This window comes from Sparus aurata, chromosome 15 (assembly GCF_900880675.1).
Source record: "Sparus aurata chromosome 15, fSpaAur1.1, whole genome shotgun sequence".
Classification (NCBI taxonomy): Eukaryota; Metazoa; Chordata; class Actinopteri; order Spariformes; family Sparidae; genus Sparus; species Sparus aurata.
Genome location: NC_044201.1, coordinates 3,840,359 through 3,912,447, shown reverse-complemented (window position 1 = coordinate 3,912,447; position 72,089 = coordinate 3,840,359). Strand labels below are relative to the sequence as shown.

The window sequence follows — 72,089 nt, the reverse complement described above, 5'->3', positions numbered from 1 at the left end:
AACTTCTTATTTTTCCAAGTTAATTTCCGTACTTTGCTAGATTTTTGAGGCTCCGATACTTAGTAATCTCCAGAGATCTGAGCCACTTGTAAGATACCTCTCCAGGTGAAGCTCTTTTATTCTGAAAAGATCTCTCTTTGAAATTTGAGCAAGAATGAAATTGATCCTTTTATTTTTGTGATATTTTTCTTATTGTTAGAGTATCGTATTTAAAGCCAAAGAAACTATTTTTGCTTTCTTGTATTTAGTAACGAAGAAAGCTCGTCCGGCCAGCGTTTCTTTCCCAGTTATTTTTACGCAAGAAGTCAATTCAATATATATATTTAGAGCTCCGTAATCACCAATTCTATCGAGACTCTGATAATTCTTAAACCATCACGAAGTTGGTGCAGTTAAGCTGCTCAAGAAGCCGTGAAGAAGCATAGCCTACAGCTGAACAGAATTGCTAATGAACTGCGCCCTAACCGCCTGCAGCGCTCTCAAGCGAGACACTTCGCTGGGCAGAGGAAGTTCGACCTAAGACGGCATCACATTCCAGCGGTTCCGAAGCCGATAGGCCGCAGAGAGCTCAGACGGAATCCCCGCTGTGCCGGTAACACTACGTCACCAGGGGTCGCCTCGCCATCATCCTGCGGCTGGACAGACGCTGCTTCTGCATCTATGCTGACCCAGAGAGTCCGGATTCCGGACCATCTCCCCTCTTCAAACAAGTATGCTGAGAAATCCACACACTCGACAAGAGTCACACGTGAATGAAATCGGAGTTGGTGTTTGTGAAAGCTTCAAATATATATATCAGAAATTTAAAGCATCTCCCATATAATCTCGTTAAAAATTCATCCCGTAGTTGCAAATTAACGGTTTCCTAGGTTAAAATCCACCATTGTCTGAATCCATCCAATCAATAATTCATTCCAGTACTCACACTTTCTGTTACTTTGTCACCCGTTTGAATCATTATCTCATGTCATTTAATCTGCATTTATTTAGTTAATAAACATATTTAATCTTATGTCGTTGTCTGTGCACGTTTAATTTGAAGTGGGAAATCGATGGGATCATGGAAAGAATTCACTGCTTCAGAATAGGAGCAAATAGATATTGAAATTAAACAAGATTCACTTGAGACTGATGATTTATATGTCTACCAAACGTGGACAGTTGATAATTTAACTAATTACCTCCGAGATTAGTTTAAAATTCAAATATTGGAGGTGGTGCCCTGATTAACGAGTGTAAATTAATCGCCAGTGATTAATTATCAGATATTTATCAAAGTAGTGTCTCCTACATATAGAACTAAAACCTTTTTCACTTTCCAGGATGTTTGATGGGTCAGGATCTCAATCATAACACATTATAACAGCATCTATATGATCTTAAAGTTAGCCAGTGCATGCTTAGATTAACACCTTGGAGAACACCTTGGGAAACACCTTGAAAAACCACCACACTTCTTTAATATCAGCTGCGCCGGCTTTCTGTGTGAATTACACAGCGGTTCGTCTTAACGCCGGAATTGCTTGGCTCTGTGTGAACAAACAACAGCGTTGGCAAACCGCAACTGCGTCGATGATTCTGTGTCTCTGTGTGACAAGGGCTATTGAAGTTACAGTGTGTAACAAATGTTTTTGAGACAATATGAATCAGTTAGAATAATATAATATTTAGCTGGCGGGTTTCTTTATATGTTAACTCCACAGAATCTCTTCACTGGATCAGTCTACCGGACCTCAGGTAGTTTTTTGATGTTTAATTAAGATAAGAAAGGGTATCCCCTCCAGGACATGAAGCTCACTGTAATCACAGGCTGTGACAGTCATATTTCCATGGCTGGAGTTGATCTTATCCATGGCCCTACAGAGGTTACTAAGTGTTCCACAGCCAGGAAAGGAGAGTGGGATCCAGGAGTGCCCCCTTTGAAAGTACAGACCTTTGAAAATGGGCAAGCAAGCAGAAACAAACACACACACGCCCTGCTACACTTCCTCTAAGTTTCCATTGAACCCATGAGTCAAGGGGCAGTAATGTCTTCCTCATGAAAATGACTGAGTTGAAAATGATGTGAAAAGCTGCACATCTAACATAAGAAATAAAGTGAGCTTGGATAATGCTAGAGGCATACAATAACTGAACAGTGTGTGCTTGTGTCTGAGGTGAACATGGTTTGCTAATGTCAGATCAGGAATCCCATATGCCCCACTAGTCTTAGGAGGAAGATAAACAAAGCCTTATGAATAGAAGGGAGCCAAAAACAACTTATCTGCGATGTATCATGTAAGGCAAGGCAAATTTATTTGTATAGCACAATTCAGACACAAGGCAACTCAAAGTGCTTTACAGGCACACACACATTACATTAAAAGACATAAAAGTGTCATTTAAAAGACATTAAAAATTGCATTAAAAAACATAAAAATAGCATTTTAAGACCAGTAAAAACATTAAGAAACAAATATCAAAACAAGTAGGCTAAGATAGAAAAGCTTTAAAAGAAACAAGACTGTAGAGTCAGAGTCATAATGCAGTTCAAAGACTTGAATTGCTTCAGTTAAAAGCAGTGGCAAAAAGAAATGTTTTAAGTCTTGATTTAAAAGAGGTGAGTCGGTGAGAGGTGAGCAGACCTGCAATTTTCAGGGAGTTTGTTCCAAATATGTGGCGCATAGTAACTGAAAGCTGCTTCTCCGTGTTTACTTCTGACTCTGGGGACTGAAAGCAGACCGGTACCTGGCAATCTCAGAGGTCTGGATGGTTCATAACGCTGCAGCAGATCAGAAATGTATTTTGGACCGAAACCATTCAATGCTTATAAACCAACAACAGGACTTTGAAATCTATTCTTTGATAGACAGGAAGCCAGTGTAAAGATCTTAGAACTGGAGTGATGTGATCTACATTTTTGGTTCTTGTTAGGACTCGAGCAGCAGCGTTCTGAATCAGCTGCAACTGTCTGATGGAGTTTTTAGGGAGTCCTGTAAGGACACCATTACAGTAGTCGAGTCTGCTGAAGATAAATGCGTGAACAAGTTTCTCCATATCTTGCCGAGACATAAGCCCTCTTATCCTGGATATATTCTTAAGGTGATAGTAGGCTGACTTTGTAACTGTCTTAATATGGCTGCTGAAATTCATGTCTGAGTCCATAATTACACCGAGGTTTCTGGCTTGGTCTGTAGTTTTCAACATTACAGACTGTAGCTGAGCACAGACTTTAAGTCGTTCTTCCTCGGATCCAAAAACAATTATTTCAGTCTTATCTTTGTTTAACTGAAGAAAACTCTGACACATCCAATCATTGATTTGTTCAATGCATCTACTCAGGGTATGTATGGGATTATAGTCCCCTGGTGATATGGTTATATAAATTTGTGTGTCTTCTGCATAAGTATGGTAGCAAATTTCATTGTTTTCCATTATCTGAGCTAGAGGGAGCATGTAAATGTTGAATAGTAGAGGCCCCAGAATGGAGCCCTGGGGTACTCCGCTTGTCATTTTCATCCATTCAGATGTGTAATCACCAATAGACACAAAGTAATCTCTCTCATTTAGATAAGATTTAAACCACTTTAGTGTTGTACCAGAGAGTCCAACCCAGTTTTCCAGTCGATCCAGTAGTATATTATGGTCAACACTGAGATCCAGTAATATTAAGACTGAGATTTTTCCGCTGTCTGTGTTTGAGTGAATGTCGTTGAGGACCTTAACAAGAGCCGTCTCAGTGCTGTGATGTGGTCGAAATCCTGATTGGAAAACATCAAAACAGCCATTTATTATTAAGTAATTGTTCAGCTGTTGAAAGACAGCTTTTTCAATTATTTTACTTAAATTGGGGATTTCTGTAAATCTTGATCCCTCTCTCTGTCTATTACTAATGATCTTGTGTGGCCTGCCCTCTTCCAGGTCATCATGGTGGAGAGGAGGTCGTCTGGCTCGGGCACCACTTGGTGATGCCTCGTCCTGCTCAGTCGTCTCCTGGATCCACTCACTTTACATAACTTGTATCAGACTTTATGTTAATGTATTGTAAACTGTGATTTGTTGCTCCATTCTGTACACGCGACATCTATTGCATGTCTGTCCGTCCTGGAAGAGGGATCCCTCCTCTGTGGCACTGTAAAGCCCATTGAGGCAATGTAATTGCAGTGACGTGGTGTGATGAAAATTTCCAAGGAAGCCAAGTGAGACACAGCCTCTAAGCTGTGTATGTTTTACGGCGGTGGGGGCAAAAAATCGTATGTTGCAATTTATATGTTGCTATTTTATGTAGTCGGATGAACTATTAGAGCGCCCAGCATCATTTTACCAGGACTTACACACGCTTGTTATCTAACCGACACTTTGAGCACCGACGTGCTCTCTCTCTCTCTCTGTCCCTCAGTCAGTCAGTCACTCATACACGCACACACACAGTCCTCGTAAACATCTCATTAATGTATGCAACCACCCTCCCAAAAGCACAACCAGCTACTTAATGCACAGCACACATTTGATATTGGAAAGATGCGAATTCATTCACACACTCAATCAGAAGCCGTTAAGTTTTACATCCACGTCAAACACGACTTGTACGCTCTATGTGAGATACACAAATGCTTTTCACTTTTCAGTTTATATACATAATAATAAATGTCAATGTTCATTATACAGCAACACAACAACCCAGTACCAGTGGCTGTAAACAGCACACCTGACATGTGCATGTATTCAGACAGCCCGGCCCGTCACGGCCGCTGTCCGTGGTGCTCATTTTCTCCACATAAACAAAACAATAAACAACAACTGGAGTGGACTCACATGCTGCTTAATCAAAGCAAGCAAGACACAATAAGGACTATAATTACATCAATGTGATGCGTACAGAAAAAAAATGCGTTTTCCTCACCCTGTTTGTAGAGGAAGGCCATCCTCCTGTCTCTCATGGTGGCAAAGTGATCGATGACCATGTCGTATAACTTCCCACTGGCTTTTAGGTCCTCCACAACAACAGAGTCAATGGATATCTTGGTCAAGTTGACAAGCCTGTCCTGTCCACATGTGTTCCTCAGTTTTGATCCTCTTTAGACAGGAAAATGAGCGCTCTGCTGATGCGCTGGTAGCGGGTATCGTGAGCATACGCTGCAGCAGTTTGAAGACCTTGGAGTCAAACTCCACAAAAGTATGCACCAACTCCACAAAATTGCCCCTGTTTGCGCTGCCAGTGGCCTCACTGTGACCCCTGAACGCTTGCTCTTGGCGCACAAGGTACAGGGCTGCAACGATGAGTGTCATTAAAATATCCCATTTTTTCTTCACCTGCTCATTGTGCTTCTTTGTGCTCAGACCTTTTACCAAATCCAGAGCCTCGTTAATCCAAGCTTGGTGCTACCAGCTAGCCACTTGGTGCGGACATAATTCTCCTCATTGAAAGTCCGAAAACTTTTCTTCATTTCAGTACGGAGCTCTAGTTTTGGTGTTGGCCTGCCGTCAGATTTAATTCGGAGTTGCTGCTGTAGAGGCAGTTTAGTAAAATTATTTTTTACTAAATACTCCAAATCTCCACACTCCATAATTGCGCTTAATATTTTTGCTAGCTTAACAAGTATCGACACAAAACAACATCTTTCGTCATTTCATTCAATGACGTTAACGTACTGTGATTTGATTGGCGTGATGCCAACGAGTTCGCAGCTTCCCTTAACACTGTCCTGACCAATCACAGGGGAGAAGTGTCGTGACAAAAGCCTCACCTGATTGGTCAATCATTCTTTTTTTTTCACTAAAGGAGGCCAGCTCAGCTTGGCCTCCTCACAGAGAACAGAGTGCAGCACCATGTTTTCAACGCTAATTCACCACGTAACATTTAGAGGGGCGCTGTTTTACACATCATAAAACGCTCAATAATTAATGAAGAGAGACGAGGAGGAGACGACAGACACAACACAGAAGGATTATGTAAACTGTTAAAAAAGTGTTTTTATTAAATGATGGTTATATTCTGAAAAAAGTGAGGAAGCCTGGCTTCCCTTGGCCTCTGCAAGAAAACGCCACTGTGTAATTGTGATTTTGGGCTATATAAATAAAATTTGAAAAAAATAAAAAAGATTTGATTTGATTTGATCTGTGTGTCTATGCCAACAATATTTTGACTACCATCGTTGTATGATCGACACTGCCCCTTTTCAATTTACTCTATGTCTACCTCTCGTTTTTTCTTTTTGTTTACTAGTAATTAACATGTTTTGAGGCATTATTTATTAGAGATGCACCGATCCATCGGCAACCGATCGCAATCGGCCGATAATGCCCCCATCGGTTTTGATCGGAGTTCTCAATATAGATCACATCAGGCCGATCAGATGACGTTTAAGTATAAAGACAGTGCATTAACTGCATGCAGGGAGGGAATTTCATGGCCGCCGTTGCCCCGCACTTTGGCCTTGATGCCCCGTGAAAAAAAACTCATCGTACGGCCACAGTGGCCTCTGTGCCCCTGGCCCGGCCAGCGTAGCGAGCTTGTCTTTAATTACAGCCACCTGAGTGCACAGTAGTCACTCACAGTAACTTCAGTGAGTCCACGGTTTGCGCAGGTGGAGTCTCATCATCACGATGATCTCACGTGAAAGCCTCTCAAACAGCAGCAGCAACGTCTCAAAACAGAAGAATGAAGTAACAGCACAGGTGCGAAAGCGAGCGCAGCCGGTTTTGACATGATACGTAACTGACTTTTGTGGTAGGATTTAGTCCGGTAAAGTTGGAAATATATTCACAGATTCGAACTTCCCGGATCAATAACTCATAAGTGTAGACAACGAGCTACAACCGTATTTTCATCAAAACGAGCGTCTGGACATTAACTCTGGTCTGTATGGTCAGCCAGCTGTGAGACGAGGGCGCAGGGACCGTCGACAAAGTGCAACACCGAAAAGAGAAACTAGAAAAAATTCAATAACTTCACTATTATTCAGAGTGTAGTGTCACCAAAATCACTCCACACATCAGTGGTCTCCTGCTGTTATTCTAAAATGTTTTGTTTGGAAAAAATGTGCTTTGCCATAATTTTGGGGAATTTCTATTGAGAGAAATATTCAATAACACTAATATTCAGTGAGGTGTCACAAAAATCACCTCACCCTAACCCTACTTTACAAAAACTACTTTCTAATGTAACTTTAACTTGATTTTGGTATAAAAAAATGTTTTAATACACAATCCATGTCTTATTATAAATTAGGATGTTATGGTATCAGTCTGAAAGGTAAATCAACACATTTTACTCAGTGGCCTTTGTGCCCTGTCATGTGGTCATGGTGCCCCTGAAAAAAAAAAGTGAAGGCCAAATGGCCTTGCCCCTAAAATGACAAAATTCCCACCCTGACTGCATTCCCACTAGTAATCTACAGTTACTCTATGTAAGCTGAGTCCATGTTGTCTCTAAGAGAGTCTCTAGAGTGTGAAATATTGCACATTGCCTCAGCCTGCAATAAAACAGTGGTCAATTCATGATACTTTCTCATCTCCTAATTTTTATACTTAATAATACAATGTCAATGTTGTGTAAGAAGAATCATTAATTAAATATATGAAAGTTACACAAGACAACAATATAGAAAAATTTATGGATTTGACACTGTGATCGGTGATCAGCAATATCGGGATCGGCAGATACTGCTTTTGGTGATCGGTGATCGGCCCCAAAAATCCTGATCGGTGCATCTCTATTATTTATATTCTTACGTAATTGACAGACCATATTTGTATGTGACTGATAATTTTGTTGAGGAGAAATGCTTTAGATAAATGAATATATTGTTTATAAACGCAACTTTGTGTGAATATTTTTCAGTATCTCCAAGAGGCCTGGTTAAGTGTCTTTTTGGGAATTCAGAATATGCGTTTAACTGAGGTAGAAGCAGGGCTGTAAACTAACTTTTTGGCTCACCTGCCAAGGGGACCGGTAGATGAAAGAATCTACCGGCCAAGTACATTTTTTACCGGCCAAATAATAAATTGCCTCTTTTTGTTGCATATACATCTGTTTCAGTACTTTTCATGGAGATAACAGTATTATATACCAATACATGCTTAGAAAAGAGGCCAAAGTATTATTTAGAAATACATTTAAATTTCATAACATTGCAAATTGAAAACTTGAACAGTGCAAAACTTTGACAAAGGATACACTCATTAATTAACTATCAGGCTCTGTGATAGACTTGTCAGTGGCGACTGTAGCATAATAACATTTACACTGGATTAGATAGACCCATGGTTTTACACATTTTGTGACGTAACAACTGAAACCTAATTGAAGGATGTCGTTAAGAAATTATGCGCAACTTAAGTACAACTTCCCACAGCTCATGAGTTAGAGGTGTCGTCATTGCTGCGCTGGAATCACAGTCACTGCGCCCAGAGGTGTAGCAAGCTTTTCAAAAGTGCGGGGGATGGATGTGGTGGTGGTGTTTTTTTAAACAATTTTGGGTAGGGGGGTGATGATAAATGACACTTAAATATTAAATCTGTGTCTATAATAACCACACCCTGACATGTAAATGTGACATCTGTCTTGATTCGTTTAATTATAATATTTATAATAGAAGTCTACTGCAACTGTACTTTTTTTTTACCATTAAATGTTATTTTATACATTATCATATTTTATAATGTTCTGTCACTTCACTGCTAACAGAAAAGAGAGCTGCTCACTGCCAGTTACAGCTTCTTATCTTGATCTGCAGTCTTTGTTAATTTTTTGTCATGATTGTTATTATTAGTACTTAGATAATCAAAAATCACAGTTACATGTCAGGATGTGGTTATTATAGACAGATTCAATATTTAACTGTCATATGTCATCACAGTAACAGCGTTACATACATCAGCAGCTGTAAACACATAAAAACATTATAAAACACATCATGTGGTTTGTTGTCGACCTGTATACTGAACGTATCAGGAGTAATCAACGTTTATAATGATCAGAGAACGTTACAGACATTGTTTTTGGTTCCTCTCTGTTTCCAGAGAATTCACAGAGAAGCTGGAGAAGTTTGTGACATTTTCATCCCGGATTTTTGTGAGGAGGGAATTAAACACCTGTCCCAAATAAACACCTGGTCTGTTAAGTGGTTGAGACAAATAAACGCCCGGCTATTATTTGGTATTTTACGGTAGATCCCGCCTCATCAGCACGAGCTGAACAATAAATCTAACATAGCAAGAGAGGCGGGACTTAAGGAAGAACAGCCAATCATCAGCCGGTCAGTCCCAAAGCCGGTGTCATGTTTGAAGCAGCAACAGGAGAGGAGGCAGCTGCAGCGAGAGCAGACTAGAGTGGCCAGAGAAAGTGACCCCGGCCGCAGTAAGGTGTTTGTGCAAAACTGCAGAAAAACTGCAGAAAAAGTGTGGATGTTGAACCCTCTCACCGGGAAAAGTGTGGGTGTTAAAACACACACATCTCCCACGGATGCGACGTCCCTGACTGCGCCAAACTTTTAAAGAGCGGTGACGCGCACGCTACGTTGCTTCTGAGGGGAACTATTTTCTACAGCGGTGGCGTCCGGGGAGCTACTTCAGTGCGACACACAACAAATAGCCGGTTTAGCACTAACGTTCGCTACCGTCATAATTTATCACTTTACAGCTACTACAATGTTTTGCTATATCATGCATAATTTATTGCAAGAGCACGACCATCAGGACAAACATTTACCCGCCCCGTGGCATGTATCCCTCCAAAATTAAGTCGCCAGAGGAATATTTTAGTCGCATTTGGCGAGAGGCGACTGCTAGTTTACAGCCCTGGGTAGAAGCACATAAAAAACACTCGACCCGACCAGAAAAACCCTCAAAATTTTGTGCGCGTGCATGCAACTCCACCCCGCATAGTAGTGTCCTCTTTTTGGGGATTCAGAATATGGTCACCCTAACGAAGTCCCTCAGTGCATCATCCTTATCTTATATGTATTTTTGTATGTCCATCTATTCTTGTTTTGTTTGTTCCACTCTGTTAAGCATTCTTGGGTACCCTGAAAGGCACTATATGAATTAAATGTATTATTATTATTTTTATTATCCTCTGAACACCACAGGGTGGCGCTGTAACACACAAGCTGCAAGAAGTAGCTTACACGGTCCCTCTGAACACAAGCAATCTTCTCACACCCCATTTGTTCTTCAGCTCACTCCTTCAGGCTGCAGCTGTCAGTACACATGGCCAGTCATTTTGGTATTGATTTGGGGACACTGACATGGCTGGCTTGCTTAGTTGTCTTGTTGGTAAAAATGCTGTTAAATTATATTTAGTTTTTGTCAACCTTATGCAGTGTTATTGACTCAGGCTAGCATAAAGTAAGCATTCTTAGGGCCCTATGATTTCCGCGATCACGGAATCGTGGACGGAATCGCGGAATTGGCCAATTAAAACGGAATCTATTGTTAAACGCGGAATATCGCAGAATTTGACATAATTTCACTGAAATGCTGTTTTCGTGTGGAAGAGGACCGTATGTCTGAGGAAAACTGCAAGGAGGGAAGCAAATCTGGGTGACACAACAAGTCCCCACCCCCCACCCCCCCGTCAAAACAATGTAAGCATGGCGAAGTGGCTGCCCACGGCTCCGTCTTCGTCCGCGAAAAAACTGAGAGACTCGACATTAACCCCTCAGAACAGAGCCGAGCAGTTCCTGAACGACTTGTATGTGTCAGGTGAACTGTTGTTTTGCAAAGAAGCAGACATGAGAAATCATAATTAAAGTTGTAATGCGAGAGAGTTAGCCACCTGTCCGATTCATATCATCGGCATATAATACCAGAGTGACTGCTAACTGCTGCTAACAGTAGCTGCTGTTAGCTAGCTAGCCCCGTTAGCCACAGCCCTCTTAGCTGACTCTGCCTGGGCTGGGAGCTCAGAGGACAGGGGTAGGGTTGCTGTTTTCACTGTATAATTCACAGTATAATTTCTCATTTTGTTGGTCATCTTTGCTAATCTGTTTTTAGTATAACTAAAAATACTAGTTATTGGAATAATCCGGAGGACATTATTCCAAACACCTAACTGTACAAGTTGGCTTGGACCGTTAGAGTCCATTCAAAATCAATTTATTCAGTCTCAATATTCTGAAGTAGTGAATTCTTTGCACGTATCCATCGGTTCTCCACATTAAAATTAAGTTCCAGACAAAGACAAACGATTATATGTTTATTGACTAAATAATTTGGGTAAAATAAAAGACATGACAATTTTAGACGAACAACAGATAACAGAAAATGTAAAGACTGTAATTAGGAAAGTAATAAAGTCGTGTGACCGTCGGTAGATGGTCAAGTTGAAGGGTCGGGTTTTTATATATCAAATATTACGGGAGTAAATTTTTAACACTACGAGACCCTAATCTTAATTCTCTTAAGTTCATAAGATAGGAGTTAGAACTTAGACAGAAGTCAGAACTTTGACAGAAGTCAGAACTTTAGACACCACTCATTCTCACGTGTGTGGATCCAGCTGCATGAAGACATTCAGCCGGTTTTGTCTGGGAGTCAGGAGGCACTGAAGTTTGGTGTCCTTGAGAGTTCTGGGAGTTTGAAAGTGGCTTATTTTTTTCGCTTTGGCTCTTTTTCCGAACAGGAATAACGCACAGTAGTACGCGTTCCTAAAGCACGAGATTTTGACTCTGCTCCTGTGGTGACGTTACCACAGGAGGCTACTTGCATATGCATCAGCTCACAGCCGTCCTCAGCCAGAGTGAGCACGCCAAATCTGCTTATTTCTCTGTCATTTTCACGCCATACATTGTGACCGCCAGCATTAAAACTCAGGTCTTACATGTAAAACACGAGTGTGAAAAGTAAGACGGAAAAAAAAAGAATTTACCATTCAGAGACATCCTGCTGTAAACGTGTCTCTTCCACCGTCTCTGCCTCTTCACTCTCCCGTTCGGTTTCCGACTCTGGCTCGTACATAAATGTCTGAATTCCGTAAGGTTCGTCATTTAGTGTGTGCGCCATGACAGGGGGCTGTTTATGTTTTGGAGTCTGTGTGCATGCAGGCTCGCCCCCCATTCCGGCTCTGTCCTTCCTGCGGCCAATCAACGCGCGCCTCATTACATATTAATACAATCAGGACCGGTCAAAACCTCGCGCATAATCTCGCGTGAGAATGTCGCGGTATGAAAAAGTGTCAGAACAAGTTCTATGTTTGATTTTTTTTATTTATTTTTTTTCTAATAAGTTTTAAGAATTGATCCAAAGCGATCCAAGAGGGACTGGATATGTAAAAAACCAGGTGATGACTCCTTTAAAGACTCCTTGCAAGGCTTGCAACGTTCTTCATCAGATGATCACAGTCTTGAAAAAGACTTTTCTCGGTGGTTTCAAATAGTGGTACTCAAGTTCTGATTCTGAAACTAATTCAACTTCTTCTGAATCAGGCGGTGATACTTTAACAGTATAAAATCAAAAAGAAAAGAATTTGTTCTATTAAAAACTTGAATAAAAGTAATATACTTAAAGTAGGGATTCAATTCGCTTGTCTTAGCTTGTTGCAAAAATAAAAGTAAAGATTACTTTAAAAATAAAAATAAAAATGAAAAACAAAGAAGTGAAGAGAAAAGAAGAAGGAGAAGAAGCAGGGGGAGAAGAGGACAGGGAGAGAAGAGTGTCTGGAGAAGAAGAGGGAGAGAGCAGGGGAGAGTGTCTGTTTTATGACCTGCAGCAGGGGCTGGCTGACAGTGTCGCACCTCCTGTGATCTGAGTTGAGGCTCCCAAAAGTTAATCTAACTATACTATTGTATTTAACATTTTGAAATCGTGTTTTAACCTTCCCAAAACTTCACCATCTTAAAAGTCGAATTTTTGCCTTCGTGAAAAGATGCAACATGATAATGATCATTTGTCATTCAAGAGAATTATAACCTGATTAAGACATGAAGCACCAAGGTATACAACATATAACAATAAAGTATACAATACACAGTAGAACCAAGGACTTATACATATTCCTTGTAGTTCTATCTTTAACAAAACATATCAGACATTTAACTGGTAAATAATACAAGTATTACACAAGGAATGATGATCTTCAAATCTCTCCTCCATCGACAAAGGGGAGGGGTGGTTTCTGTTGACCTCAAACTTATTGAGTAATAAACTTCATCTGGGCTTCACAATAACATAAGAAAGATCTGTTGAATGACCTTCTTACGCTATTTTTGGAATCTGCTAAAATTAAGAAGTTGGAATTGTAGTTTATCAGTTATTTAGGACTTATTTGAATTTGGGTGAGGATAGACTGCAAAAGGGGGATTGGTATGTCAGACCCAGGAACAACAACGGTCGTAAATAACAGTTGGACATGTGAGGAGAAGAACACACAGATTAGGTTTCCCATTAAGCCTTCCCCCACTGGAGAATGTTCCAGAGGAAGAGACACGTAGATTAGTAAAACATCTTAAATCACCACATCTATGTTAGAAACCAGTCCTTCTTCCTTTTGGTGTGACCAAAGAAAACTCTATCGGGCTTGACCTTGTTTGACCTGAGGAACAGGGGTTCATCTTCTTTGGAGGAAGAGGAACAGACCAGATGTGCTTAGTCGTTGTAAATTACTTAAAGAAGCTCTCTGGTGATCTGTTTATTGCAAGAAAAACAACATCTTCCCACTCTGTGGAGAGGAGAGGAATTTGCCAGGCCAGGATATGGGGGCTTTCAGTCCCATATGCTGGAAAAAGGAGTTGATTTGGGTTAAAGGTAATCATGGCCCGAAATGAGACCATTTTAAGATGCAGAGACAAAGGCTTGTGTTCCTACATGTATATATATATATATATATATATATATATATATATGTATAAATTACACAAAAGACAAAGACAATATATATTTGACCTATTTTGGCCATAAGTGGTCGTATTGACCGCGTATCATTTTGCAGGGTCTCATTAACAACGAGACTCCACATTTATTGTGCTTCTTTGCGAATTTACTTGCAAGTTAATTAATCTAGTTGTATAGCCTGGTTGGCATGCGCAAACATAAACGGGAGTTCCCCCTCCGTGAAACAGCGTGCGGAGCTGTTCGGTGCTGAAGAGATGCGACTCTGACTGTGTACCAGGGAAATTCGAGGAAGAATGTCTGCATACTGAGCACCATGCACACAGGTGTGGGCACCTTTAGTGGGGCGAAGGCAAAACCAGAGTCTGTGATGTACTATAACAACACTAATACTGTGTGGACGTCCCGGACCAGATGGCGAGGGCGTACTCCTTCAAAGGCGGTATGGAAGATGGCCAGTGGCGGTCTTCTATAACATCCTCCTCGACCTGGCTGGGATCAATGCCCGCATCTTATTCAAGGAGCACCAGCAGCAGGAGAGCCCGGAGGAAAGTCCTGCAGCAGCTGGCAGAGGAGCTGAGGGCAGAATACATGGAGGGGAAAGCGGCCGCGGCAGTTGGCACAAGGTGGGCAGCAGCGGAAGCAACCACCGCAGCAGCAGCAGCAGACACGGAGGCAGTGCAGGTCCGAAAGAGCTGCAAACGGAACCAAACCTCGAACACTTGAAATGCCACAAGCCCGTGTGTGGTGACTGTGAGGAGAGCGGAGGTAGTCTGCAGACTGTGACCAGTGATCAAAACGGCTCTTTTTTGTTTTAGATCAGCTCCTTTCAAGCTTTTCTAGTATTATTGTTATTATTATTATTTTAAGTGTTAAAATAAAATGTTTCATAATCAAATAAGTTATTTTTAATTGTTAATTTTCTTGTTCTGTGTTTTCTCTATTAAAATCTTGTGTAAATATATGCAATAATTACAGTTTACTATGTGCATGATATGAATATTGATAAATGTATAATTAAGCGTGTTAAAATGTACATATTGGTGTTATTTCGTTTTAAAAAAAAATATTATGACACAATGAATGCATTCGTCACTCAGTTGGGTATTTACATGAGAGATTATAGAGTTTAATATCTAGCGGTCACAATGACCGCTTATGACCGTTCTAGTAGAGTTGGAGTTCAGGCCCTTCTAGTGTTAACAAGAAGCATTTTGCTTATGCAAAAAAATTAAATAATAATAATCTGTTTAAACCAGATATATTATATTGAGGTTTGTGTCGTTTTGGTTCTGCATCGTTTCTTTGTTTGCAGCATTTTGTTGTTGCATGTGTTTTGCGTGTCTTTGGTTCTGCATCGTTTATGTATTTGCAACGTTTGGCCGTTACTGCGCGTTTGCCCTTGTCGGCCACCGTACTTATGCGACCTCTGTAGGAAACTGATTTTCCCGATACCATTCAGTGTGACAACTTTTGTCCTGATACCTTTCAGTGTGATGACGTAGGACAACTTTTGTTCGATACCTTTCAGTATGACGTTCAATGTGACAACTTTTGTTCCTGATACCTTTCAGTATGATGACGTTCAATGTGACAACTTTTGTCCTGATACCTTTCAGTATGATGACGTTCAGTGTGACAACTTTTGTCCTGATACCTTTCAGTATGATGACGTTCAATGTGACAACTTTTGTCCTGATACCTTTCAGTATGATGACGTTCAGTGTGACAACTTTTGTCCTGATACCTTTCAGTGTGATGACATTCAATGTGATAATTTCTTTCCTGATACCTTTCAGTGTGACAGCTTAGTTTCTGATGCCGTTAAATGTGATATTTTTTTTCCTGATACCTTTCAGTGTGATAATTTTTTTCCTGATGCCGTTCAATGTGATAATTTTTTCCCCGATACCTTACAGTGTGACAACTTAGTTACTGATGCTGTTCAATGTGATAATTTTTCTCCTGATGCCGTTCAATGTGATCATTGTTATCCTGATACCTTTCAGTGTGACAACTTAGTTTCTGATACCTTTCAGTGTGAAATTTTTTTTCCTGATACCTTTCAGTGTAACAACTTAGTTACTAATGCTTTCAGTGTGACAATTTTTATCCTGAGGTACTTCAGTGTGACAAGTTTTTTTTCTTAGGCCTTTTGGTCCAATGACTATTTTTCATGCGGCTGTTTGGTGCGAGTGTGACAGAGCTTTTCCTGAGACCTTATACCTTTTCATCTGAGGTCTGACGCTGAAGCCTGATCCTGAGGATGTCCTAAATTGTACACCGCAGAGGGCAGGATAGTCGCTATACCATGCCTTTGGTTTTAGCAGCCCCCCATCCTCTGTATGGCAGTCTACAGACCACCCCGCTATTTCACCTATTTTAACAGTGAATTCTCAGAGCTACTGTCAATAACCCATAGCAATTATAACAGCATATTAATAACCGGTGATTTTAATTTACACGTAGATAATTCCTCAGATCCTATGTCAAGAGAATTTTTAAACCTTCTACATTGCCTTGATTTTAGTCAACATGTCACACAGCCGACCCACACCAGGGGGCACACCCTGGACCTGGTCATAACCTATGGCCTCTCCATTGGTGCGCCCTCTGTTGTGGACCTGGCTGTGTCTGACCACTTTTGTGTGTTTTTTACAATCACCAGTTTTAACCAGCAGGAGGCCCCAGTAAGAACAGTGAAGAAACGCTACCTTCTGAAGTGGTTGGAAATTTTATCCAGATTTTACAGAGCACTCCTGCAGAAAATTTACCAGCACCATGTGATTTTATTGTTGTCAGTTTTAACCATAAAATAAAATCAGCACTGGACTCTGTGGCTCCACTTTTAATAAAAACAATTAATACAAGACCTACACCCCCGTGGAGGAATACAGAAATTAAAAAACTAAAGAGAAACTGCAGGAGTGCTGAGAGGAGATGGAGAAAAACAAAATTAACAGTTCACTATGAAATTTTACGTGGACAACTCAAAACATAATAATGCAGTCAAACAGTCAAGAATCCCCCATTTCCATTTCTTTGCAGACCACTTCAGAAGTAAAATCAATGACATCAGATCGAGTCTTTTACCTCAACAGATTTTAAATGTCGACACACCTGGATCATTGATTTTACCCGAGGAAACACTGGAGAGTTTAGCCCTGGTTGATACGAGGACACTTGGTCGAGTCTTCTCCCAAGTCCTCCCATCCGGTCAATTTTCAAAATAAAACACCCTGTGCAGACCCCCGATTGTATAAAAACGAAAAAAAAGGGGGGAAACCGCAGGGATGTCGCGGCACATGTCGCTGCAAATGCCGCTGTTTGGGCGAGATGTCACGGCAGATGCCGCTGTTTGGTGGAGGTGCCACTGCTTGTGCCGCTACCCATGACATCTGCTGTAGCATCTAGGAGTGCCAGCAGGGATGTTGCGGCAGATGCAGCTGTTGGGGGGAGATGTCACTGCTTATGCGGCTGTTTAGGCGAGACAAGAGGGTCTGGCGTGGGGCCGCTTCCCGTACAGACTCCGCTCTCGGACTGCATCCAGTGTCAGGACGCTCAGAACAGGAAACTACACGCAAAAAACTTCCCAAAAAAAAAAGAAGTTTATTTTCATTTTCATTAATTTCTTACACATGTTGTGTGGATTATCACCTGCAACTTAAGTGACTAAAACTATAGGCTACTTTGCAACTTATTTTGTTGTCTGTGTACTTTCTTGTATGATTATCACAGCCTTTACCAAGAGTGGGTTACAACTGCCAGAGATGCCTGATGATGCTGTTTGGGGGAGATGCCAAGGCAGATGTCGCTGTTTGGGAAGGCTGCTATTGAGATGCCGAGGTTTAGTTTATGAATGTTAACAACTGTCAAAGTTGAATTAGACTAGCTACAGGTAGCATTTCCATGACACATTTTTTGCATTAACTTGCAAGGTTTCCTTGATTAATCTCTCAATATTTCGGATTGATTCATATCACCGTTTGTTCATTCATTTAATTGCCAATGATTTTATTTCAAACATGTAAATAAGATTACATGAACAAAAGTAGGCCTTCATAAATAATATGTTATGTTGCAATGCTGGTAAAAGAAAGAAAATGAATAGCTTACATTTAGCTTATTATCTTTCTTTATATTAAAAATGCTGTGTAATACTACTTTGTCACAGGTTTTCCATCTTCACATTGTTTTTTTTTCCAAAGGAATACGAAGTCTTTACTGCTTCCACTGTCTGACTATACTGTATATTTTCTTGTACTGTTTATCCTAAATATCTTTCAGTTATGTACTTGCACACCCCAGACTTTGATATGCTGCCAAAATATGTGTCTTGAAGAGACATCAGATCCAGAGACGTAGGCTACTGCTCACATTGACTACTGATGTCAATACATCAGACCAACTTGGAACCCACCTTCTGTGCTTTTTTGGACTCAAACTGTTTAATACAGTATAATCTCTCTGGATCTGAAGACAGAAACATATGAAGCTTTTAATCACTGGTTTGCAACTCAACAGATTGAGACTTTTAACCTATATTTTATTTCATTTTATTAATCCAGATCCATAATATACATGGATTTAATTTGACTGTGAGAGACCCACTTATTTTTGGTAATGTTTTTGTATGCATGTCAACCAGCATCCATTTTGCTGATGTTGGTGTGTTCTCTGATATTGTTTATTTTCAGAGAGGATTGTATATTGCACAAAATCTTCATGACATATCTGTTATTCCAAATCTTTTGATTGAATTTTTATGATTCATGTTATGTATATTTTAGTTTGTTTAATGCACAAGTGCTTTGTGTTGCCCTGTGTGCCACATAGGTCTACATCAATGTTCAGTTGTGTTACAATAAATCATCTGAATACAGTCCTGTGGACATAAGACTGCATTTAAAATAATTTATATATCATGAATGTGAAGTGGTTGCAGACTTAAGATGGCAACTACTTACAGACATGTCAATAGATGGCTGAGGGTCCGTGAGGTAGAAAAAAAATCTAATATTTTGATGACACACATTTTAAATTTACAGAATAAATATGTAAACGGTTGCCATGTTTGGGTTTTTCCTGTCACTTTGGGTATTTTAATCCTCATCAGTGACTAAAACATAGGCTACATTGTTTTGTGTTGTTTGAAAGGTGATGGTTTTTTTTTCTTCTTACCATTACAACTTGAACGAAAATGCCAATTGGAAGTGTGCAGAGGCAACAGGGTTTATGACACTTTATGATACAAGGGGACTGCGGAAATTGGTCATTCTAAAGGTCACATTTTTGTAAGTCCGCTTTATATTAGGCAATAATTACTCATAACCACATTGGAATAGTGCTACAGAGGAAAATATGCAGATTTTTCTTTAATCTGGTACATTTTGTTATCGCTTGAGACTGAGAGAGATGCGGAAGAAAAGTTGATAAAAGGCAAGGCAGCCTATTAAATTAGCCCACTCAATCTTTGTCAGAGATGTTTTCAAATTATGGGAAATAGTTAACCACATCACGATGTCGGCTAAATAACATAACCCACTTTTGGATTGAAGCTGCAATGCTTAAAGTTATTTTTCACACCTGGCAACCCGAGAGGGCGTCAAATCAGAGTGATGACCGCCCACCTATTTGTCACATCAACTTATGACACTTGGTGTCTCGCTAGTCCTGTGGATTTGTAAGCCCAAAGACATCCTGACGACTGGAGAAACATTGGTAGGTAAACATTTATTCAAATGTGTGCCTTGATTTTATTTATATATTTTTCAAGCATGCGTTTTGTTTTTCCCAATTGAATTGACAGTTAGGCTACAACTTACAACTACGCCTCCAGCAAAGCCCCCCTCCCCCTCCCCCAGGTATACTTAGGCTATTACAGGCCTATTACGGTTTTCGCTCAGGTTTTCAAATAGAAGACAGTCATTTTCATTTATAACAACGCTTGCATACAAACAGCTGTATATAACTCCAATATCAATTTTTATATTTCCTATGAGAAAGCTAAACAGCGGGCGAAATAGGGACTGTCAATATGCAACAAGGGCGCCATTACTAGTCTATGTCCTACTGTTCCTGCAGAGATTCGAACCCCTTTTCTTGTGTTTCACTAATCCTAATGTTTAAAATTCAAATTGAACGTACACTGACAAAAATGTTATATAAATAATAAATAATGTTTTGCTGTAGCCTATTGGTAATTCATCATTTGAAAAATATCACTTGTACAAATGACAAGTGATAGGCTATTCATTCATTTATTGTCATTTCTTGTTGACCATTCACTTTAATATATCCACAGAGACTTCCGTTGCTGCTCTGTCTGTTTTCAGCCTCTCACAATTAGCCGACTGAAAATGGAAGGTGAGAAACAAATAGTAGCTATTTCATTCTGATGCAGCTTAAACCAACATTTTACAAGAAGGCTATACATGAAAGAAAATAGTGCAATACATTTTATACAATGTGTAAATATTCCGGCTGATTTATCAGCAATATAAACTTTAAATGGTAATTCTAACGTTGTAAAGCTGAAGTGATGGGGGAGGGGTGGTTTAGTAACCGACACTGTTACTGTTCTTCACAGGTTCACATCAGACGTTCTCTGATGTTCCCTCATTGTTGGCCTGCGCCGGTCCTGAATGTGTGTTCTGTGAAAAAAAGGAATTGGCAAATGAGGACCACCTCCTGAAAAAGCATCTGAAAGATGCAATTGATTTTGTTTCTAACAATGAAGGTATGGAGTATAGATGAGGTATTGAAGGGCAGATGATGTAATTAATTTGTTTTAATTTGGAGAAAGTAAAGCATTTTACCAATGTCTTGAATTTGTTTTTCAGAGAAATTTGTGGTGGCCTGCTCCTGCAAGGACAGCAAGCAAAAATCTAGAAGCCACTACAATTGCCCATTATGTCATTTTAGAGCTTTTTCATGGGCAACTGGATTTATAAAGCATTTAAAAGTCATACATGGTAGGTGTTCTGCTGTGACATCTACAAACATTTAATGTTGATGTCAAACAACATCACCATCTTATTTTGAAATGTAGGCAAATTCTCGAAAATGAGAGGGAGATTTTTATTTTAAAATAAGTCAGCAGTGGGATGGACAAGCCTGAAGGGATGATCTTTGTATGGTGTAATTGACAGTGCCTCGTGTGTAAGAGTAAAACCAAGCAAACTGGTAGGCTAGATGCAAAGTAAATAAAAAAATACTAATAATTTCATGGATTTTTTTGAGCATTCAGAAAAACAATAGAAACAACTGACCATGTGAAATTCACAGTCAACGATACTACTACATTTTATTACCAGGTGTTCTATTTAGGTAATCAAGCACTGTATGAGCCATCTGAATTTGACTATTAAATGTGTTTGTATATAGCTCACTCTGAACACCTGGGTGGAGTATAGGTTCTGTTCATGTGGTGATCATCAAAAGTTGTTTCAAAATAACAGGTAGTAGTAGTATGAGCCTATACAGTAGTGAGGAGCACACAGTTCTTACTGGAATGCTGCTTATTCTTAAAACAAGTATAAATCAATACTCCATAAGGGGAAAAATACTGTTTTGTATTAACAGTAGTGAATTCATTTTGGTTTTTTTTGGTTTTTTACTTTGGGGTGCATGTTTTAGTTTTAGAAATGTCAAATTTGATTGTATAACCTATATAATCCTAATGTGTTCGACATTTTCACAATGTCTATCTCCTGCAGGTATTGAATCACAGAAGAGAAAAGGTAATACATGGCCCTAATTATTAGTGTTTCAATTTTGCTCTTTGTTTTTTTAATCTCAAGAACTGTCAAAAAGGTCTTGAATGTTAAGTAAAAATAGTGTTGTGCTTTCACCTGCAATGTCATAAATTGCAGTTCCCATTGTGTGGCAAAAATTAACTCTAGAGAGTCGGTGTCACTCTAGCCCATAACCCACACCTACAGAACCACCCATATGCCATCTGTGCAGGGCAGAGGTACTGTAGGTTGAGTATGGCTGTAACTCTTATCAGTGTTTTACTTTAACAGCTGTTTTTGCTTTTGCAGAGAAGGGAAGCACTACTACCAAAAGAAAAGCAGAGAACATGACAGATGAGTCAACAGAGGAGCACTTTGTGAAGTCCAAGCCTGGACATTTTGCTTGTCCACACTGTACAGCTGTTTTAAGTGCCCAGAAAAACCTCAAGCGTCACATTAGAGATGTTCACGACATTGACTGCACACCCATGGTGTGTGTTGATGTCAAAAACGGAATTTATGTCACCCCCAAATACGACCATAGTCCCGTGTTCCCCATTCATGTTATATAATCCACAACTTTACAAAAAATAGACTGTGAAGTACCAAAGTGCAGAAAATGTATGCAAATAGCATGGTCTACTGGAAACCCAGGAAAGGAGTGCTCACATCTTGAAAGGACATCTAAGGCAAAACCATACATCAAGCCTGCAGTCCTCACAACTACGTCACTGCAGGACATGCTGAGCAAAGGGCTGATGTCCTCTGAGTGGGGTGACAAATGTGCAGAACTGAACACTGCTGCAATAAAGTGGGGTGTTGACAGTGTTTTCCCGGTTCTTGTGGAAAATGGTGAACACTCCCAACGTTGGCACTTTTTCCTCAGTATTCACCAATGAAACCGACAACTGGTGTCAATTTGGGCGGACCAGGGTCACATTTACTATAACAATACCATAACAAACTATTAGATAATAACAAGAATAACATTAAAGGTATATGGAACATACTGAACACTGTAATAAGAAATAGCTCTAAACAATCAAGTTATCCTAAGTATTTTATTATCAATAACACTGAAAAGCATGATATGAATGAAGTAGTTAAAAGCTTTAATAAATTCTTTGTTAGTGTTGGACCTGACCTAGCATAACAAATCCCAGATCCAGTAACATCTGAGGAGCAGAGTGACAGTTTAATAGACCGGAATCTGAGCTCAATGTTCCTCACAGCAGTGGATGAGAAAGAAATTATAAATACTGTTACCAAATGTGCAAATAAGACATCTAAGGTTTGTGATGATATTGATATGACTGTTGTGAAAAGAGTGATTGAGGGGATTTCAAAACCATTAACATACATCCATGGCTGCGGGAAGTGGGGGTGCGGGGGTTGCTGCAGCACCCCCTAGTGACGAGAGGGTAATTTTTAAAAAATGTATTAAAAATATTTTTGCACAATTTATAAATTCCTTATGAATATTTTGGGAAATGATTTTGACACACGTAGGCTATTACATGTATTTTGGATTTTAATTTAATTATTTTTAGGCCTAATCAACACAGGTTCACGGAAGTTATGTTGTCAACGTCAGGCAGGCTAGTGGTCGGCCGCCGAGTAAAGAGGTTTCCCGTTCGCTCCATGCAGCATATACATCCATGGCAGCAGCAGACTAGTTAATTTACATAGTCTATTGACAGAAACGAGGAGGAAACTAGGCACAGAAACGCATTTTGGATTTTTTGGGAAAACCACCACCAGTGAAGAAGAACAATAGTACCGCAACCACGACAACGGAGAGCAGCCGAGTGAGGAGACTGTCCGCCCGCCTCTGCCTGCAGTTGCACCGACAGGCCCAGCCCCTGCACCTGCAACCCAACCTAGTGTGATTGGACAAAAGTGGACACAGACCGCCTTGAAATCCAGCTCAAAATCCTTGGGTCAAGCATCGCCAAGCAGCTTGCCGATGTCATAAAAGACAGAGGGTCTAAGTGTGTCACAGTCCAAGATGTAACATCATGTTTGACAAAGCTCCAGCCACAAACAAGAGCCATGTTTTCAGAGACAGAAAAACTGATCGAGTTATGTCTGTGCTTATCCATGTCTGTGGCCTCATCCGAGCGCACTCTCTCAGCCTTGCGTCTTTTGAAGACATGGGTACGCAGCACCATGTCCTAAAAAAGACTCACACACCTTTCGCTGATGCATGCGCACACAGACATTCTGAACTCCCTGGACATTCATCCCCTCATGAGAGACTTTATCTCCACGGCCCCAGAGTGCACCTCGACATTTTGACACCTGTAACCAGGGCACCTGCAGCTCAAATTAAGAGCATGGTGTCGCCGCACACCTTCACATAGTCATGCAGTTTAACGTCACAATATAGTATTTTTGCAAGGCGGTGGGGATGGAGATGGAGAGTGTTGTTTTGATCGTGTGTTCTGTGCGTAATGGATGTGGAGAACTGTTAAATAACGTTTAAATAGTCGGAGATGATTTCCTTGTGGTTTGCGTAAAAAGGTTGGAGATGGAGACGGAAAGTGTTATTTTGTGGGTGTGATCTTTGCGTAATGGATGTGGAGAGCTGTTCAATAGTGCTTAAATAGTCAGAGATTATTTCCTTGTGGTGTGCGTAAAATGATTTTGGAGCTAATAGAGTCGCGTGTGACATAAACGTAGATGGTGCAGTGACCCAGGTTCATGCCAGCTGACCAAGTCTATTGCATTGTTATAATGTTATGGTGAAGTTTAATTAATAGCGCATATTCATCTGAGAACTGATGATGTCTGTGTTTTACAGACCCTGGCTGTGTGCACTGAAGTGTATATGACAATAAAGTGGTGAATCTCAATCTATTTATTTATTTTTAAAATGTATTTTAGATAGGCCTATAGGCTCATAGGTTTTTTGTCCAAAAAAAAACAAACAATTTTTTCACAGCACCCCCTGTTCAAAATTACTTCCAGCGGCCCTGCATACATCTGTAACCTATCATTTCAAACAGGTTATTTCCAGACAAAATGAAAATAGCAAAGGTCATACCTCTGTACAAAACTGGGAACAAACACCAATTCACAAACTACAGACCTGTGTCATTACTATCTCAATTCTCTAAAATTCTAGAAAAACCTTTCAATAACCAACTGGACAGTTTCATAAATAAACACAGATTGCTCACTGAAAGTCAGTATGGATTTAGATCCAACAGAGCAACATCACTGGCAATAATCGATTCAGTTGAGGAAATTACTAGGGCCGGGACTTTAACGCGTTAATTACGATTAATTAATTACTCCAAAAATAACGCGTTAAAAAAATTAACGCATTTTAATCGCACTAATTTTTGCACCGCGGAACGTTTCTCACTGGATGAGTTTCAGGGGTACCGATTATACTGGAGCACCAACAAACGTTCATGCATAGCGTTCATGCAGTGTTGGGCAGTAACGTCGCTACAAGTAGCGGCGTTACTGCCCAACATTGCATGAACGCTATGCTACAAGTAGCGGCGTTACTAGTTTAACTACATTTCTCAGTAGCGTGGTGGTAGCGTCGCTACTTTCTGAATGAAATAGCTTTTCAGTAGCTTAGCTCTTTTATTGACCAAGGAGCGCGGTAGCGTCCACACAAGCTACATTTTTATGAACACCTGCAGTGAAGTACTGCGCAGCGGAGCTTTCTGTCGCGGTCTGAAATGAAAGGATAAGTCGGTGATGCCACCGCCACGAATGGCCGTGTATGTGGAGCCGACAGAAGCACTTCCGTATGACCAAGCCCGGATCCCGAACCGGGCCGTCTGGGCCGCGGCCCGGGGGCCTCGAGCTCCGGGGGGCCTCGAGCTCCCAGAGGCCTCCGTCACTTAGTGTTTTTTTTTTTTTTTTTTTTTTTTGTGAGTGGACCTCATTACGTGTGTGATGAATTACAAATGTATTGCCTAACCGATTTATATGCAAATAAAAATATAACTGATTGTTTTGCTGTCCGTGCCCAGCGATGATGACGGGGACGAAGGCACCTCTTCTATATAGAGACGTACACACGCACACACACGTACACACGCACACACATATGACAGATGACAGATAAAAAGAAAAAGAAAAAAAGAGACAGTTGACAGATGACCGCGAAATTTGAAATCTAGACAGTTACTGCTGTTGAGATGATTGTTAGCTAGTCTCAAAGGAAAAACATGGAAAAAAAATTAAAGCGATGGGAGAGTGGGGCCTCTAAATTAAAAGCGAAACAGGAGAGGGATAAAAGACATTCGCAACTCAGGCAGAGCATTCCTAACATCTCAAGCTTTTTCACCGCATCTAACTTTAAATCTTGTGGGAGCTTAAACGTTTGTGGAGAGCCAGCAGTAGAGGATGAGAATGTTGACGGCATCAGCGACAGTGAAGAGCAGGATCGCTACCCGGCAGATGCCTCCACTTCACCAGCTCATCCACAGCGGGGTGCCTCGCCCTCGACTGAGACAGTGTCAGTCACCTGTCCATCGGCGGCCCCACCCGCCTGTTTGACCCGCCTGGAGGGCCCGCCTGACGGCCGCGGTGAGGCCGATGATACCGCGGATGATCCCGTGACTGATCCCGCGGACAATGCTGCGGATGATGCCACGGATGACAGCAGGGAACTGCCGGTGTCAATGTCGCTGGGACCGGCGGCCCCCGAAACTGAATCAGAAATGCAGGAGTGGTACGAGACGACTAAGGATCCGGCATTGTGGAAAGACACAAGCAGCGACAGGATAAAGACGATTCTTATTCAGAGAGGTGCTGCAGATTTTCATAATTGCAGGTCGACCTACCCAGCTTCTGCCAGGGACAGAACCATTGGAGGTAAAAATCGCCACTTTAACAACGATTTAAGGTACTGCTGTTTGCCAAATGGACAGAAAGTAATGAGAGACTGGATGATGTACTCCCCCTCAAATGGAAATATTTACTGTTTTGCTTGTAAACTTTTCTCTAAGAGTCATCATCAGTTTGTTGAGGGATTTAGTGACTGGAAACATTCAGAACGCATCGGGGACCATGAGAGGAGCGAGGAGCATAAGGCTTCTATGTTATCCTTACTCCACAGGGGCAAGGGCATCGGGACTGTTGATGTTTCTATGGCAACAGAAATGGAAGCAGCAAGGCAATACTGGAGAGAAGTCCTCAAAAGAGTTGTTGCTGTCATAAAGTTCCTGGGGGAGAGAGGGCTTCCATTTAGAGGAGACAGTGAATTGCTGGGGTCATCTCATAATGGGAATTTCCTCGGTATATTGGAACTGATCGCTCAGTTTGATCCATTTTTGTCTGGTCATATAAATAAGTATGGGCAGAAAGGCCGAGGAAGTGTGTCTTACTTGTCATCAACAATTTGTGAGGAATTTATTGATGTCATGGGAGATAAAACGAGACAGATTATTGCAGAGGAAATTAAGGGGGCAAAATACTTCTCTGTTGTTGTAGATTCCACCCCAGACCTTTCACATGTTGACCAACTTACTTTTATTTTCAGGTTTGTAAACAAAGAAGGCAAAATAGTTGAACGTTTTCTGACTTTTGAGCCAATCGAAAGCCATACTGGTGAAAGTTTGGCTGAATGTGTTGTTGCTATGGTTGCCAGTTTAGGCTTAGAGCTGTCAAATTGCAGGGGACAGTCATACGACAACGCAAGTAACATGTCTGGGAAGTACAATGGACTTCAAACACATCTGAAGAAGAAAAATCCTTTAATCCATTATGTTCCATGCGCTGCTCACTCCCTAAATTTAGTTGGAGTCAACACCATTGAGGCCAGCAGCCCCGAGGCTGGACACTACTTTGACACTTTACAGTCTTTGTATAACTTTTGTTCCTCCTCTACAAGTAGATGGGGGAAAGTTTTTCGCAAAACAGGAATAAATTTGACGTTGAAATCTCTCTCAACCACCAGATGGAGCAGTCAAGCAGAATCCAGCAAAGCTCTGTGGAAAAACTATTCACACATAAAAGATGCGCTTGAAAAAATAGCAGTCTCAGATGATGAAAAAAGGGACACTAGAAATGAAGCAGGGGCTCTCTGTGGTAAACTGGAGCAGTTAGAAACAGCATTTATGGCTCATTTCTGGGATGCAATCCTTGACAGATTTCAAGCCACGAGCATAATGTTACAAAAAAGTGACATAAACATTTTGACAGCAGTAAATCTCCTCAAGTCCTTGCGTGCCTTTGTTTCCTCACAACGCGACCAATTTGACATTTATGAAAAAGCAGCATTGAATGTAACAGGTGTTAACAAAACCTACAAGCGTGACCTACAACGAAGTAGAAAGCGTAAAACCTTTGCAGATGAAGAGGGTGCAAATGATGTCAGTAACCTACACAGTGGAAGGGACAAATTCAAAATTGAGACTTTTTATGTCATCATAGACAAACTGGTGAGCTGCCTTGATCATCGCCTCTCTGCTTACAAGCACTTAACAGAAATATTTGGGGTGTTATTTCTGGTTGAAACAGCAAGCAGCAGTGAGATCACAGAGCATGCTAATACACTGGTCAGTGCTTATCCATCAGACTTAGACAGTGGCTTAGCCAACGAGCTCCTGCAGTTCCGATCATTCATGTTCCCTGAGACAGACAAGTCACCCTCAAACATGTTGAAGACCATATTGAAGTTTGGCCTGCAGTCAGTCTTCCCTAATGTTTATGTGGCATTGAGGATGTTCCTCACGTTGCCGGTGACAAACTGTGAAGGGGAGCGCTCATTTTCTCATTTGGGGAGAATCAAAAATGAACTGAGAACGAGCATGAAACAAAAACGCCTGAAGTCTCTATCATTACTGGCAATAGAGTCTGAACTTGTCAGAGACCTGGACTTTAGCGATGTTGTGGAGGAGTTTGCTAGGAGAAAGGCCAGGAAAAAGGTCATTACATAAGGTAGCGACTCTAATGTGTGTGTGTGTGTATTCTTGTCTCCCAAGTGTTGTTAATATGCATTTTTTTATGACTTGGAAAATATTTGTTGTTGGGATGTTTGTGGCGATTCTAAAAACAGGTTGTTTGCTTTTCTTAAAGCGTTTCTGCATATCTGAGTGTAGACTGTTTTGATAATACACACATAAACTGCATATGCTGAGAGTCTTGTGATGAATTTATCGGTCAGTGTGAATCCTGTGCAAGTACAGGAGTTTCCAACAACTATTACATCCACACTTGTGCACTAAACTAGTTGTCTGTGTGAGTGTGTGTGTGTGTGTGTGTGTGTGTGTGTGTGTGTGTGTGTGTGTAAGGGCCTCTAAGAGTCTGGCCCAAGGGCCTCTGAATTCTTAATCCAGCCTTGCGTATGACGGTGACACCACGGACTAATCCTTGCATACAACGTCTCTGCTGCACGGGAATACAGACAGGTTAGCATGAGTGAGTTACGTTACTTGATGGAAAGATGGCAGAGGGTGAGGAGGACGGAGACGAGTTGATCCCGAGGGATGCAAAAGACAAACTTGAATAATAAACAAATACAGTAACAGAGAAACATTACTCTGAATTGTTACTTTTGTAATTTTTAACCAGCACAGGATACAGCAAAAATGCAATTTCTACAAAACCAAAGTATGGTGATTAGTCAAAATGATTAGCTTAAAATGTATGTAGATATAGCTACTACTACAGAGTGGGCCTAATAAAAATACCACTTTTGAAACTGCCAGTTTTATGAGACACTGGTTGATGGATAGAGTACTTTATTAATCTCAAAGGGAAATTAAAGTGTTACAGCCACTTGACATAAATCAAAATCCAAAAACAATGAGGTAGGTAAAAGAAACAAATACAATTAAAGGCTGAATTATATACAATAACTAAATAGACTAACTCAAATATCAAATATAAATTATGAAGCTGAAACTAGAAGACAAGAGAACCTTAACGAAAACTACAACTATAATATACTATTTGCTGTTTAATTATGTTAATATGCTACAGTGTAGGACACTGTCCATTAGTGTAAGTCAGGTGGATATTGCTGTGGTAGCAAGGTGAATGTCTGTCCATGGATGTTAGAATTAAGTGTGCATTGATAGTTGAATAATAAAATATACAAAATAGTTCCATAGTAAATGACATTTTAAGGGGTGATCATAGATGAGAAGATTAGTTGGAAATCACAAATTAAACATGTACAAACCAAAATGTCAAGATTCATCGCAGTATTAAATAAAGCAAAACATGCACTGGATCATAAATCACGACGTACTCTATATTGTACATTAGTACAATATAGAGTACGTAGTCTATATTGTACATTAGTTCTGCCATACCTCATTTACTGTGTAGAAGTTTGGGGCAATAACTACATGACTACAATACATCCACTTCTAATTTTACAAAAGAAAGCAATAAGGCTCATTCATGGGGAAGGATACAGGGATCACACAAACTCACTATTCTTACAGTCAAAACTAATAAAATCCAAAGATATGGTGGATTTTCATACAGCACAAATACTATTCAAAGCAAAAAATAAGCTGCTACCAGAAAATATTCAGACACTATTCACTGGAAGAGAAGGGGGTTATAATTTAAGGGGAAGATTTAAATTCAAAATACTGAAGGCATGCACAACAGGAAAAACTTGTTGTATTTCAATTTGTGGGGTTAAATTATGGAACAGTCTGGAGGGGACACTCAGGGAATGTCCAAACATAAACCAGTTTAAAAAAATATATAAGGAGATACAAGGTACAGAAATGAGGAGGGTGTATGATTATCACTGGGTGTATATTGTTTATTTATTTTGTTATTTATGTATCTTTGTGTTATCTTCAGTATGTGTGTGTATGTCATATGTATGTATGTATGTATGTATGTATGTATGTATATGTATATATGTGTATATATATATGTGTGTGTGTGTGTAGGTCTGTGTGTATGTATGTTTATATATGTATATATTGTACTCTGTGTCATCTTCAGTATATGTGTGTATGTTATATATTATAATAATATAAAGAATAATATAATATTTTACTAGGATAAACATTTTTGTAATAGATTTATGTTTTGTTAGATATAGAACAAAGGTAATTGACAAATGACAAATGGAAGTTATTATTATTGTTATTATTATTATATTGATAGAAGGCAAAATATTTCAGTGGTATTATTTAGTAAAAGGGGGTGGAATAAAATAAGTTTATACTTCTTCCCACTCCTTTTCAGATATGTAAACAGAATTTGTAGTTTTCAGTTTATGTTTACTTTGTTATTTCAATTTCTTATTTCTATTTTTAATTTCTCTCTTTTTTTTTTCTTCATGACTGTCCATTAGTGTATGATAATTTTGTTTTTTTACATATTCGAAATAAACTACCTAAATTAAACTAAACTAAACTAAACATTTGATTCAGTGGATGGGCAGTGGAACTGTCCATGTCGAGGAACCGGAAGATCTCATCGTTGTATCCATCGTATGATGGGAATGTGGTGGATTTTCCAGGAGTCCCCAGGCACCCTAGCGGCCACCTCTGACATCCAAGTGGATGACACTGATGACTTGGAAAGTCACATGCTGGATAACAGCATCACCTGTGACACACACAACATAAATGCACAAAAAATCTGTGTAATGACAGATTTCCTAACAGCACAAAAGCGCATCCCATGCCTGCAGGACCTACGGTGAAGCTGAGGACTCAGGAGGAACAACCACCACAATGTTTTGTACCCTCTGAGAACACCTGCCCCTACTGTCCAGGGCCCATCCCTCCAGCACTTAATCCCTCCAAAGTAGTGACCACCCAAGCTATGGTGTATGGGATGAATTATGTAAAAAAAGGTAAGTCAAAGAAAAAAGTAACTCTATAGTTTAGCATGTTAAACTCCATCATGATATTATATTCATATCTGGCATCAATTGAAGGTTTTGTGTTTATGTAATACAGTTTCACTGATTTCTTACAATTCTTTCAACTAACAGGTGTCTCTGTCGCTATAAAAGAGTGCCCAGTATGTTCAAACGTTGTGAGGTTCCAAGAATATTCATCTGGATTCCACAACTTTAACAATTGTGTGTTCCTAACACTGCCACTGTGTGAGGTTCTGCTGTCAGGTTTGGCATTAAGGCAGCCATAAAACCTTTGTGTAAAAAAATTAAGCATAATAACTTTGTGAATAAATCAAGTTGCAATGATTAGTTATACATATATATATATATATATATACATATATATATATTTATATATATATATATATATATATATATATATATATATATATATATATATATATATATATATATATATATATATATATATATATATGTATCACTTAAATATATTTAATTACAGAACAAGACAACCAGTGGACGCATGCTGGACACTCTGTCATTCTTCAATGACAACCGCTACTACCATCAGCTAGTGAGGAGAGCCTTCCACCATTTTTTGTCCCTGACAGATTTTCAGTTTGACTTCTATTGTTACCAGTGTGGATACCACCCAGCTGTGGTGGTAGCAGATGTTAATTGGTAGGGGTAGGCGGATTGATCCAAATATCGATAGTATCGATACCAAGGTGAGTATTGGTATCGGATCGATACTCGCGTGATGAGATCGATATTTTTGTTGTAGTTTCTCTTCAATAAATCCAGCAAATCACTCATATTTCTTCACAGAGTTTGTGTGAGCGCAGTGCTCCTCTTCACTTCTCTCACTCTGCTCACTCAGGTTCACTGTAACTTATATTGATATAGAGCCTACCTCAAACCTGAAGTTTGAATATGGCAGAATATAATAACCCCTTTGTGTATCGGTTGAAGGAACATCAATATTTCTATTTAGGCTACATGCAGATAGGTTATAGATTTAATTAAGTTAAATATAATTTTCTTATTTGGCTAAAATCTTTGTCCTGTGTTTTATCGTTATAATAATCATGGTCAACTAGTTAAAGGAGAAAGTACTAAATCACTCAATGATCAGGAATTTTCAAGTAAAAAGTATCAGTATCGGTATCGGTATTGGTATCGGCAATACTGGCCCTGTAAGTACGTGGTATCAGATTGATACCAAAATTTGCAGTATCGCCCACCCCAACTAATCGGAAATTGGCCTTTGATGTCCTTTTAAAAATCAATTAACCCCTGCCGGTTCTTTATATTTCACTATGGTATAGGTCCCTAGGGACCATTTTTGGCCCAATGTACTTTGTATGAATATAAATTTAATATAAATGTATCGTTCCAAATGTATTATTATTATTCTTTTAATCTCCAACTCCAGTCTTGATCATACAAACCATAATCATCATCATTTTCAGGATTTAAACCCTTTAAATGTCAGCTTGTTGACATGCTGCGACAGACACTGAAATCCATAATGAGAAAACAAGCTCACTGTAAAGCTGTAAAAACCATATTTTCTGATCACATGGTAAATGGAGCATAAATGCATGAGACTGATCATATTAAGTGTTCATCCTGCACTTAGGACATCAAAATTGTAATTTTTACCTTTTCCAGATATTTGTGTGTGTGTGTGTGTGTGTGTGTGTGTGTGTGTGTGCGCATGCAGGTACAGAGATGATCAACCTTCCACCTATCTGTCTTTGGAATGTTGATCATCTCTGTAGCTGCATTTACACACACACACACATAGTCACATAGTAAAATGTGTTGCCAGTGCATTTTAAGCTTTGTGGAGGAATGGACAATGAAATCCAAACATTCTTCAAAAATTATTTTCTTTCACCAAATCTTATTTCTTCAGCACATACACAGTCTGAATAATGACATGGAAAAATAAAACAAAAATAAACACCAAATGGACCAAAAATGGTCCACAGAACCAGTAGGAGTTAATGATGCTGATTTAGATAACTCATGCACATATACAAACCTGATATTTAATATCTAATAACTTCCTTCTGAATGTTGTTGCTGTGGAATACTTTGCAGCTTTGACATATTGATAGCAGTGAATATGATTTGTAATTCACTTGTAGTTGGGACATTTAAACGGCCTGATCCAGATACCATATCAGAGAAAGACCTTTAAGTGGACATTGTGAAGGCATGGTCAGATCTGGACAGATCACTCATAGCAGAAGGCCTCATATCACGGACGTAATTTTGGGGTTGGACACAGGGGACATGTCCCCTGCACTTTTTCAAAAGGCCGTTTTGGTCCCCTGCAGTTTTTACCGTCCAAAAACCATGTTACGCTATATTTAACAAAGACACGTCAAGCACTAGGACCAAGCGGAAAACGTCTGCTCAAGCTGAAGCCTGTTTCTCTCTATGGCACTGCTGTTTCCCTGAGTTTAGATCCGCCCACAAGCTCCTCGATTGGCTCTGCCGTGTCTTGTGTGATTGGCTGTCCCCGCTGTCACTCCATCTTACTTGCACATCAGTCTGCTAGTTGCCCAGGGGTCCTTATTAATCTGCCACTGTGAATTGGGCGTTTGTTCTGCCTGGGTCACGTCAGCTAGAAGGATTGTAATATCAGAGGTTTCATTTACATTAACGTTTGAATCGGTGTCCATGTGCGTATGTGTGTACGTGATTATTGTGTGTATATGTGTGTTCGGTAAATTGGGGGCAGCCAGGATGTAAATTACCAGTTAATAATAGCCGGGGCCTATATTTGTTTTAATCACTTAACAGACCAGGCGTTTAATTCAACAGTTGTGAGTCTTCTGCAAGTGAAGTTGTTGCGGCGGAGGAAACTCCTCATCTCTGCTGTCACTCACGGTGCTGACATTTGTTTCTCCATCGCCCTGATCATTTTGCGGTACACTCTCTCGTGGTGTTCCTGTTTGCTGATAACTCATCCCCGCATGTTTATCTCAGGCTCCTCGCTAGCCTTCTTCCTCCCTCCAGCAGGCAGCCTGGCCCTGTTGCTGTCCTCCCAGACAGACGCTGAGGCTCAGTTTGATTTTTTCGCCAATCTCTCACTCTCATGGGTTCGACAGAGAAACGTCTATCGGCTGCTTCTCCCGAGTTTTCCTCTGCATATTTTACGAAGAAACTTTTAATTTCAAGTCGTACTTTTTATTGTTTTGCCATGGCGACTGACAGAAAGCAGCACAATACATGAAAAAGGCAAAGAAGAAAAACATGCAGCGTCTTCTTCCTTGATTTAAAAAAATTAATAAATTAGACTCGGCATTTATTTGGAACCGAAAATATACAAAAAAATATGCAAATATACACCTGCACCCGGCGTTTAAAGGGGACTCTGCGGTTAATTGAAACCCGGCTATTATTTGATAATTTACGGTACTCAAAGAAATGCGTTACAGCCATCCTGCAACACCTTCACTGGCTCCCAATAAAGCAGCATATCCACTTCAAGACCCTCCACATCAATTACAAAGCTCTCAAAAATCTTGTAAAGTGTCTTTGAGTTTTATTGAAAGTGCTGATAAATAAAATATGTTATTATTAATATTATTATTATTATTATAATAATTGTAGAGCCTCAACAATGCAAATATTTTAAAAATGCTTATATTCAATGCCAGAGATAAACTTATTTTCATGTATTTTTATGTTGAAAGGCAGCAACTGTTTAAGAAAACACCAACAATGAAAGATTTAGGGAAAAATACAACAAAACCAGGGATTACAAATGTGATTTTATACATCCAAACTCATGAGAATTGTGAAACTAAATTTTTTCCTCTATAAAATGAGGTCTGTTTACCATATATTTCAAAAATAAGTGTAAAATTGGTGGTACTGTCACTGTGAGTGAAGTTGACTAACAAGGTAAAACACAGAATTGGGCTGGTGCGCAGGTGGTCAAGTGGTTAGAGCGCATGCCATAAACGCAGCCGACCCTGGTTCGATTCCGGCCGGAGGTCCTTTGCTGCATGTCACATCCCCCTCTCTCTCCCATATTTCCTATCTGTCTACTGATTAATAAAGGTGTCTCTGCCAAAAAAATCTTTAAAAAAAAAACACAGAATTGGGTGATGATGTTTTGCTACATGCTTCACAACCAGTCAAACCAAAAAAGGGAACAGTAAACTTAAAAGTAGCAATAGAAAACTAGAAGAACTACTGGAAAACACAGTAAACTGAAAGAGTTGGAGTTTTATTAAAAATACTTGTGTCCCTCTGAAATCAAAATTTCGTCCTTGCCTCATATCAGGTTTGGACTTCTAAGTAATCAAAAATGTAGAATAGAGCAGAAAGTTAAATGATGTCAACCATAAACCTTTGGGTAAATGTTTGCTACATTAACAAAGTCTTCTAAATAATGAATTTACAATGTTATATGTTTAACTAATAGGAACATCTGTGACAAACCCATATTCCACATCTGTTGGCCATTCCATTTTGGCGCCTTGGATGGGAGAGCACACCAGAGTGGGAAATATTCTCCCTAAAACCGAGGTCAAAAGGGCCCTGAAAAAAAGGACAGATGACCACAAGCACCCTACCAAAAAAATCAACGAGGACATAATACTTGATATCGTCGACTCTAAGAAGGTATAGATTGTGCTAATCTATGTATGTTAGTATACTTTGACTATATAAACATAGTCCTTCATGCAGTGTTTCCAGTCCTCATAACCTTTGTGTGTGTGTGTGTTTAGTACAAGATGTTACATGATGTAATGGGTGCTTCATATGATGTAAATGGGTCTTTTGCAGCCTCAGAAAAAAGAACTCCAGGAGGCTTGTTACGCCCTAGGTGTGTCCTCTGAGGGGTCCATTGCAGACATGCTGAACAGGCTTCAGGAACTATTAAACTTTAAGGATGTTTACCCAAAGCTTTTTGTGAAGCTACAGAAAGCTGGTGGTAAGTCATACCTTGGTTAATGAATTTCCTGTTTCATTGTTACCTTCAAATAACATTAACGTGGTGTTCCATGTTTTTTTTTTTCCTTCAGGTAGTGTCCTTCATTTTTCCTGTGTACATGGTGTTGTGTACTACCTCAACTTTCTCTTTTGGAAGGAGTCAGCAAGAAACCACACAGACGGGCTGCTAAGTTTCAAACACTTTCCCACCTGTTACATTTCTGATGTAGCTGGACAGGTTGCTCGCCACACCAACAATCGTACAAAACAGTTGTTTTTCCAACCGCATAATGGAAGACTGTGTGCCCCAACCACTGACAATATAAAACTGGCAGCAAAGAAGGAACTTAAGGTTGATCTGCAGTGGGTTAAGAACTTGAGGCCCCCATTCCACTACTGCCAGAGAGTGACAGAATGTCAGGGACAGGGACAAGTGAGAGATACTCCCTGTACGACAGGTTTCTCAAAAAAAATCAAAAACGTCCAGAGGAGAAGCTGAGAAGCCTCAACATCTGTCCCACCCTAAGAACAGAAGTAAACTCTTCAGTTGCAGAGCAGTTCAATCGTGAACTTGCATCTGTACGGTACTCATTGTGCCAGATGAAAGAGGCGCACTTAAGGCAAAAATGGAGGCATTGTGCAGTACACAGTTGTGTATTGGCCTGCATGGGATGCTGGGACTCCAGTCTGCTGGTAAGTTTGGTCAGTATATGATAATACAGACTAATTGATAATAATATAAAAGCAGACAGAGTGATAAAATGTTAAAAATGTACAACCGTCTGTACTTCCTGTTGGTGCGACCCAAACAGGGGTCAACAACATATGTTGTAACAATGTAAACCAGGTTTTCAGTAATTCTTTTTTTTTTTTTCAAGGATAAGGTCTTCAGTCTGCCCCTGTAGGTTCCCAAGCTGGGAACATTGTGCAGTCCTCATTTGTAGCACAATCATATGCTGTTGGCGATAATGACAAGGTAATCAAACTTATTTTCCTTTGGTCTTAAAGGGATATTCCGGTGTAAGTTTAATCCATGGTCTAAATCACCCTGAAACTGTGTTAGACTCCCTCTCGAGAGATCAAGTTAGCAGGCCGCTAATTTACGGAGTTTTATCAACCTCAGAAACGACCGCACGACAACAATACACTGCAGTAAATGGATTCAAATATAAACCACCACCAAAAAGCCACAAATAATGCTCAGAACAGCACCAAACTTCAGCAACAGTACAAATAGGGTCTCAGCACATAGTCCGGGGCATCTAACCTCCGCTAGCTTAGCTGGATTTCTACTGAAAAGCTGACTAAATTTACCACTCTTCTGCAGCAGCTTCCTGTTGACGGGAAGTCCCGACGAGTCAATTACCGAGTGCAGTAGAGTTCCGCAGCTCATGGATGAAAATGTATCATATGACTCCATGGAAAAGCAATCAAAGTTCATTTGTGTCTTACCTGCCAGTTTATAACAGTTATTATCGAGAGCGGACAGGGAAAAGAACGGAATTGAGCATTTCTAACCGCACTCGGTAATCGTCGCGTCGGGACTTCCCCAACCCGGAAGCTGATGGAGGAGAGTTGAAATCTGTTTTTAGCTTCACAATAGAAATCCAGCTAAGCTAGCAGAGGTTAGATGCCTCAGACTATGTGCTGAGACCCTATTTGTACTGTTGCTGAAGTTTGGTGCTGTTCTGAGCATTATTTGTGGCTTTTTGATGGCGGTTTATATTTGGATCCAAGTGTATTGTTGTCGTGTGGTCGTTTCTGAGGTTGATTAAACTCTGTAAATTAGCGGTCTGCTAACTTGATCTCTCGAGAGGGAGTCTAACACAGTTTCACAGTGTGTTGGACCATGGATTAAACTTACACCAGAATATCCCTTTAAATGACGCCATAAGTTATAGGTGTTAACATTTCCTGTTCCATTACAATGTGTTTATTAAGGCAAAACTGAAGGAACTCTTCACTGGGTCTCAGGATGAAAATCAACCCCTGGCTAATTGCCTAAGGAGATTTCCTTTGTAGATAAAGGACCTTTTAACTGTTTGCCCACCAGAGTTGTTGGGACAGTCTTCACTGAGTATGCCATGGCTGACTGACGATGTAAGAGAAGATAAATAATGCTGGCGAAATGAAATGAACTGTTATGATATTTACAGCAGTGTTTGTATTTTTTATTTCTTTATTACAAATTCAGATTTGTATTATAACAAGTATATTGAATTTCAGGCTGTAAACTATCGAGTGGCACATCTGGCTCAAGAACACATGGTAATAGAGTTTAATTTCCTCCTTCCCTGTATGATTTTTAATGTCTGAGCAATATTTACTAAAATACATGCAATGTATTCTGTTTTAGTGTGGTTCTTTGGGTCAGTATGACTACATTTTGTGGCACTGTGAATGGCGGAACAGAGAAGCTGTCAGTGACGTGAAGTGCATTCCTGTAGGTCCTTTTTTTGTTTTGTTTTTTTGTTTGCATAATAGAAGAAATTTTGTATAAATTAACAAAACACATCTGCCATTAATATGGAATGTGTTGTCCCACCTGATGTTATTGTTATGCTATAGGTCACAGACAAGATCTTCCTTCCAAGAATAGTGGGTCATTCAACTCCAGAGACAGGGAGCCACTTCATTCTTTGGGTGAGCCACCATAACTTTCAAGGTTTTATTTTATTGTTTGACTTTAATGGAATTGGATAGGTAAATATTTCAGTGTGACATTTTTGGCCAAAATGTAAGGTGGCCGACAAGGGCAAACGCGCAGCAACAGCCAAACGCTGCATATACATAAATGATGCAGAACCAAAGACACAGAAAACACATGCAACAACAAAATGCTGCAAACACAGAAACGATGCAAAACCGAAATGACACAAACACACAAAACACATGCAATAGAGAAATGCTGCATATTGAGTCCGCACAACGGAAGTGTCACACAACAGATGTGTCCACACAATGGAAGTGTTAAATAACGGAAAAGCACCCGGGGCTAGTAGATCCCGATCTCCCGACCTGGACCTATAATACTGTCTGGACCAGTCTGTAATACAACGTACCTGACGAGAGGACGAGAGTGGAGTAAAACTTCTAGAGGCGGGTTTAAACATTTGGTTTTAATCTTTTACAGTAATATAATAATAACAGTTCACAATTATTAACAGATTTACGTAGGCCTAAGGCTAGCTGATTGTACGTTTTCTGTTTGTTTGTCTGTTCAGCTTAACGTTAGTTTAGCTGTCTTAGTTTAGCTAGCTAAAATAAGCAACACCACTGAGACATTTAATTGATCAGCGAGGGGGAAAATGAAAAAGAGGAAGGTGGAGACAAGTTAACACTAGACAGCCAAGATGATTATATATAATTAAGTGTTAAAATAATGTAACGTAATGTAATAATGTTGATAATGTATAATTAAACTTGTTAAAATTAGAAATAAAAATATCATGAAACAATGAATGCATTCATCACTCAATTGGGTATTTACATGAGAGATTATAGAGTTTAAATCTAGCGGTCCAAATGACCGCTTATGGCTGCTCTAGTAGTGCTGGAATTCTGGCCCTTCTAGTGTTAAAAGGAGACCAAAACACATATGACACCAAGTAAACACCCATATAATTAACTGAAAAGTGGATTGATAAAAAAAAAAAAAAAGTATTTAAAAACTTAATAAAAACATAACCTCAGGGAATTTGCAAACTCTCCTCATTTCCCCTACCGATGTTTTGTCCATTCTGTGGATCTGCCCTGACCGCTTCCCCTGGATTTTGTTGCCTGTGTGGCAGAAACGTCAGATTTCTAAAAGATGTCCCTGAGGAGATGCCCACCACCAGTGCACACTCTAATGCACAACCAAGCACTAGTGCAGGTAAATAGACAAATATGTTCTTGTATTAAACACATCTCAGCACTGTGTAGCCTGCCTAGTTCAACAACTAACATGGTGTGCTAAAAGGCCTTGCAGGAAAAAATAATAATATAATAATGAGATTTTAATAATAAGAGTTACTAATGTCTGTTTTTACTTTTTCTTGTAGCAGGGATGTAGCAGGGATCTCAATTGTAGAATCATTTAATATATTTAGGGAAAGAAAAGAGAGGGAGAGAAAGACATTCTTTTCAAAGACACGTCAGAACTCTAAGAAGGAACAGAAACAGAAAATAGTGAAGGTATGCTCACGCACAAGTGACCAATGTAGACTCATACACTAAAATGACAGATAATAACAATTAATATCATTTTATTATGTTAATTTTCTTCTCTTTCTTTAGATTTATGTTGGAGTTATGAGGATGAAAGATGACACCCTTAAACAAGTGAGAGGGAAGGCACTTCCCCTTGATATTCAACCTCAATGGTCATCTGAACAAGTGCTCGCTGCCGCTGTAAAGAAGCAGAAAGATTTCAACCAGGATATGGAAGATTGTGCCCATGTTTTGTTGTATCCTGATGCCAAGGAAGTTACAAACATCCCAGGAACAGACACCCTTTTCATAGTGCAGAAATACAAGGAGGCAATTGGAAAATCCTACCAAAGAATAACTTTATACATTTGCACTATGGGACTTTGAAAACAATTGTAAGTGCTTCTGACACATTTTCCACCTTGTTTTAAGCTCCACTCTATTATATGTTCAATTTAAATATCACAGATTTTCCATTAATTCTTACTTTATTTTAGTTAGCTTTGTAAGCACACAATACCGTTTCACTTAGTTATTGTTTTCTTTAAAAGTCTAGTTTTTATTTTCATTTCAGTTAACTAAAATGTTTTTTCACACCTAGTTTTAGTTTTTAGTTCAGCTTTAGTTAACAGTAATTACCTTGACTGGTGGCAGAGGTGAACACTGTAATGTACAGTTACTGTGTGAGTCTGCCATTCCACCAACTTACATAGTGAGTTTTAATTTTATCATTTATGACTGATGGAAATGTAAGATTTAAGGATTCAAAATAACATTTAATTACAGGTACGATTGTGGAGATGAATGAAATTCATCTTTATACCCATAGTAATCGTGACAATTATTGTTTTTAAAGGTTGCAGTGGACAGGCTTGAAGTGACGATGACAGTGTGGTCCATATTAATTTGCCATCTGGAGATAGTTCACTTTCTGACACCATGGTCAGTTTGCATCTATCATGGCATTTCTCTTTAAAACCCTATAAATCAGCCGGTAAATCAATATAGCCAAATAACAATAAATCAGTCAGGCTCTGCTATTTTGCACAATGTTCAATGTGTATCCTTCAAGGAATTTAGATTGTAAAAAATTCCAAGGGGTCATGTGAGTCATTTAACTTAAATTAACCCTGCTTGTAGTGTATTGTGAGAAACATGAGAAAACCTGCCTGAATAAACTTAGTCCACTGCATACAATTTTAAGGTGTATTTATTCATTACTTTATAAAAAGACAATTGTAGTGGGGAGAGATAACTGGATAAAATGGAATTGTAGAATTAGAATGTACAGTTATGGGCGACCTGCAACGATGTCCTTTGGGAGGTGTACATAGGTGTGTCAGTGCAGGGTGGTCCTCCCATTGGGCCACCCCCCCTGCTGAAAATTAACAAATCACCTACTGGGCATTTCAATAGCAGTAGTAGCAGCAGCAGTTCAAACAAGTGCAATTATTCATTTAAACCGAACAGGCTTTGTTGATAAGTGCTAACAGAAAGCAGTAGTGTGGGCCACTTCTTGGCTGCAAACAAAATAAATGACAGTTTGATTGTAACGAACAAGTTAACCATAAAAGTCATTTAAATGTGACTTGATATTTTAATACTTAACTTGTTGCATGAGGAGTTCTGGCCATTCACACATTATAGTGTTCAATTATGTTTAGGTCCTCTTCAGCTGAGCTGGGAGTCAAAAGATGACAAGAGAAGAAAAATAGATATGCCTCTGTGCAGCCGAGTCAATACTTCCTTGTTTGAAAATGTCACAACAAGGAAAAATTCCACGAGGTCTGTAGCGCCAGTTGAAAATGAATGAAGCTTTACTGTTGGTGGTCTGAAGTGTTTTATTCCTTTCTGCAATTCCTTGTGACCTTCTCTTACAGTCCGACCAACAACAACAACGTAAGAGCTAAAACAAAAACAAATACAAAGCCATTAGTCCATACTTCAGTAACTAGCTTGTAGCATTTAGCTTTACTTTACACAGAATGAACTCAAATTTCAACACACACACAAGCCTTTACCTTGTTGCTACTTTCAACCAGGCTAATAAATCACTCTTATAATTAAGTTTCAACACCGTAGTTATTTTCATTTATCTGTGAATTATCTGTCCATGTGATGCTCAGTGTTGCCAGATATCGCAAGAGAAACAAGCAAGTGGGCCTATGAAAAACAAGCCCAAAACAAGCGCCTTCTCCGTTCGTGGTAAAAAAAAAAAAGAGAGAGATGATTACCCTTTGCACACACACAAATATCACCCTGAACCCAGAAATATCATTGTATTTATAATTGTTTTTATATGTTAATATCCTTTTTTGTTTTAGTTCCAGGACTTCAAAACAATATGACATGCAATACAATAGGAAGAGGAACACTTTAACAACAAGCCCCAAAACCCACAACCCGTGACTACCAATATTTATAAGCGACTTTACAGAAAAACAAGACCAAAGTCGCTTATAATAAGCGGACTTGGCAACTGTGGTGACGCTCCTTGACCTTTCTCTATCCTTTTGTTGCCATTCCTTTTTCCGTTTACAGCTCTTTCAAAATAAAGTACCTAAAATAATACATAGTACATAAAAAACAACATGCACTATGTTGATGTCCTTTACAAGGTCATTGATTGGCGTTGACTAGGCTGAAGATGAAAATTAAAAAAACAGAAAAACTCAGAAAATGATCAGAGGAAACTAAACATACTTTGTCAAATGGTGTTCTCCGCTTATGCAAACAACTTTATTTTTAGCTGCTGTATCTTAGCATTCAGCTTGTGCCCATCCAAATTCATTATGATCTTCTGGCAAAATTCGAAGGTGTACTTCATATTGTCTGGAAAGCTAAGATCAAGGGCATAAATGAACCCAAACAGCATGATGAACCCCATGATGAGACTGCCCATGTTGTTCAGGACTTTGATGCCATCAATCACTACGACTAACATCCTCTGACTCCCCATTTCCATCTCTTTGGACCACATACATCCCCATCACTGTTTGTTTGATGCCCCGCTCTGCATCCTCAGTGGTCAGATCTTCCTTAAATTAAGCGTCTGGATCTTCATTTAGATAGATGACCAGACTTTTGAGGATGTAATCCCTCTTGGCGTTGATGTTGTCACACTAAAGCAGGAAACATTTAAAAAAGCAAAAAAATCAAGACAAATTTAGCCAGTATGTCTGAATTGTGACCTTCAGTACAATACAACATAATTTCCATCTCTCTAGCCACCCACACACAAACACACACAAAACAAGCAGCAAACAAGCAGCATTGACAAGAAACCCTTAAAATAACTTCCCAAATACTGTGAAGGGCAAGTAAAAATGCATTTCTACTAACCAAATCTTTGATCGCCAGAACATTCTTGATCCTTTTCCCCTTTACTCCTCCTTTGCTCTTGAAGATCTGCATCAGCTTGTCTGAGAAGTGGTCCAGCTGTGACATGAACTTTGATTGCAGTGGCTTTGTGTTGATCCGCAAGAACTCTGCATTCACCTGAAAAAAATTAACCAAGAAAATACAGCCATTTGTTACTTGTTTGTTGGCAAATTGTGACTGTACAGCCATCCATCACGGACAATGATAAAAACATGTCAACACATACAAAACATATACTTTAGCTTACTTCACTCTGCTGAAATAGGGCAGGCCATCTGTTTTTGAACTCCTCTATGATTGGGCCTCTGCTCCACAATCTCTAGTCGTCGGTGGGAAAAGGACTTTTCCATTTTCGCTTTAATCACCACTTCATTGTCTCGCTTTTTCAGTTCTGACAATAGGGCCATTCTCTCATTCTCCAAACTTTCTGTTGTTTCACCTTTTGGGTTCAGCGGAATGTAGTTCACTTCAGCCTTTCAAGGTTTCTTGATGTCTGCTGCAGCTTTTCCTTGGCCTTCCCGTTTGTGCTTCAATGAGTTTACATGGATTTCAGGATGTCCAAGTCACCCAAGCTTGATGGTTTTGCATTTTATACCTAAGTGACTGATCCATCCCCAAAATCCTGTCTTGGATCCTAGCTGCATCAGACAAAGATGGACTCTCGTCAACGCTGCTGCTACCTCTTCGCACTGATAGTCTTTTGTGTATTTCATAATTTCTTGGGCTAGACCATCAAGGATAACTCATTTCAGCTTTGGGCCAGGGTTGAAGTAAGTTCCATTTGTCTCAAACTCTGTATTCTTCTGGTGTAGTTCAAATTCAGCCTTGTGGGTGAATTTAGGGACCTGAAAAACTTTGGGCCAGGGGGACAACAGTGAGAGCTGAGTTTCTGGAGATGAATGTGGGGTTGATGTGTACAGCATATCATCACTGCAGGACAAGGCTAATGACAAAGCAGGGGTTTCAGGCTCTGAGCAAGTGGTACTCGAAGTCTCTTCAAATGAGTCTTCTGTGTACAAAGTGATGCAGGGCTCCACAGGTGAGGAAATAGGAATGTAAATAACTTTCAGTGTGCTTTTATGTTGAATTTCAAACACTGGACTAAGGTTCATGAACTCCTTAAAGTCAGCATCCATGTACTGCAACCGGAAGTTCTCTTACAATTGAAAGAACGTTTTTATCACTGTATGTAGTTCTTCCACTGTTGCTGGAATTCCAGAATCCAGGGGCAGTATTCTTGAGTCAGACTCAGCACCAAAGATGATCCGCAGAACAGTTGGACCTGTCATTTACGAACACCTTTAATCTAGAGTAGAAAAACACGGGATACGGAGAATAAGAAATCAATACATTAGGGTTATTGGAGATTAAAACAAAATTTCTTATTTGGGTTTAAAAATGACACTAATCTTTAACAAGGACAAATCTTTTCAACATTACCATGCGCAAATCCCCAACCATGTACTCCACAAGGATATGGATCTACCAAGGCCCCAAACTCAATTAGGGCAACCTCTCTAGTGGATGAGGTGGACAGCACAAATCCACCATAATGCTCCCTATACCAAGCACATACATCCTTCACTAGAAAACACAACTTCTCTGCAAGAATGCACAGCTTAATGATCTCATTACATTTAGGCAGTCCATCTACAGATCATGTACAAATCTGGGAATCTCTGCTTTAGAGTAGACATTAATCCTTCATTAAGGACATCAACAGGCATGATTGAGACATCTGTGACCTCTAAGGATGACTTCTTGAGATCAGAGGAATGTGTGTGATAGGCAAGCATGAACTGATGTTTAATAGCTAGTGAACGAGGTATGTTCTTAAACCAATTTGTATGCATAGCAACCTGCTTGAACAAGTTATGTTTAGCCTCAAATCTCATCGTCCACATTGCATTTGATTAGGGTTAGGGTTAGGGTTAGCAACAAATCATTTGCGGATAGTGCTCTAAATAGTGATGTTTTGGAAGGAGCTTGATATGCGGAAAGAGTTCAAGATAGCGCTGTCTATGATCATAGATCCTCACCTCAAGATACGCAATGGTCTCTTCTGCCTGAACAGGAGCCACAACCAACTCAACTATGTCCTTAAGATCCAGAATCACCTGCCATGCTGGCTCACCTTCTGGTAAAATTTGCCCAATCACAAAGGGAGTAAATCTTAGCAATGTCCAATTTTCCTGCGCATTCCCACCTATCATTTTCCTAGCTATGAAAGAGCGTGGTATGGCATGGGGGCGATTGGTTTTGTCCACCCATTTTTTATGGAAATGTCTGGATCAATGTGTTAAGGCCATCAAGATTGAAGAATTTTTTTGGGAACAACAAAGCAGCATAGTGTGCAAGTTCAACCGGAATAACACTCTCAAAATGTTCGTGCACAGTGTCAGGAAACTGACCAAGCTGAGAAATAAACACACTGTGCTTTTCTAATATTTTGAAATCCTGCAAGAGAGGCTCCAACACCTTTTCATAGCCATAGGCCTTGACATAATTAGATATGCATAGAACAGCTAAATAGATTGAAGTTAATGTTGAATGGGAACCTGGTGGCAGATTACCCAAAACCCAATAGACGCCACAGAGTTTCTTATGAGATGTTCCAAGAGGGTTAAAAATCTTAAAACCACCAACGTAAAGATTTACTGTTATTCTCAAACCTTCAGACAGAAAAGGATTTTGTTTATAGTATTCACCATTTCTTGTGGTTCTGTACTCCTGGAGACCAGCCAATGACTGGTCTTGTATTCTTGGAGTATCAAGATATTCAACAAAACCTTTATGAGAAAACAATTGTTGCAAAGATTCTAATATAGGGATGTACTGGAATGTCCTGTTTCTCTAGGCATCTAGAATGTACTCAACTGGCTCTAAAACACCAAAATGCGAGGTATAGTACTGTGTACGTTTATACGCTGTGGAAAGATGTCCATCCTTTGCAAAAGCTATGCCCAATGGATTAGATTTGCATAGAACAGTGGAAAGTTCATCAATTAGTGACTCTTCAATTTGTAGTTTATGACTTTGCAATACATCAGAAACAATAGCTTTCGTGAAAGGCAAAGATTCTGTACTTAATATGTAGTGAAGTTCAGAAAGGACCTCATCAATTACTGCCTTTGGAATATGAACAACATTTTCCAACTTCAATAAAATGCAAGTAGTTCTCTCTTCAATAAAATTTGGCAGGTGTAATTCTGCAGCATCACCAGAACTTGGCGAATCACTTTCATGACCTCTATCCACAGACTCTGTTGGACCGCCTGCAGAATTGTCTAACTCGTGCAACTGGCCTCTACTGACGACATTAGTTTTAAAGTCTTTTAATGAATGTTGGCTGTTTCCTGTTTTTGTGTGTATTGAATATACTGTAAACTTTCGTTGTAAATGTGCATCCTAAAAACACACATGAACAGTTTCATCATTTGAGATGTCCATTTATATGTTGAAAAAAGGCTCTCTCCGTTGCTAGCTGTCTGCAGGAGCACATATGACACTGAAATGTCAAGCCTTCTATTTGTTTTGGAGTTTGCTGTTTATCATGTGTTTTGCATGTGTGGTTTAAAAGCTTATTCCATGTATCAAATGTACAAGGACAATCTATGTATGTACATGGATACCGAACACTTCCCCTGAAATACCCATGAGTTTGCCTGAAATGTTGTAACAACAGTATCTACTAGATAGTTCCAACCTGCATACTTTGCACTGCCACATCCATCCTAAAAAGTGAATAAAGAGAATTAGCACATCACAAATCACAATGATACAAACCAGCTTGTGCAAGTATTGAGCAAGTATACTATTACTTACTATCTTTAGGAGGTTGCCACAACTAGCTAAATGCTGATCAAACTGCAAAAGATGAGATAAATATATTAGAGTTGTGAGTACACGTGCAAACACTGAATTCATGCAAAAATATTAACAGATTCATCCATAAGGAAAATAATCATTACTTGCAGTTCTTTATGAAACAGTTAAAAATGTCCACCTCAACTACAACAGTAAAATCCTGTTTTTACATGAATGCATGAATAAAAACGATATAATAAAGTTCTTTACAATAACAAGATCCAAAACTTAAGCTATAAACAAGATATAATCATTTACATAGTCACAACAAATACCATCAGTTGTGAAAAAGCCGTAAGATAAAAGTGAGTCTTTGACACTGACACTGAGTTTGCCAGAGATCAGAATGGATTTCCTATAGTACATGTTCCTGCTTATACTTACACTACTCACAATAATAGGGATATTGTTATTTACATGAGTGCTTTTCCTATTTGGTCTGAATTTTAATGAAATAAGTAAAAGTTCCCTTTGATATTACTAATAATGAATGAGAAGAAACACCATTTTCATTAGTTTAATATTTATTACCCCAAAAATTTAGACAACAACAAGGATAGCCCCAAATAACAAAAATTGACAATGTCAGTAGCGGGTGTTTCCACCATTTGCCGCAATGACAGCTTGACAGCGACATGTAATGCTCCTCACTAGCCTCATGATGTTGTTCTGAGGCAATGCGTTCCACTCCTCCACAAGTGCTACACGCAGTTCTGCCAGGTCACGTGGGGGTGGGGTACGATCATCCAGTCTCTGCTTCAGCTGGTCCCAGACGTGCTCTATGGGGTTCAGGTCAGGGGACATCGCTGGCCATACCATATGAGGCACTCCGACTTCCTGAAGTCGAGCTGTGACAATTCTGGCACGATGTGGTGGAGCATTATCATCCATGAACAGAAAGTTTGGGGTGTGCTGGCGGAATTGGGGGATGATGATGGGTTCTATGATGTCTCTGAGGTAAGAAAGTGCAGTGACTGAGCCATCTACAATAACCAAATCTGATTTGCGCTGACTGGTGATGCCTGCCCAGACTGTTGCACCTCCTCCACCAAAGGGAACTCTGGGGACCATGTTGACCTCGGCGTATCGCTCACCTCGCCTTCTCCAGCAACGCTGACGACCGTCATTTCTGTGCAAGGTGACCCGACACTCATCAGTGAACAGGACGGTAGACCACTGCTGCATTGTCCATGTCACATGGTCTTGTGCCCACTGCAAACGTTCACGGCGGTGTCTTGGTGTCAGTGGAGTCACCTGCAACAGTCGTCTGGCATTCAAGCCAAAGCGGTGGAGTCGGTTTCGAATGGTTTGTCTGGAAACCCTAGTACCCCTCACATCTCTTAACTGGGCCTGCTGCTGTGTGGCAGTGGCATAACGATGTCTGAGTGCATAGGTCCTTAGGTACTGGTCTGGGGCTCCACTCCTGGGTCTGTCACGAACTCTGCCAGTAGTTCTGTGTCTTGATGCAAGTCTGCTTTATACCCACAGAATGTTGAAATTGATGCCACATTGAAAAGGGTTGTCTTTTAGTTTTTTGGTATTGGCCCCAATATGTAAGGCACACTTGTACACAGTGAGACCATTATGTGGAAAACACAAAATGAGGTGTGTCTATCACCCCAATACAATTGCCTCCCTATCCCAAAACTCTCTGAAGTGAAACAAACACCGTATGTATGAAATCCACTGAGTCTCTCACAATATCCCTAACTTATTGTGAGTAGTGTATATACTTCTATTTAAATAACATGCTCTATGCAGGTCATTTATTATGTAGTATTTTTAATGTCTTATTTACTGAAGTAAAGGATCTGGCTTTGTCCACAACTGCCCCTATATCAGGGTAAACAGACATTAACAACTAGTTAGGCTAGTACACCCACAGCTTAACTGCACCTGTGTGTAACATTAAATGACCGGACAATTAGCGTTTGGACTGGACATTAAACAGACTTTACTAGCCCCCTTGTACAAGTCCTGCATTTTTACAGCCCGTGTGTGTCCAACATGGTTGCGGTGTCCCCGCAGAGTAGTTCATAGTTGGTGCATTTTACCGCGAGCGAGTGGCAGGCAGTCAACTACAGCGGCCGCATTGAAGGCCGAAGCAGTCAGTGCTGCGTCTTTATTGTAATCGCTGAATAATATCCGCAGTGGAGGCAGTGTTTCCTCTAGGATTTTTTTCAGTAGCGGGGGCAGGCTCTCCGGGGAGCCGTGGCGGCGTAAACAAATGACACTTTACTGCAGATTTTACTTTTATGCCCAGCATAATCCCCCTTTTTATTGAATGGCTGGCATGGAAAAGGGCTTTTTAAAGGCTGAATGTAAAAATAAAAAATAACAAAAATACAACAATAAAATAAAATAAAAAATTAAACAATAAATAATAATTTCTTGATGGGGCTGTAGAATCAGTGGCAAAGATTGCACTCAGGCTCAGAACAATGCATTTTACTGAGTTTTGAGAAATATTTGAACAAGCTCATCTGAAAATGCAGTCAGCAGTTACATCATGGCGTGTATATATTCGCTTAATGCTATCAATTAGTTTACTCACGTTAGCGACACTGAGTTGAGTTGGCACCGGGCCCAATTAATTAAGCTACCGATATGTTACCTTATATGGTATGTTAACCTTGGCTGGCCATCAATGGCCATCAATGTTTTGCAAATGTCTATTGAACTTATAAAATCTATTATAAGTTTTCTTAAGCTAATAAGTCTACCTTTTCTCCGGTGAGTCGTTGCCCTATTTTCAATAGGGCAGGGGGAATCTACTCCAAAGAGTAGATACTGAGCAAGATAGTTATCTAGTTTACCTCAGCACTCGCGACATCCGACCCAGTGCAGGACTCGGCTGTGAAGGTGGAGATATGATGCGGCGGTGGTGTATTTGCAACAATTAAAGAAAAAAAAAAGAAAGAAAAAAAGAAATTTGAAGGAGCGGCGGCTAGAATTTAGGAGTGGCGGGCCGTAATCTCACACCTGCGCAAAGGGAGGTCCCCAATTTAATTGTTATCTTGCAATCCAACGTAAATAAATACGTATGTTTGTGAATAGATATATGATGAATAAAGCCAATTAGATTTAATTGTGTCACATCTAAGAAGGGCTTGAATCGTTTTTTTGAGTGTACTGTATATTAGGGGTGGTGAAAAAAACTGATTATTGATTAATCGCAATTATAAAATTGACGATTATGAGTCGATTATTAAATTCCAAAGATCTATTATTTAATTTTTTTTTATTGTAATACAAACGGGAGTCCTCCTCTTACTGGCTGTCATACCTGATTTAACCGCAAGGCGGAGCTGTTACCTGTCTGTCGTAACAAGACAGCGTGTAACAGAGCCGGCAAGCAAGTGTGCTAAACGAGCCGAGGTGAGCGAGGTGCGGGTGTGAGGTGATAAAATGAAGCAAGAAATAGCAGCAACCAGCTAATCCACCCAGCTCCATCTGGCCTTAAAGCGAGTGTGTGGGTGCATTTTGGTTTTTACGGGAGGACCTCACAATATGTCGACAGAACATATGTTGTCTGCAAGCTTTGCCACACTAAGCTAAAGTACTGCAGCAATACTTGCAACATGAGGGCTCACATGCCACGCTTCCATCCAGGGGAGGCAGCCTGGGCAAAGGACGAGCGCCTGATGCCTGTCATCCCACGAAACCAGCGCACTCTCCACAAGGTTGCTAAGCTTGCGCCCAGCTCAGAGCGAGCTAAGAAAATCACCTACTTCATTGCGAAGGACATGAGACCATACTGCGATAACACAGGCTTCCGCTACATGTTCCACAGTTTCGAGCCAAGATAATTTATACCATCCTGGAGCTTTTTCACGCTTAAATCGATTCCAAATCTTTACAAGGAGACAAAGCTTTCCGTGCAAAAGTCCCTCAACTCTGCTCACAGGGTAGCAATAACTTGCGATGCCTGGACATCCAGAGCTACAGTCTCATATGTGACCGTTACAGCTCATTATGTCAGCAGTGAATGGAAGCTAATGTCCTTCGTACTTGGATGTTAGCCACACAGGCACAAATATGTGTGAGTTTCTCAAAGCAATGGCAGACGAGTGGGGAATAGAGAAACACGGCCTGGTTCCCGTCACCGACAATGCCTCTAACATGAGCCTGGCTGCTGAGCTTGTAACTACCCCTATTGCATGCATCAAGCAGAGCAAACATCTAAGGAGATTGCAGAAACTACTAAAATTGGGTTAAGAGCTGTCCAATGCATTATTAAAAACTGGAAGGATAGTGGGGAACCATCGTCTTCGAGGAAGAAATGTGGTCAGAAAAAATTCCTGATTGATCGTGATCAGCAATCTCTTAACATAAATACCACACGCACAATCTGAAGAAAACTCAAGGGACTTGGACTGAAGAGCTGTGTAGCCTTAAGAAAACCACTAATCAGTGAGGCTAATTGGAAAAAAGAGGCTTCAATTTGCTAGGAAGCATAAAGATTGGACTCTGGAGCAAAGGAAAAAGGTCATGTGGTCTGATGAGTCCAGATTTACCCTGTTCCAGAGTGATGGGCGCATCAGGGTAAGAAGAGAGGCAGATGAAGTGATGCACCCATCATGCCAAGGCTTTGCGCAGTGGTATGACTTTCCCATCATCAATACAAGATCTTGGTGAAAATCAATGCAACACTGGACGTAAATAAATCTTGTGACATCGCAGAAGCTTATCGAACCAATGCCATAGCTAATGCATGCTGTAATCAAAGCTAAAGGCAGTCCAATGAAATATTAGAGTGTTTAACTTTTTTTTGGTCAGGCAGTGTATCAACCATTGAACATAAAATTATTTATTTTATTTTAATTTGATTTGATCTCTGCATGGATACACAGAATCTTTTTTAATGTGGGGGAAAATATTTTTACATGATGAAGCATATCATTTATTATGGTAGTTCTTTGGACTGGCTAATCTACAATTTTTCTGTGAAAAACTTGCAATAGCAGGTTTCCTCTTTCAAGTGTAAAATATAAGCATGATAAGACAGCAACGTCCAAGTCTCACTTGTAGATGTTTCCATTATCTTTGCTGCATCAAAAAAAAAACCTGAATATGACAGTGTTGTAAAGGATTGAAGCACCAGGTGTGTGTGGAGCATCCAGATAGGGGGGGAAAGTACAAGCATATCATGTACACTGCTTCTCTCAGTCAGTCAATATACTTCTCAACACACAGATAGTGTTTCTGCCTATGCTCCCTGCAGTTTATCTTTCAAAGCACTTAGGCAGGAATCAGCAGTTAAAATGTATGGAAACGTACACCAGGTTTTTGTCCCTTTATAAATTTGTCCTCTACACACTCAGAGACTACAGCAATTACAATCTGTGATGCTTGCAGATATCATGTTTACAGTTGTTATCTCTGTGAATTGTAGTGTTGCTAATTTTTTTATTTTTTTATTTTCAAATGCAACATAGGATTGAAAACATAAACTTGCATTGAATATTTGATATTTTAAACTGATCTAGACACTCAAGTGAAGTTGAATTAAATATGATGCCCTTCACAGAAAATAGGGGGTAAGGCTAATAGCTTAAAGATCATGTTAAGTATTAAGCAAAAACATTTAGAGGAAGATTTCAAGGACAACATAAAATTTGTTCAAGTCTGTCTTGATACAGCACTCACAAGCAGTGGTGTACTGGCCATCTGGCACATTGGGACAAACCCCAGTGAGCCACCGCATTGTTGGGCCAATCAGACATTTTTGCTGACACCAGCCCTACCATTTTCCATCCATCCATCTTCTTCCTTTTATCCGGGGCCCGGGTCATGGGGGCAGCTGTCTGAGCAGGGACACCCAGACTTTCCTCTCCCCAGACACTTCCTCTTCCGGGAGGATCCCAAGGCGTTCCCAGGCCAGCCGAGTGACACAGTCACTCCAGCGTGCCCCGGGTCTTTCTCGGGGTCTCCTCCCAGTGGGGCATGCCAGGAACACCTCCCGAAGAAGGCGTCCAGGGGGCATCCAATACAGATGCCCGAGCCACCTCAGCTGGCTCCTCTCGATATGGAGGAGCAGCAGCTCTACTCTGAGCTCCTCCCGGTTGACAGAGCTCCTCACCCTATCTCTAAGGGAGTGCCCTGCCAACCCTGTGGAGGAAACTCATTTCGGCCGCTTGTATCCGGGATCTTATTCTTTCGGTCATGACCCAAATTCATGACCATAGGTGAAGGTAGGAACGTATATTGACCGGTAAATCAAGAGCATCGCCTTTGGGCTCAGCTCTTTCTTCACCACGACAGACCGATACAACGACCGCATTACTGTGGCCACTGCATTGATCCGCCTGTCAATCTCGCGCTCCATCCTTCCCTCACTTGTGAACAAGACCCCAAGATACTTATGATACAGTACGCCCTACCATTTCATCAATCGCTATCAACAAGTAACCAGGTTATAATAAAGAAATTATACCTGGCAACAAGTATATTTATACCATTTTATATTTATACCAGGTACCTCGCGATACGACACTATCATGATATTTTGCCCACGATAACAATAATATCACGATACAGCAATTCTGCGATAATCAATATATTGCAAGAAATTTCATCCACGATACATCACGATATCAGAATTTATTGACTGCACTGAATCCATTTCACAGGAATTACAAAACATTGTCAATCAATTTCACAGCCAAGTAAACTATGGGCTCTATCTTAACGATCTGAAACGCAAGAATCAAACGCAAAATGCAAGTAGCTTTGTGGGTGGATCTCAGGCGCTGTTGCTATTATGCCGGCGGGATAAATGACTCTTGCGCCCGGCGCAAATCTAAAATGGGTTGGTCTGAAGTAGCTACATTACTCATAGGTGTGGTTTGGGCATAACGTGCAATAAACCAATCAGAGCGTCATCTCACATTCCCTTTAAAAGCAGGTGCGCTTGTTCCATGGCGGATTGCTATCATAATGGCGAATTTGCCAGGCGCATGCCAGGAGTGGTTCACAGCCGAGGAGACCGACGTTCTCGTCAGGGCCGTAAAAGACCGAGAAGTGGCATTGTATGGGGATGGGAGAAATCCATCCAAATTAGCTTTGGTTAAACGGGCGTGGGAGGAAATTGCCACAATTGTTTCTACGGCTGGCATCCCCATGACATCACACCTGGCCTCGGGAGCAAGTGCGCATGGGCCGAGCAGTGCGCAAGGGCCAGCTGAGGAGGGAGCAGCACAAACACCAAGGTGCAGAGGATCCAGACCCACTACACGCCACGGCAGCATTGTCAGACCGGACCGCACTGTACGGAATGCGGCAAGGTATTAATGCCCGGCGATGTTGCTGCGGCCTCTCAGGCGCATCGCCTCAAGTCTCCAAACGCACCACCTGCTCCTGTTGTGCCCCTTCCTCCTCCTCCCCCAACTCCAACTCCGTCCACCCGCTCCACTAGGAGCACATCGCGCATTGCCATCAGAGGGAAAAATAATTAGTTCTTCTGTTTAAATCTTTTCAACTTTTTTTTGTATGGTTTGCAAAAATGGGAACTGCTTCCTTGTAGATGAGAGAAGCAAAGTGTATGCACGTTGATCACACGCTACATTATGGCCAAGCATGCGCTTATTTTTTGGCACACCCCTACCATTTTACCCTGGTTATACTTAAGTATTACAGTTAGTTTTGTCTTACAACTTATTTTTTATCTATTTATATCAACAACAACAAAAAATATAGGCTTAGGCTATCCACCCTTCATTTGACTTGTTTTCTTTTCTTTACAAACGTTTTGAAGGAAGGCTTGCTGGGAAATTTTGAGTGACTGAAAAGTTTAGAAATAATAGGCTCAAACTTTCAAATACAAAAAAATCCATCAACTGTCTACCATAATGCTCATGTGTTGCAGTGTTGATCTGAGAAACACATGGGGCCTGATTTACTAAGATCCCAGATAAGGGGCGCTTAATTGCTTGCGCGCGCTAACAGATTGCACACGCTGTTGGTTTGCGTGTTATGGGTGATCAACTAAGATTGCTCGCGCAATGATTAACAGGTGCAAACGTGTTGGAAACCGCCCTATTTAAATGAGGTTTTTGCGTGTGTTACTAGTTTTCACCATGGAGAGCGTGGGAGAGAGTGGACGCAAACGAAAAATGAAATTTGAAGCCATTGAATTGGAGGTGCTAGTGGAGGAGGCAAACAAACATATTCACGAGTTACAACAAAGAAACACTAATATATCCAGGAGAAACGCGATATGGGAGGATATCTGTGGCAAAGTCAATGCTGTCAGCAAAACAAGAAGAACGGCCGATGAAATTAAGAGGAGATGGCAAGATGTAAGAAGAGAACAAAGGAAAAAATGCCTTATAATAAAACCTCGGCAAATAAAACAGGTGGTGGACCGGCAGAGGACATCCCCCTGTCTTCAATTGAGCAGCAGGTGCTTCTGACTTTCTCCGATTAACGGATTGTAGGAATTCAAGGATTTGACACCCTTGACCCAGAAACTGCAGAGCAAGGTATGCCCATAATAGCACAAACATGCATTTATTTTATTGGATACATTTAATTTGTTCAGATATGTGCCAAAAAAAGAAAAAAGAATGTACTTTCTGTGTTACGCGTAATTTCATAATTTAGGCTACAAAAGTATTTTTGCTTCTGCATTTCTCAGACGATTTTATTTTCCAACAGTGACACAGAATTGTGTGCGTTTCATTTTACAGTATCACAAGATGTCTTTCTCTATGATGAAACAAAAGTTGTTGTACACGTAAAATGTGGTTTTAGTCATTTATGTTTTTAGTTGGATATATTTACTTTGTGCAAACACTTGACATAATGAAGCAGCATTTTTTAATGTTATTCTTACGAGGTGATCTTTACAAATAACATAACAATCATCTTTTTTTTTGGTTTTTTGAAAGGATAATCATCAGAAGTTCGTCAATCCCCGCCGCACTCCTCAAGTCAGCCCAGAGCAATAAGCACCTTTGCAGAGCCCCGAAAGCGTGCAGCTGAAGACATTGACATTGAGCTACTGCAGCAACAGAAAAAGCAGTCCGTGGCACTTGAAGACGGGTGACACTCCATTGCACAGGAGGTGCGAGCTGTGGCCTCTGTGACGCGCGCGCTCAGGCGGGACACTCGTGCCATTGTTACGCACACCAGGCAGCTGGTCAGTGCTGTATCTGGGCTGACGATGGCCATCAATGCCCTGGCAAAAGGGATCGAGGATGGCGTACAGAGAGTCGGGAGGTCATTAAACACCAGTGGTGTTTCATCTGAGCAGCCGGGAGAGGGAGGGGAGATCGCAGGAGGAGATGGACGTGCGTTACGCACTAGTGGACACCAGCGCAACCTGCGAAAATGGAAAGAAAAAAGATAATGTCAATTTCAACATTCATTTTGTTTAAATTTAGGCTGGGTTTTCGTTTTTTGGTGGCTGTTATTGTTTTTGTTGGGTTAGAGATAGTTGGGCTATACTGCCTATGGGCCACAATATATTCTATGTTATGTTTGATCAATGTGTTTTTCTCCTTGTTTAATTGTGTGAAAAATAAAACAAATGCACACCTCTCAAGTGGTTCATGAAAAATGGCTTTGAATCAGATTGGCCCATGTCTGCAATCCTGCAGCATTGAGTTGTCCCACATGTGGCCGGTGTGGATTCTCCTCCACGTCCAAGGCATCATGCTCCAGTCCGTGGCGTTTTGCAATATTATGCAGAATGCAACAGACCACTGTGATCTGGGCCACCTTTTCTGGGCTGTAGAGAAGGGCTCCTTCAGTGCGGTCCAAACAACGGAACCTACTCTTTAGCATGCCAAAGGTGCGCTCCACGATGTTCCTTGTTCGAATATGGGCCACGTTGTAGTGGTGTTCGCCTGGAGTGGTCGGGTTGAGTACAGGCGTCATGAGGAAGGGGTGTAGGGGGTATGCACTGTCACCTTAAAAATAGAATATAAACTGCTATCACATATTTGTCATTAATGTGAGGAATGATTTTTACAAAGCAAAAAATTATGTAGCTATTTAACTTACCCAAAAGCCAGCCATCTCCATATTCGCCATCTCTCATCTTTTGAAAAAGAACACTGTTCCTTAAAATGAATGAGTCGTGCACCGACCCCGGATATATCGCCACAACGTTGGTAATGACTCCTTTTGAATCGCACACAAGTTGCACATTTAAAGAGTACGTGTGTTAGCATTTATTTCTATAAATGTGCTCTCTGTCTGACGGGGGGACAAGTTGCACATGCGTGCAGTCTATCGCTCCAATAATTTTGGGGAAGCCAGCAACCGCACAAAAGCCTTGTTTTGTGGCATCTAATGTGTCCGGAGTGCGTGGGAATTTTATGTACCTTCCCATTCTGCGTGACATAGCATTTAATACGTGAGACAGCACACCGGAAAAACTGCTCTGGGAGATGCCAGCACTGATAGCCACAGTGCGCTGGAATGATCCAGATGCAAGGAAATGCAAAGTTGACAGGAGTTTTGCCATACAGGAGATTGCATGACTCCTCCTTGTGACTGGCTCCAAATCAGCCCTCAGCTCCTCCAGAAGCTCCAAGATGGCATCGCTGGAAAGGCGATATGTCTCTATTATTTTTTCTTAAGTAATTCCAAAAATGTTGACGCGAGCAGAAAAGACTTGTTCCCTCCGTCGCCTTTCGTTGTGCCTATGCCTCCTCCTTGCTACAACGATCGCAGCCATGTGTGCGTAAAGGTGTGCCAGTTAATACATGACTTTCAAACGTGCTAAATAAAGATGCAAAATCAGCGAACGCAATTAGTTCCAGATTTGGTAAATCACATTGCGTGCGCTAAATTAATCTATTTGCATCTACTCCTCCCAATATTTTGCCTGTTCTGGCAGAGACGCCCATATTTACATGTTCATTAAGGCAAACACGCTAAATGGGTTGCGCGTGCTATTTTGCCCGTTTGAGGTTAGTAGATCAGCTTCAACATGTGTTTGCGTGCGCAATCAAGTTTGCACACGTTTTTACACATGCAAACCTTTAGTAAATCAGGCCCATAGAGCGGTAAGGTAGACATTTAATTAGGCTATGACAGCTATGTGTCCAGTTAAAATTAGCTTTGGCTTACAAAATGACCCCACTGACAGACAAGCTGGTATTAGTGTACTCATTTATGCATATTGGTGCATTTTACACATTTCCTTTTCAGTGCCTAATGAGGGTGCGCAGTGACATTCCGACACCCCTCCATTGCGAAACACCACCATTCTGAAACACCCCCACTCCGAAACACCGCTGTTCCGACCCTCCCCTCAAAACACCGCTGTTCCGAAATTGATTTTCAAGTTTACATTACTTCCTACATCAAACACTGCCGGCCGCACTCACACAACTCATCGTTTTTTATTGCTAATAGGCCTATGTCACTACCTTCATTAATTATGTAGTATATTTTTGCTTGCAGCAAACACATTTAAACGTTTGTCTAATCTTTTTACACACGCTATCCGTGGTGCTGGAATCCCCACTTCCAGCCGCACTCGCACAATTCTGAAATAAACTGTGGCCCATGGCTGCGATCTGCCGGGGAATGACCCCTCTGGTCATTCGTTTTAACATAACTTGTCTTTGTGGAAGGTTAACAATGTATGAGTGGATTGAGCACTGCTGCTCAGTTTGTCTTTGAAAAAAAAAAAAAGCAGAGGAGAAGACAATAGGCTACCTATGTATTCTTGATTCAATAAAAACTACATGAAATTGATTGTGTATCCATCTCTTATAGCCATAGACGGATTATCATGACCATGGGCCTACACACGCAAACTGTGCGTACGCAAAGGCGCAAAGGCTGTTACATTATTACATTGAATGTAATAATGTACGCTAACGTAATAAACCTCAAACACCTACTAATACTACTGACCGTGCGTGCAAAATCCAGCTGCTGACCCTCCGCTCCGCTGTCACACAACGGATCCCCCGTCCGCGCTCCCTCTCTCTCTTATAATTGTTTGCCCGAAAAATAATTTCCATGAAGAAAACATCGCCTGACATTTAAGAGACACGAGTCAAGTGACATTTTACGAGTCACCTGCGCCCTGCATTTTGTGTGCAAACAGCACGGTAGAGGAGTCTCAAAAGTATCCACACAAACAGGTGGAAATTCACAAATATATTTCCACTGAAAAATACTAAGTTGATGAACAAATGATGATAAACAAGTTGCAAATTAGAGGCACAGATACGGATCCAGCGTTACGGATACAAATTACTCTGGCACAGATACGGATCCAGCGTTACGGATACAAATTACTCTGGCACAGATACGGATCCAGCGTTACGGATACAAATTACTCTTGCACAGATAGATACAGTTGTTACGGATACAAATTACTCTGGCACAGATACGGATCCAGCGTTACGGATACAAATTACTCTGGCACAGATACGGATCCAGCGTTACGGATACATATTACTCTGGCACAGATACGGATCCAGCGTTACGGATACATATTACTCTGGCACAGATACGGATCCAGCGTTACGGATACATATTACTCTGGCACAGTTACGGATCCAGCGTTACGGATACATATTTCTCTGGCACAGTTACAGATCCAGCGTTACGGATACAAATTACTCTGGCACAGATAGATACAGTTTTGCGGATACAAATCCCTCTGCATGTATTTGTGAATAATATTGAGACTGTTCTAACTCCATACAAAGTGTTTTATGGAACGAAATGGGCTATATGATATAGGATATTAATATATTAAACTCCATTCATATCAGTGTAAACATAATTTGCTCTACTGTTGTCTTACTATTGTCCTAAATTATATGTTTCCCATGTGCACTCCAGGGAGTATGTTTGTAGAAATATATTTTTTTTAAATCAATTTCTTGCAAATAAACTGTTTATATATGAGAAGTAATACTACTCATTTGAAAGGATGAGTATCAGTTTCTCCCGTTTCTTTCTTCTGTCATCAGCAGCGTTTCTCTATACCCCAGTTATGTGCTACGCATGGATCAGTGCTAATGTGGAGAACCGCACATTTTCCCGTCGAGTTCTCTTTTCATGAATCCCATGGTTTGCGTAGAGAGTGGGATATGTCTTCTTTTGTGCGTATGCAACATTTATAAATAGGCCCCAACAAGTCACAAGACACGCAGATTACCTCCACTCTCCCCGCACAATTACCACACTCGGGACTTGTGGCAATTGTTGTAAGTCTTAGACGTTATTATGTCCCTGAAGCGATTTCTCGCCATCGTTTGTCTGAAAAATGGGAAGCCGCATTCCTCAGACCCTAGACTGTCGACTTAGATGTTTTTAGCGTACTGTGCGCCACGGACATACAACAGCGATATGAACGCTTCGAGTTCAGCCACTGTCAGGTCCCACGAGTGGTGTGCTTAAGCATGCCATCATTAAAAACACACAGAAAGGCAGTGAGCGCATCCTCGACGTTGCGCTTTGCGTGCGCTGAGGGGCCAGCAGCTTCCGTCAGGACATTTTGTCTCTGCATTCTCCCTGAACGTCCATCTGGCTGAAGGACCACCCACACGTCCCATCCTTCCACTTTTCAACAGTCATGTCCGGCTGAGATGACACCAATAGCGGGCTGAGCACTCCAGTGGGCTCAAGAGCTGGTTCAGAGAGGTCTAGAACAGTGATTCTTAACCATAGGGCCGCGGCCCAAGCTTGGGCCGCAAGCGCCACCTAGAGGGCCGCCAAAAACTTTCAGTTTTGCACCTGTGGGCCGAGAGGGCAGCGGGACTGCATAGGTTATCAACTGAAGACACCAGAGAAAAGCTGTTATCCATGAGACGCTCAGTTACAATGCAGCCTCCGACCACACGGTGGCGGTAATGCGTCAGTAAGTTGTTTAAGAAGCTCACAGAAGAACAGAAGACATTCAGCTTGCTGCTCACCTGTAGCCAGGGGCATCGCACGGTGCGACTCGCACCCGTGGGAGGTGTCGGTGTTTTAACACCCACACTTTTCCCGGTGAGAGGGTTCAACACCCTCACTTTTTCTGCCGTTTATCCGCAGTTTTGCACAAACGCCTCACTACAGTCGCTCAGTTTCTCTGGCCGCTCTGTATCTGCGCTCGCTGCAGCTGCCTCCTCTCCCCCTCCCACTCCTGTTGCTGCTTCAAACAAACATGACACCGGCTTTGGGACTGACCGGCTGATGATTGGCTGTTCTGCCTTAAGTCCCGCCTTTCTTGCTGGGTTAGATTTATTGTTCAGCACGTGCTGATGATGCGGGAACAAACGTAAAATACCAAATAATAGCCCGTTTATTTGTTTCAATCACTTAACAGACCAGGCGTTTATTTGGGACAGGCGTTTAATTCCCTCCTCACAAAACTCAGGGATGAAAATGTCACAAACTTCTCCAGCTTCTCTGTGAATTCTCTGGCATCCTTCTGGGCACAACACGTGAAAAAGGCGAAGAAGAAAAACGTGCAGTGTCAGTGGTCACGTCTTCTTCCTTGATGTTTTTTCAAAATAAATTAGGCTCTGCATTGGCGGTTATTTACCCAAATATACACCTCCACCCAGCGTTTAAATGGGACCACATGATGTGTTTTATAATGTTTTTATGTGTTTACAGCTGCTAATGTATGTAACGCTGTCACTGTGATGATACATGACAGTTAAATATTGAATATGTCTATAATAACCACATCCTGATATGTAACTGTGATTTTTGATGGGTACTAATAATAACAATCATGACAAAAAATTAACAAAGACTGCAGATCACGATAAGAAGCTGTAACTGGCAGTGAGCTGCTTTCTTTTCTGTTAGCAGTGAAGTGATGTGCTCCATGACAGAACATTATAAAATATGATAATGTATAAAATAATGTTAAACGGTGAAAAAAAACATACAGTTGCAGTAGGCTTCTATTATAAATATGCAGCATATATAGTTTATTATTATTATTATTATGACTACTACTACTATTTTTCTGCATATTCTTGACTTTGAATGGGAGCTGCTGTAAATCATTTCTGTTTCTGATTCATATATTATGCAGTCAGTTGTCAATATTTTAAGTTAGATTAAATGAATCAAGACAGATGTCACATTTACATGTCAGGGTGTGGTTATTATAGACACAGATTCAATATTTAAGTCATTTATCATCACAGTAACAGTGTTACATACCAGCCTTAAACTGCTAAACTGTTGAGTTAAACTGTGGTCACTGTATGTTACTGCGTTGACGATTCAGGACCCGTGTCAAAATTAAGAAACTGTTCTGTGAAACTTTCTTCTGCCCATGCCCACAATATGTTGACAGAAGTTCATTAAAAATCTTTGTGGTTATCACGTATAATCATGTAATTGTATTATTTATTCAACTTTATTAACGTATTACCATGTTAAACTGTAAGTGGATTTTACTTATTATTGAATACAAATCAAACCAAGAGTGAGATCAATTTAACCTATATGCAGTGTTGGGGAGACTTAAACTACATGTAGTTGAACTACACAGCTTAACTACAATTTGCTGTAACTTGCTGGTAGTTAAACTACATTCATATTTTGTGCTGCGTCAAGTAATTCAACTACTTTTTGGGTAATTTTTTGTAGTTTAACCACTCAATTTACTAACTACAATTTTGGCAAATAAGACGAGTTTTCATATATATATATATATATATATATATATAGAAATAAAAGATCTATATAATATACATTTTATTTTATTTTTCTTTGAAGAAGTTCAACACTGGTGTCCCAGCCAGTGCAGCATGTGAGCAGCTTTTTAGTGTTGGTAAAGATGTTTATAGTGCCAACTGGATCCGGCTGTCTGATAAAAACTTCGAGAGACTGCTCATGTGACATCTAGTTCTAGTGCCGAAGTGTTAGTGCCTCTGAAGTTCCTGTGATGTTGACCAAAAATGTCAGCTTTTGTTGAGAGACATATTTGTATGTGAATTTTTTGTAGGCTATTATATTTTGTTTCATATACATCATATGTTGATTTATTTAACGCTGATTTAAATGAGTATAATGAGTATAAGTAGTTGCTAAAGCTACTTTTTTTAGCAGTAGTTTTAAAAACAACATTTCTCCAGAAGTAGAAATGCAGTTTGTTAAAACTACAGCCAGGCTGAACTACATGTAGTTTTACATGCTACGCTTGCAAACTAGCTTCCCCACTGCATATACAGTGTTAATATTTAATGGGCCCTGGGCCACTCTGCACTGAAAAAATTGGGCCTTAAGGTTGAAAAGGTTAAGAACCCCTGGTCTAGAACAATAGTAATAGCCTAATAATAATAATGATAATAACAACAACAACAATAATGATATTAAGAATAATAAAAGTATGAGGAGCAGAATAACACCTCCCTGGTGTGCTAGCTCAGCTTTGTTGCTAACATTAGTGCTAGCAGTATTAGCGTTAGTGTTAGGTGAAGCTGCACTTGATTTTAAGAAGAAATCAGTCAGTTTTCAGCATTTTTTTTTCACCGTCAGCCAAGAGTGCTCTCCTAGATTTATCCCTCTTTTTCTCTGCTCTCCCCTTGTGTCGCTTGATGCCTCGATTCATTTTTTTTGTTAGCTTAATCTCAGTCAACTTCCAATCTCCAGCTTCCAACAACCACGCAGACGCGGTCTACTCGATTCACTCTCGAAATTCCCAGAAGGCATTGCTTCATTTTAATTTTTGCAAACAAATAATGAAATGAAAAACAAATGCTGGTAGATTTGTTTTATTTCGAACCATGCACGTTTTTGAACATCTGAATAAGACATTTCGCTACAAAATAATGGAGATTGATGTAAAAGTTTGTGACTGTAGCTCGTAGAGGGTAACCATGACTGTGATAAAGAGACTTGTATGTGGTATGTAAATACTCATTAGATTTCCCTTTCAAAGAAAGGAGTAACTTTGTCCAAGCACAGGATTTGCACTCATCGACTATCCGCACTATACTGAGACTTACAAGTGGCGTCATCCGATGAGAAGAGATGCAATTTAGCCTCCACCGCACTTCCTGCTTGCGTAATCAGTTGTTTCCGCCCATTGCTATTTATGCAGCCCAGCTCCGTGAACGTGAGAAGAAGAGTAAAGTTTGAATGGCAGATCTTTTTGAGCTGCAGGAATTCCTGATTTCCTTTTTAATCCTCCTGCTTGTGGAGGAAGAGGAGAAGCGGCTCTGGTTTATCTCCGGCTGAGAGGACCGTGGAGAGGTTATGTATGTATGTATGTATGTATGTATGTATGTATGTATGTATTTATTTATTTATTTATATCATTATTATCATTATTAGCTAGCTAACAGTTTGGGGTAATTAACATACCAATATATATAAGTGTTTGGTAGATAGTTTTGTTTGTTTTATTATTATTAGTATTATTATTGTTGTTGTTGTTGTTGTTAGATTATGAAATTATGATTATTGCCTCTTTCTTAAAACATTCTTAAAGACATGGCAGCCATCGATCGAGTCAGAACTGCAGACCCAGTTGATGGACGATGTGGTGGACAGAGGAGACTGGACCCCCAAACACCCTGAGTACCGACCCAGATGATGTCCCACTGACACCATCCAGCCCAGCAGCACTGCAGGGACTCCTGCTCAGCCTGTTACTGTACATCATCTCTAACTGTTTTAATATTGTTTTTAGTAATTGTTTTTGTTAATAGTGAATAATAATCTGTAAATAGTTATTTATGCTGTAATTTTGTAAATAGTTGTAAATGTTAAGACCTTAATAATAAAAGAAAACATTCAATCTGTTGTCCCTGAAAAGTAGCACTTGATGCTGTTTGCTGTTATAAATTGTACTTAAGTTGTAAATACTAAATGGAATAGACAACGTGTAACAATAGAATAATATTTGATTTCATAAATTATATAAAATGAACAATAACAATAACAAATAATTTAAAAAACAACTTGTAAATTAACTAAATAACAACAGATATAATGTAAGGATTGTCCTCTGGAGCAGAGAAGAGCCTCTCCATCCTCTCTGCAGCCTCATGTCCTCCTTCATCCTCCCTCCTCCTCTCCCTCCTTGGCCCTGGCTGGCTCTCCTAACACCTTATCCATGAGGACAAACCAGGACCCAGCAGCAGCACTGGGCCTCCCGCTAACCCTCTGCTTGTCCCTGGATATTAGCAATCCTGAGGCAGTGGAAATCAATCACGTCAACAAAGTATTTATTAACTTGCATGGGTAAAACAAATATAATTTAGTTTCCACATCATCATTCAAACCTGCAGCTACTTTGTACGTGTTCTTTAAATGGTCCCACTTGTTTCTGGCCTGCTGGACTCAACCTTCCCCTGCAGGCCCGTTGTTTCCAGAACTGTTCTGAACACAGAGAGAAGCAAGAGAAAAGGTCAACACAAGATCACATTAACACAGGGATGCAATGATTTGTGACATCAGGACAGACACATGGGCTATTTATTAGTTATTTATTATTGCCATCCAGCCGCGGCGGAATGTTTCACCCTGTGAACAAATGTTGTTCTGACCTCGGACAGTGATGAAGCTCTCTGTGTGCTCCCTAAAACAGAAAGAAATGTAAAAGACATTTTGTTTTATGTCAACTGACAAAAGGGTTCAATTACAGCAAACATATTATCATCATAAGGATAATCCTAAACTTAGGTCTTTATTCAATTCAAATGTTTAACTAGACTTTACAGCTTTACAGTCTGGAAATAAAGCAGGGATCACAGCCTGGTCTAAATCTGTTCATCTTGGTCCATTAATGTACATGAAGTAAAAATAGTCTATAACATCTCCACAGTCACAATAAGATGTTGCAAAGCATTTATTGACCATTATTTACAGATTATCGTGGTTTTCCTATTGTTTTCTATTACCCGCTAAGCACTTCCGGGAACTAAGCACTTCCGTTGTAACCAGTCACTCTATTAAGGCACTCTAGTCTCTCTGCGCTGTCTGTGAGCAGCAGCCAATCATGTAGCGCCTTCAGATGACAGCTCCTCGTGAATATTTATAAGATTCCCAGACTTACGAAAAAAAACAGGCTGGCTGTAGAGGCTGTAGATTCAGACTGACAGTTCTAGGCACCGTACGTTTTTGCGACAGCACGCCATTTTCATTAAGACGGGTTCTCAACCTTTTGCAAGCTGCCCCGCCCCCAAAAGCTGGTTCATTGCAGTAGCACCAGACTTCTAATCAGTCCCTCCAGAAAAACGCGATTATGCAATCGCATAATTCAATGCATAATCAGGCAAAGTCCGCATATTTATGCGGGGGCTGCATTTTTTCAAATACGCCGCACTTTCGCCACATAAATTGCCGATTTCCACGTAAAATATGCAGGGCTTGCATGATTTCATAATCCCCGCATTTTCATTGCAAAAAAGTCACATATATCTTAGCAGAAAGTTGAAAAATGTTGCGTTTACTTCACACAAGAGCAGCCATTTTCCCCTGTTGCCATGGGAACATTATGAAGTGACGTAATTACACGACGTGAACATCATCGAAAAGCTGCAAACCCCGTGATGAAGCCATGATGAGGCCAGCAAATCAGTCTCATTTGCCAACAAAAAATCATACTAGTTTCAAAAACCTTACAGTTGTAAGTATATTAGTAGTATGTAAATTTACGTTACGGTAAGAGATTGCACTTTGTGCACTGGAAGCACTTATATTAACAGACGATGTCTGTTTTGTATCGCTACCTCTGTAAAACAGGAAGCACACATTTTATTTTTTTATATTTTATTTATTCATTTTTACAGAAGTTGTAGCATATTCCTTTTGTAAAGTTACAGAACTTGTTTGACTCATTTGAGCCATATGTTTATTAAGGTCTGAAATAAAACAAGATGAGAACTTAAATATTCTCAGCACTTTCTGTGATGTAGTATGCTTGGTTATCATAGGAAGTAATAAGAAATGACTCTTTACATTAAGGTAGTAGCCTAGTGAGAACAGGGTGTTGGGGGAATCGCTTTTTTTTTCTCTTTTTCATCAAACCGCAGTTTTTGCAAGTTCCCGCAATTTTTGCAATTCCCGCAATTTTGCAAGTTCCCGCAATTTCATCGCATAAAATTGCATAAATATCCTGCATACTCCATCGCATTTTTTAAGAAAATGTGCTGCATAATCAAGGATTTTTGCCCGCAACAATCACAAAAAAACTCTTTTTCTGGAAGGACTGTCTAATGTGAGCTTGAAGGCATTATTGTTCTTCTGGAATGTATTATTCTTCCGTACGTTTTTTGGCTCGCTTCTTCTCCTACAAATCTTGAGCTATTGAAACCATTCAAATATCAAAATGTTCAGCTTTTTTAGGACATGATGGCTATTACTTTTGGCTTTTCTATCTTTTATACTGTTGGAAATATTCAGCTTTTTCTGCAAAATTTTGCCCGTTGTACCCTTCAGCTTTTTAACTTTTCAACTTCTTCAGAAATTCAGCTTTTTCCAAAAAGAATTTAACATTGAATCAAATGGGAAAAGCTTCAAGTCCTCTTCAAAACTCATCGGCTTTCAACCTCTTCTTGTTCCTCATATGTTGAGCTAGAGACACCATTCAAACTTTAAAGCACTCACAAGACCTTGAACTATTGGCGATGTATTCAGTTTTTTAAAAATATAGTACGGTTTTGAAATGGTCGCAGTTTCAGTTTTAAAAATTTTTAGTTCATCTTCTGATTTTATAATGGGTGTGTATTGCGTCGGCTAGAGTGCGTGACATCATCGCTAGAGTGCAGAGCAGCTTCAAAGATAAGAGAAAAAATTCTCTTCAGCTTGATTTTGATCCCAAACCTTTTACTTGACATAGACAATATATGCATAGAAATGTGGGAAATCTTGTTGGCTTTCAGCTGATGGTCTTATTTCAGATGTGGGACTTACAGTTTTGGATTTAGAAACCCGAGAGCGACAACAACTCCAGCTGCTCCCCCATGAGCCGCAATGTTAATTTTGAGCCTAATTTTCTGGAGAAGAGCAGACGGTACCTGCTCTGTCTCTCGCTTTTCTGCCCTCATTTTACACTCTACAGAAATATAAACGACATGAGTGTGTTCAGCAATGTCTCCTGTTACTCAACATGTAAATATTTTGGCAATAACTATAACAGTTTTCTCAAAAAAGTTTGGGAGGCGTTTTCCCATTCATCCTTATGGGGATTTTTTCAAATTTCATTCTGCTACAACTCATACCTTACCTTCAGCTTTAGAAACCATTCAACTATCAAAATGTTCAGCTTTTTAAGCTCTTTCAGCTTTTTCTCAGTTTTACAGTTTTCTCAAAAATCGCAGTCTGGGAGGCATTTTCCTTATGGGGACATTTTCATCTTTGGCTCAGCTCCTGCTGCAGCATGTGTGCAGCCATTTTAATCTCTTTCTCCCTTTAACTTTTCACCTTTTCAGCTTTTTTTCACCTTTTTAAGCTCTTTCTGCCCTCTTATATTCAGCAGCTCTTTCAGCCCTTTTGCTTTACAGCTTGTTGTAATTTGCTAATGCTACGTCAACGTCAATAATGACTCAAGCACAAGAATAACTCCTGAGTAGCCACTCTTGTATTTTTACAGAAAATGTTTACAAAAAAATATACGCAAATGACCCGAATTGCCAGAAACAAAAATGAAATACGATTGCCCATCAGGGCCCTTATGAATTTAAAACGTTTGCAGGTCCACCTGTATCAAAAGGCTCATGGAAGTGTGATGTGAATGCATGAGTGTGTATCTCTTTGTCTGTGTCTCTTCTTCAAAAGTTCTTAGCTCACCATCTATCCCAACCGGAGTCTCGTCCTGGTCCTCAGATTTTCCCGTCCTCTCAAAAACCTGAGCTTTAAACAAGGTCATATGTATTACTCTCTATTCTCAGATGCATCATTAAAGGGTTAATTGTCAAAAATGCAAATATTGCATCAAACCTCACTCATAAATCTTCAATCTTATAAAATCTCAAATCTTCAGTTTTGTTGTACAACTTTCAGCATGCAAGTATATCAAATTCAGTATGAGGACTAAACATTCAAGTACTGACATGTTTGATGGTTCAGTAGTGATGGGCACGGCAGTTCCTTTTACTGTACTGAATCTCTAGAATCCGTTCATTAAAATGATTCGTTCAAAAGATTCATTCAAAAGATTCGTTCACCGAATCGTTCAATGCTCTCCAACTCCCTGAACTGATAAGCAGCCAAACGATCCGTCATTCAGTTCATTAATCAGCCCTGAGGTTCCCGTTCACTTACTGAGGGACGGTGCGTTCACAGACTATAATACACAATCATTCACGGGAGACGCAGCGCTGCTTTGAGTGGTATACATTATTAGTATTATTACACAGTGAAAGTGTCCTCTGTGCACAGTAAAATCACTTAACATGATGCTACACGGATGTTAGCAACACAGCGCTAGTTTTAGCAGTACGGTTACTGAACGTGAATCAACTCCTCTGCCCTGTGTGAGTGACTGACTGACACAGCGCCACTTTCGGCACAGTACATGAACGAGAATCACGTCCTCAGAGATGCGAATCATGAATGAGTGCCAGCGCGAACGTGATTCACGTCCTGACGTCCCTCTTTTGCGAACGACCTGTTGAGGACATGAATCACTGTTCGCGCTGTCACTTGAATCAGCGTGAACGTGAGTGACGGCGCGAACGTGATTCATGTCCTCAGCAGGTCGTTCGCGAACGACCTTGTTGAGGACGTGAATCACGTTCTGGATGGTCCAATTTTGCCCAACATGTATGCTATTTATTTGCTAATACACAGCAAACCCCACACTTAAACATAGACAATCTATTCTTTAAATCTCAACCGCGGTCAGCTGCATACATGGCATTAAACTTCGCTATGCCATGGCCAACCCACATTAGCTTTGTGTCCCATCTTGGCCACCTCAGTAAAAATGTCCTTGGCTAACAGCTAGCGAAAGCTGTGTTTGTCTCCAACACAGTCTCCAAACTATTATACACTGTTCGCATCATCTCTGTCTCCAGTCTGCACATGTTTCCAGACTTTCTACTGTGACAACCAAGCTCCATCATAATATTATTAACATCAAACTCGCTTCAAACACCATTGCATAGCGGACCGAAGCGGAGCTAACTAGTTAGCCAATTTCCAGCTGACTTCATCATACTCGTCAGCAACTGTAAATACTATCAAACCGCGGCAACACTTATCGGTGGCTCGGGTGCAGTTGCTGGATCCGGTATAGTTGGGACTGATCCTTTAACGAGGGTCAGTGTCGCGGCAAAGCCCGCTTTGTACTGACCCTCATTACTGAAAGCAGTCCGACGTGAAGTGGTTAGCACACACATACAAGCTAACACGAACCACAGCCGGCACGTTGTTGTTAAAATATGAAACGCAACCACGGTCTCTTCTGTTGTTCTGTAGCTGGGACAGAATATAGGCACTTATGTTGATTTATACAACCAACAACAGAGCAATTGCGTGTCTAGCTCTGAGCGACAACGTTGTGAAACACTGCTGTCTCTCCGCTGGACACACCGAACTTCACCTCAGGGGATGAACGCCCCCCTCTCTGATATCTCCTATCACCGCGCAGTGGAGGCCGGCCTATGATAATGACTCCTTTCGTTACGTAACGAAAGTAGTAGTAGAATCTGAACAGCCTGTAGGAGCGCCGTGTTACCAGTGGGTGGGCTGCAGAGACCATGCCATGCAGGACTCAAATCAAATCAAATCAAATCAATTTTATTTATATAGCCCAAAATCACAATCACATTGCCTCAGTGGGCTTTACAATCTGTACAGTGAACAACATCCTCTGTCCTTAGACCCTCGATTCGAGTGAGGAAAAACTTCACATGTTGATGGAAAAAAAACCTTTTAACAGGGTAAAAAAAACAATGGAAGAAACCTCAGGAAGAGCCACAGAGGAGGGATCCCTCTTCCAGGACGGACAGACATGCAATAGATGTTGCGTGTACAGAAAAAAAGCAACAATTCACAGTTTACAAGTTACATCAACAGAACATCTGATACAAGTTATGTAAAGTTAGTGGATCCAGGAGACGACCGAGCAGGACGAGGCATCACCAAGTGGTGCCCGAGCCAGACGACCTCCTGTCCACCATGCTGACCTGGAAGAGGGCAGGCCACACAAGATAATTAGTAATAGACAGAGAGAGGCATCAACATTTACAGAAATATAGATATGAGGAGATGGTGAAACAGAGGAGAGCAATGATCCAACAGAGCCCGGGTTGTGACGATCCAGATCACCCCGGGTTGTGACCATCCAGATCAGTCAGTATTTCAAGGCAGCTGGAGCCCGGAAACGGTAGATGGTCCCAGGGGGCCGTGGTCCATCAGAAGGGAGCCTGAAAGAAAGAGGGGAGGAG

At 40.4% G+C, this 72,089-nt stretch overlaps 1 protein-coding gene and 2 long non-coding RNA genes across 3 annotated transcripts; all 3 read left to right on the top strand.

The window, feature by feature from the left end:
- The first annotated feature begins 25,716 nt into the window (after window positions 1-25,716).
- Window positions 25,717-28,645, top strand: LOC115596960 (zinc finger MYM-type protein 1-like). The gene has a single exon (XM_030442464.1). The coding sequence runs from the start codon at window positions 25,739-25,741 to the stop codon at window positions 28,451-28,453; it is 2,715 nt and encodes a 904-aa protein (XP_030298324.1). The 5' UTR covers window positions 25,717-25,738; the 3' UTR covers window positions 28,454-28,645.
- Window positions 28,646-38,545: 9,900 nt separating this feature from the next.
- Window positions 38,546-38,949, top strand: LOC115597118 (uncharacterized). Its single transcript, XR_003987017.1, has 3 exons — window positions 38,546-38,589; window positions 38,678-38,764; window positions 38,890-38,949. It is a non-coding gene; the product is annotated as an uncharacterized LOC115597118 (long non-coding RNA).
- A 1,162-nt stretch (window positions 38,950-40,111) lies between these two features.
- On the top strand, window positions 40,112-41,017 carry LOC115597117 (uncharacterized). The gene is made up of 3 exons (XR_003987016.1): window positions 40,112-40,195; window positions 40,365-40,497; window positions 40,600-41,017. It is a non-coding gene; the product is annotated as an uncharacterized LOC115597117 (long non-coding RNA).
- The last annotated feature ends 31,072 nt before the right edge of the window (window positions 41,018-72,089 follow it).

Excerpts from the sequence above, each read along its gene's own strand:
- LOC115596960 (XM_030442464.1), top strand. The coding sequence starts at position 25,739 with ATGGAAAAAAAATTAAAGCGATGGGAGAGTGGGGCCTCTAAATTAAAA.